This window comes from Hemiscyllium ocellatum, chromosome 6 (assembly GCF_020745735.1).
Source record: "Hemiscyllium ocellatum isolate sHemOce1 chromosome 6, sHemOce1.pat.X.cur, whole genome shotgun sequence".
Lineage (NCBI taxonomy): Eukaryota > Metazoa > Chordata > Chondrichthyes > Orectolobiformes > Hemiscylliidae > Hemiscyllium > Hemiscyllium ocellatum.
In genome coordinates, this window is record NC_083406.1 from 8,936,141 (window position 1) to 9,008,229 (window position 72,089).

Below are 72,089 nucleotides of genomic sequence, written 5' to 3' on the forward strand. Positions count from 1 at the left end.
TAATAAAGAAAGAGGAGGAATATCATAGGGGTGCCTTGGTGTGCTGAGTATTAACACTAAGGAGTGTGATTTCAAACTCCCTATTGACTGAAACTAACATCACCCATGTGCCTGTTACATTTCTGTCATCAGTAAATGGTTAGATTTTCATTTTTTTTATTAAGTTCAACTGAATTTTCTTTCCTTGTTTGACTTATAGTTTTGCCCCCTTAAGTGAAGCAATACTTAAGTTCTTCATTAACATAAATTTTGTCAGCATAAAGGTACAGCAGGATGCTTGGATGATGAAAGCAGACATAATTGAAAGCTGTTCCCTATCAAGCCCATAAATGGATTTCTAGTCATGTGTAAGGTGCTGATTTGGTATACTGTTATCTGAGTGCCCTCATGTACCCCATTTAAACGCTGATCTCAAAATAATGGCAAAAATGTCTGGAAAGATGTACAGCTTAATGATAAAGCCTTTCCACGGTATACAGTGAATCAACTTAATCTTATCCACAGACACTTCTTCCCACATCCCTATAACTCCAGGCAAACAATGGGATGAATGACTTCACTCTCTTTAAAATGTGGCTTAATCCACTACCTAAGGGCCCAGCAGTTGTTTTTCTGTGTAATATCTGATATAAAATCAAATGTTAAGTCTGTACTTGTATTTTGTTATGAACTGGGTCTAAACCCAGCCCAATAAATTGCCTGTTTTATTCCTGAAGTGCTCAGAGAATGTCTGGATCACAGTCTGGCTGAAAGACTGTGTGTTCAGTTTTTAACTCATTGGCCTAAGGTCTTGCTTGACCTCACCAATATTGAAGCAATGCCTCGTGTCAACAGACAACTAACACAGGCAAAATGGAGATGCTTACTGGCCACAAGGCAGGTCAGAGGGATCATCAAAGATGATACCCCTGACAGAAGCCTGCAAAGAGCCTGCATGACCTGACATGCAGGCAGCAGCATGGCTAGCTGTGCGAAACAATACATTTTTTTTCAAGATAAAAGAAAGAAAGCTTAAGAAAAAGATTTGCCTGTTCCAGAACAAAGGAGCTATCAAGCTAAATGACAGCCCTTGAATTGACAAACACGTGATTCATTTATTGCCATTTTGAAGCAACAATTCAAAGTGACTAACTGGAGACTTACCATCATGGATGAAAGCAAAATCAGATTACTTAGATATTAAGCAACGTGTCAAACAAATCTCGCACTGGCTCTGCAGTCATGCTTTATTTTGAAATCTCATTTCATGCCAAACCACCCATACTCAGTTTTCAGCTATTTTCCAACATGAGAAAGCACCAACCAGAAGTTATTTTCAGCATGTTAAGGTGGCTTGTGTTGCTTTTATGTAAATACAAATATGTGAGAGTACGTGTTGGGTGTATTGAAAAGATTGCTGCTGTTTGACAGTATGGTGGTTCAGTGGTTAGTACTGCTGTCTCAGAGCGCCAGGGACCCAGGCTTGATTCCAACCTTGGGCAATTGCCTGTGTGGAGTTTGCACATTCTCCCCACATCTGTGAGGATTCCTCTGGGTGCTCGGGTTTGCTCACAGTCCAAAGATTTGCAGATTAGGTGGATTGGGCATGGAAAAATACAAGGTTAGGGTAGGGGTTAGGTCTGGATGGGATGCTCTTTGCAGGATCAGTGTGGACTCGATGGGCCAAATGGCCTACTTTCACAGGGTAGGGATATTATGACTGAGTTTGCTTTCTACCATCCCCCTTATTGGCTGCTGCAATGATAATGAAGTTGTTCGCAATTCAAAGTGTGTAGTCTGTATTCATTAATCGACAATTGACCCAGACATGGGGTAAGGTAAGCCTCAGAGATGGAAAACTTTAAAAATCACAGGCCCAAGGTCACCTTTTCCTGAAGCCTGCCACACTTATCGGATGTCATGTTCAAATTTTAATGTAATGCATCCAAAAATATTATTTCCTGAAATAAGTCTGTCTGATTTGCTTCTGGATGAATCAATACTAATGCTCCCCCATTTCCCAAGAGAGACAGTTCTATAGATTTACCTCTCACTCTCTGAAATAATATTTCTTGCAGAGTTCATTAAGGTGAGACTCTTCATCACTTACTCCTAGTGTCTTTTTCATTTGTAGATGGCCTAAGTACATAAACGTGTCCTTATAGCAGATGGCAAAACTCTGCAACTTGTTCCCTGTTGGCACAGAGCCTGTAGCAACAATTCTCCTTGGTTGTTGGCAGGTGTGATCAGTGGAATCATGGCAAGGTTATATACTGCTACCAGCCTGCTGGTCTTTCTGAAACGGTGTCTTTCAGCTTGTACTACCTTGAGCATTAGAGTGATTATTTTGTTTGGTAAACACCTCCAAATCAGAAAGTGCAAGGTTCAAGCAATGTTCCAGTTAGTGCTGGTGAGCAAGACTGGAACTCCAGCTCAGGATTCTTCCATGGCGTCAGTAGTTTACCTGTATTTGGTGGGTGCGGGATCTCGCAACATTGCATGACTTATGGGAGTCCATGATACACACCTGCTACATTGGACTAACCACTACATCAGCCATTCTAAAGTTGGCTATTGGCATGAGTAAAGCATTTGTACTGCCGTCCATGAGACTGTTGATCAACGTGGATCTCATTACCTTTGGGAATTTTGAATGTGGTGACAATCATTTCTATTAGAAGGAAACTTGGACACTTGAGGGGTTTTGAGTCAAAAGGTGTGGCGCTGGAAAAGCACAGCCAATCAGGCAGCATCTGAGGAGCAGGAGAGTTCATGTTTTGAGCATAAGCTCTGCAGGAGTGCAGTCGGACACTTAGACTCAATGGGCAAATGACTTCTTTCTCTGTTATATTGGCTCTGTGACTATCATCTTACCTTTATACACAGGATGCATAGACATAAAGACAGCATGGTAAATGTTATGGTTCCTCCACCCTAATGTATTCAAAGGTGGGGGAAGCACATAAAATGAAGATATTGGGTATCCCTCTGTCTTTCTGCCCATCCCTGCCCTGTCACCATATTATGGGAATTGGGGTAAGTAAGTATGGCCTTTCTACCCTTAGACCTACTGAAGCTATACAGGACAATATCATCTGTCACTTAACCTCCAAATTATGCCTCTGCCACAACTGTTCAGTCTGTATCAGAAGGTGGTGACACGATGAATAGCTCATCAGCTTTCGTTGCAGGGGATACAGGTGGGCGGGGAAGGAGAGGAGGTGGACTGTGATCTAGGACACACTCCCTCCAAAGATGATAAGCCCTTTCCATTTATCTATTGCACCCCAATGCTTCTCGAATCTGACCTCCCCCACTCTCGCAGCCCATTCCTCACCATCTTTCCCTGCCAACATACCCCTTACCCATACATGGGGTCTCACAGTTTTACACTACCAGAATCCTGAAAATTACCCAGAAACCCAGAAAAATACTTTTTCACTTCTTCTTTGGGACTATTTGTTTTCCCAACAGTAGTCACTATGTTCTGGCAGTGCTGAGACAAGAAACTTTCAAGACAATGTAATTGGCAGTAGCTCTCGGAGCATGACAAATTAATGCCACCCACAGCTGCTGAGCAGCCGAATGTCACGGTTGATGAGATCTCACCCAATGTTTGGCTAAACAGTGAGCTAGTCCGTGTTCCTTTCCCTGACAAGTTTGATCGCAAAATGTTGCAGTTGGTTTGAATCCAAACCAATCCCTTCATGAACTGCTCTTTTACTTACTGCACAGCACAACATCTTGCAGCTACATCCATGAAATATAGATCAGCAAAGCTATCTTCACTTGCTCCTGTTCTGGTAACTAATTGCTAATATCCTGGTGTGCTAATGTGGACATTGTTTGTCGGGGTGGGGTGGAGGAATACATTCAAGCTTTTACCATACTGGGCAAATAAAGATGTCCCCTCATAAAATGCATGCAATTTTAAACTTGCACCAGCAGAACAGTCAGATACATTGGAAAAATAAATTCCTTAACATTTTTGGGCATCACCATGAGGAATTTATGCAACACTCAAGGCATTATCCACAAATCCCCAACCAGACCTAGAGGTAAACAAAACATCAAAACAAGAGCTAAAACAGTAAAAAATAAGATGAAATTACAGTGTTTCAAAGCTTTGCACAGCACTGATTTCTTATAAATGTTATGCTTTGCTGGCATGTAACAGTTGGTCACAGTGCACTATTGGGTTATAGTTTAAAAACTGTGTGAAATCCCACTGCTTCACAGATATTTTTCAGGTAACATTGGACAGCTAATAAGTGGCTGCATGCCACAATAAATGCCCCCTATTCACCTTTTTTTTTGGGAGGTTTTGACAAGGATCATACTACATAAGTTAAGCCTGCAAAATTTAAAAGTCAGAAGTCACACGTCACCAGGTTATAGTCCAACAGGTTTATTTGAAACCACAAGCTTTTGGCATTCTGCCTCTTTGCCAGGTGAAGACACCTGATGAAGGTGGAGTGATCTGAAAGCTTGTGATTTCAAATAAACCTGTTGGACTATAACCTAGTGTCATGTGACTTCTGAATTTGTCCATCTCAGCCCAAAACTGGCACCTTCACATCATGCAAAATTTAAAATAACTCTAAAGGAAGGTGCATTATGGCTGTGGGACATCTAAAGATCCATGAAAATGGCAAACAGATCAGACCACAGATCCCAAAGATTTCTGATGCAGTACTGGAAATATAAAGAGAGATGTCCTTTATCCCTCAGGCAGGTCTGCAGGGGCAAACACTAAGATGCTTGTTGGAACAAACATCAAACAGACATCACCATCAATAACAGGGATCTCATTCCAGGAACCAGGATATAGTATTGCAAGGACTACAGTGACCACGAATGAATGGTTCTAGATTCTCATAAATGAAACCATAGTCTCACACACTGATTCACTCAGTATAGCTGTTCAGTCACCTGACAACAAGCTCAACCAGTTATGACTCATAATTTGCATTCATGGCCTCACCTCACTCCTATTCACTTAGCAGCCCTGAAAGCTGCACACTCATCTCTCACTGCCTGCACACGATATTCAACTGTGGCAGATCATCACTCAACACCACCTCATGGACTCACAACTCTTTCTTTTTGTCATGATTGTAATGGAGGCCAGGTAGATCTGATTGACTGTGAGATCCTTGATTGGAGTTGTTAACCTGGGACAATGAAGGAGCCCCGGCTGACAGATATAATAAGGAGATTCAGAGTCTTCTCATTCTAGGGACTGGCTCTGAGCCGGCTGGTCAGACCACATGTACTGTGCATGTGCAAATAAAGGGTGACCTGGTGATGGGATACTGGCCTATGTGCAGTTGTTTCACTCTTGCAAAGTGATTTGGCCCATTCATAGCATCCAACAACTCAGGCATGGTTGTATGCTTTGACTCCATGCAGGAGATGTGCTGCTTATGCAGCTATGACTGAAGTAGCCATACTGAATCTGTCGAGGATGATTATGGGTGGAATCTTATGCTGCTTTTAATAAATCCAAGATGCATTATAATTTTTAGCCATGTTTTCATCTCGAGGCCTAATGAGTTTTTCCACCATATTTTAAGAGTCTTGCTGCATTAACTACACAATCAACTCCTGTGGTATCCCTCTTGTCTCATTCAGGCCCATATTTCCAGGTGCAATCCTACTGTTCCTTCATCCCTCAACATTGTCAGATTCTGATGCTGCACACGGGGTGACCATGCTGCTTCTACTTGTCCTTCCATTTCTCTCAGTCCATTAATACTGTTCTGAATCCATGCCTTCTGATACCCAAGAACTGCTGCCTCACATCACCAAGGGCCCAGATTTGATTCCCCCCAGCGACTGTCTATGTGTCTATGTGAAATTTGCACATACTCCCCTTATCTTTGTGGGTTTCCTTCCTCTGGGTGCTCCAGTTTCCTCACACAGTCCAAAGATGTGCAGGTCAGGTGGATTAGTCATGCTAAATTGCCCATAGTGTTCAGGGATGTGTACAATAAGCCATGGCAAATACAGGAATAGGGTAGGGTGGTGAGTCTGGGTGAGGTGCTCTTCAGAGAGTCAATGTAGATTTGTTGGGCCGAATGGCCTGTTTTCACACAGTGGGAATTCCAAAAAAAAAATCTGCTGCTTGGATTCAGGGCTGCTGTGGTACTCACAGTACAAAAGTAACATGGTCACTCAATCTCAAACACCCAGGCATCAGCTCCAATAGTGGCTTTGCATGTCAGTTTGAGAACATCCTAGAAACAAGATTGTAAACGGTTGTAAACAAAGGTGGGGTGCAGCTTAATGAAAGAGAAAGGATATTACAGATGCCAATCTTTTTGAGAGAAAGGTGATTTGCAAATGATTTCTGGTACAGAGAATTCTGATGGGGGTGTTGATCGGAGTGCCATGTGGAGAAAAAGGACTGTGGGCATTCACATAGAAATGGTCGGTGCATCTGCAGGCCTGGCATTATTGTTCCTGTCAACTGGGGGTTAAAGAAGGTTCCTTTGCCATAGTATAACAGGGGGCCCACTCAGTAGTTGGGTTCCACTGACGCCTCAGCTAAATACCCAGAGACTGGATGGTTAAAATACAGAACTGCAAATACGATAACTGTAAATACGATTAACTCCATCTGTTCTCTGTAATGTAAAGACATGCAATGTATACATATGCACGGCATGACCAATTGTACAGGTATCAAAGATTTATTTCTACGAATAAAGTATATTTTGAAATTAAAAAAAAATTATTATTCCTGTCAAGGAGCATGGAAATGACTAGCTCCAACTTGGCACATGTAGAGAGTGAAGACCATACTTTCTGGTGTACACATGGAAGCTAACTGTATGACAGCACTTGCAGATCAGGGGGGTTGCAATGTCTTGATGCCTAGCTTATTTCTGCTTTCAATATCTCAGCACTGTAGTGGAAGTTCAGATTAATATAATGAAATCTCAGCTTGTTATCATTTAGGCCCAACTGTTACTGTTGTGGCTGTGGAATCCAGTTCTCACACTCTCACTCTCCAGGAACATGCAGAATATAAGGATTGCTGGGACCCTGTCCCATGGGATTGGCTGTAGTTCTGTGGAGTAAGGGCATGCGATTCTCTCTCAGCATAGAAGTATATGGAGTCTTCAAGTCATCAAGCTGTACAGCATGGAAACAGAGCCTTCAGTCCAACTTGTCCATGCTGTTCAGATATCCTAAATTAACCTGGTCCCATTCGTCAGAATTTGGCCCATATTTCTCTAAACCCTTCCGAATACCTTTTAAATGTTGTAATTGTACCAGCCTCCACCACATTCTCTAGCAGCTCAGTCCATACACACAACACCATGAAAATGTTGTCCCTTAGGTTCATTTTAAATGTTTCCCCTCTCACCTTCAACTTCTGCCCTCTAGTTTTAGACTCCGCTACCCTGTGGAAAAGACTTTGACTATTCACCTTACCTTTGCCCCTTATGATTTTATAAACTTCGGTGTGCTACCATCACTGTCAGTCCACCTGTGCCATTCTTGTTGTGACTTTGCCAGGAGGAACTGAGGTCTGCAGATGCTGGAGATCAGAGTCAAAAAGTGTGGTGCTCGAAAAACACAGCAGGTCAGGCAGATTTCGAGGAGCGGGAGAATCAACGGTTCGGGCACAAGCCCTACATCAGGAATGTCTTATGCTGGAACCTTGATTCTCTTGCTTCTTGGTTGCTGCCTGACCTGCTGCACTTTTCCTGTGCCACACTTTTCGACTGTGACTTTGCCAGTCAATCCAGGGTACATTTGTCCCTGCTGCAACCTGTAGTCTCCCTCAACTGATGTACAGCAACACTCCACCAGCCATTCTGTAGTCACTGGGTCACTATCCAAGGCAAAGATAGGCATCAAAGGAATGTACAAAATGGATTGGTTGAATTTTGCATTGGAATTGGACATTGTATAAACCATTCTGTTTCTTAATCTTCCCTTCCTCCTCTTCCTGGAGTGTTTACCCAGTCCCTGATGGTAAGGACTGTGTATTCATGATGATCATATTGTGGAAGATACAGAATACAACCACAGATCAGACCGTCTTCGTAATGTGGAGCCATTGATTCAGGACCCCAGCTGTCCACTCGATAATGTTTCTGTGTATTGTAGAGAGGACTCATGAGAGCCGATACCAAATTCATTACATGTGTCAGACAGGTCTCTGGTTTGACATTTGCATACTCCACCTGCTTTCCTCTGTTCAGGAAGCACGTAATGCAGCTCTCTTTGAAAGTGTGGAGAGTCTCTGTCACCTCTCTGATGTGGCAATGGACAGTGATCTATGCCACTCTGCAAAGGACTGCATCCCACAAAGGAATATAGGGACAGAGACATCTTCACAGCTATTGGCATCACTGTACTGTGAGGCTGCAGATCTGGTTCCAAGTGGTGTCAGAGTTCTTTGAGCACCACTAATGTGAATTACAAATGTGACTCTTTGCTTCAGTGGAGTTAAGAAAGTATCCCATCAGTGAGAACGGCCTCCCACGGAGAACCTGTATCTGTCTCTGTCTCATAGAAACATAGAAGCTAGGAGCAGTAGAAGGCCATTCAGCCCTTTGAACCTGCTCCACCATTCATCTCAAGTATGGCCATCAGCCAACTCAATAGCGTCATCATGTTTGCCCCCATAACCTTTGATCCCATTCGCCCCCAAGTGCTATATCTAGCCACCTCTTGAATACATTCAATGTTTCGGCATCAACTATTTCCTGTGGCATTCTCTTTGGGTGAAGGAATGTCTCCTCATCTCTGTCCTCTGTGAACAGCAGGTCCTCTACATTGCTGCCATGGCTCTAACTCATCCTCTCAAAGTGTAGCCCAAAACAAACTGTGAAGAAAACTCACGATGCCAGCAGGCAATGATATGTTTCGAGTCCTTGTAATCCCAATTGACAACTTCTTCAAAATTGGTGTGACTCCCTCTCTACTTCATCAACTGTAATCAATTCCTCAATCCTGCTCTTACTACCACAAAACTCAAATAGATCTATTGGAGATTAGTCAGTAAATAGTTCACATGTTGTTAATGAGCTCTTTAGGTGGCACTGGAAGGAGAGATGGAAGAGCTCTTTCCTGCTGTTAAACACCCATTCCAGTGGTACTGCATTTATAGGAACATTAACTGGAGTAGCAAGGTTAAAAAATGGAAGTGCTGGTCTTGAATCAGTGTCAGACAGTGTTGACTGAAGTACTCCACAACCTTGCAACACATGCACTTCTGTCTTCACCAAGATGGTGCTTGGCGTGGTTTGGGTCAGAAATGTGTGCAATCAGGAAGGATGCACTTTGGAAAAGTTGTGCTAAAACCAGGAAGCTTCTGAGCTGAGTCTTGTGAGAGAAACCTTTCATATCTACTTCAGAATCATTGTGTTTATGTCAGAGCAATGTTGAAGTCTAAGACTTTAAAGAGACTGTTATTTTTGCTGAACAAAATGAGTTGAAAATAGTTTTGCACTATAATGACTAACTTTATATCTAAGTTCAGTGTTTTTCTGAAGGTAGCTAGTTTGAGAATAATCTCACTTTGTTTACTGTCCTTGTGCCAGAATGTTGGAACTCCCTCTCCAGCAGCACTGTTGCAATGTATCAAAACAGTATTAGTTCAAGAAGCAGGCTGATCCCTACCTCCTCAAGGCTACTTAGGGATGCACAATGAACACTAACCTTGTCAGTAATGCTCACATTCCATGTAGGCAAATAAAATATAACTTGTGCCGCAGAGGATGGTGGTAGAAAGTGAGTACCTTTCCGCAAAGATTTTTTTCCCTGAGCGTATTTTGGGAAATTGAATGTCAAGATTGCAAAATGCTGTTGGATTATTTATCCTAGATTCTTAACTCGCAATACCGGCAGGCGAAGCTTTGCACTTAACTGTCAATATATAAAAATGTACAATTAGTATTACACATATATGTACACTAATTTGACCCACACCCAGTGGAAAATTTCTTACAGCGATACTGACAAAAAATCAATGATTTTTATTTGTTTCAAGGTGTTGATGGATTTCCTTAGCTGTACAGTGAAGAGATGCAGTTTTTCACTGGTTTGTGTTTTCTCTATGGAACATTTGGGACAATCAAGTTAGTTAAATCAATAACTAATGGAGTTTTGATGTTTTAAAGAATGATATCTTCAAACAGTCATGCAATAGACATGTGCCAATATAGGCTTTTAATTCCATTAAAACATTGTGAATTTATTTTTTATTTTGTTGGCTGCCCTATTGTCAAAATGATTCTTATAATGTATATGCATGTATGTGGAAATTATCATTTATGTTTAGATAGTTTTATGGCTTACTCTCAAATGACTCAATTGTCCAAATCATAATTTGAGCTTACAGGCCTTCAACTCATTTGGTAATGCAACTTGATTCTTTTGCATTGGTTGTAGTGTGCCTAGGTTTCGAATTAGATTCATATTGATCATTAACATTGTTGCCCTCTAATGAATAAAACCTTAGATGTATGGAGTTGACAAAGGTCTAATGTTTCATGGTAAAGGTTCTGGTTTATTCTGTATTTTTAACACACAATAAATGCAATGAAAATTGTAAATGTAAATAATGAGTTAGTTACAAAGTACATGAATTTTATTTTAATGATTAACTTAATTTTCAGCTTTGAGATTAAATCACAAAATTACTTCTTTATATCCTATTCCTTCTATAATTAAATCTTAAGATTCTAAGCTTGGTGTCATCTAATCATTATTGATCTACAGCAATTCCCATCAGCTGCAGTTTACATTTCATTTAAAATGAATCAACTTGATCATTATTGAGGACAAACTACTGTTTTTATGTTGTTTCTTTTCTCAGAGAACTTGGTTTGCAAAAACACTAAATGGGTACTGAAAACGGACTTCTCTAAAATGTTTTTACTTCTTGTTTTTGGTGTCAGGCTAGACTTTGAGTTGAGATTTGTGCTATGTTGGCAGTATCAAGTCAAAATAGAAACCTCTTGTACTGATACTGCCATTACACCATTAACATGAAAATGTCCATCTTCAGAAACACCACTCCCACTGCTGGGACCGGCATAAGACAGGCACATATTGGAGAATAGAACACTGAACTCATCATGATCTTGATGATTTTGATTTTCTGATCATTTCTGCACATTTATAAAACAGTTACCCCTGGAATCAGTCAACGTGTCTGTTGTTGAGGAATACTGGGATTTTCTGCATAGCACTTTGATCAACTCACAATTCCTGTGAGCTCATGTAGAGGAGAAACATTAAAATTGTCTTCTACATTGCTGAGTAATGGATACCCTTTGAGAAAGTAACCAGCACATCAGCTTAGTTTGACTTACCATAAGTTTCTCACTGGCAAGTTATCTTGTGAATCCATCAGGGAAAGAACAATCCCTAACACAATCCTTTCACACAATTCTTGGTACAGGCCAGAAACCTCAAGTCGTTGTCTTTGCATCCTTTGTATTTTGATCACAATCAACAAAATTTGCAACTTTTTTTTATCTAAAAGAACTATTTTGTCCCTTTATTTCTGTCACAGTTGGAAGTGTAGTTTGGGATTGGTACTAGCAAGAATGGCTTATGTTTATTGACTATTGATGTATTAAGTTGATTATAACTTTAGTCAATTTTCAGCACAGTGACCATTTGTTTTTTCCTCCTCACAAGTCTGCAAAGGATGACATCAGATTTCATGCTTCCACCACCTCCCCCCCACCACCTTTACCGCACCCTCTCTGAGTTACCTTGGTGATGGGGTTGCTAGGGATTACCCAGTGGGAGTTGTACAGCCCAAAGAAGATCAGAGCTTTGTCATTCTCCATTCAAAGCCAATTGTCCCTGAAAAATGTGAAGTACTTCAATATCTGAAGGCCTGGGCACCAATATAAAGGCAGACGGCTACTCCAAGTAAAAACTCATAATTAACTTGGTCTCACCAATAGATCGCTCATTAATGGGTATTTCATGAAGTGGACAATTCTCAGGCATTCATCGTGTAATACCCACAGAAGTATTAAACAACGCATCACCCCAACATTTCAAGATAATTGTAGTAATGTATTTCATGCCCTACCCCCAAACACTTGAGACCTCACATTCCCAAGTCTCTCTCAGGCTAAGTTGCATACATTCGCGGACTGTATAAAATACCCTGACTCCTATTAATATTCATTGCCATATGATCTTTTTGGAGACCTTTTGGTCTACTTTTCTTTGTTGCTGAATGAGTAATGTCAAATCTACACCATGAAAAGGAGTGATGGTGGTCGTATGTGAAAGAACTACTCCCAGTGTCCCTGTCCTACATCTCTATCGTCCCTTTTTGCCACCTGCTGTTTTTTTGATGTCATAAAAACTGCTTCCTGACTCTGCCTTTCATTAAAGCTGTAATATGCCTTTATATCAGCTTCAAAACCTTCACAATACTACCCTGGCTCTCCCTGCATTCAAATTTTTGATATTCTAAATTCTACATAAGATGGAAAGATTTCATTCACCATCTGTTACCTCAGGCTATGGAGAAACACAGTGCATCAATGAAAGTGAAGTCATTTCTTAACACTCATAGGAATCTGTTTGATACACTTGCTGAATGCCAGGAGGAACATGAAGAATCGACAGGATTTCTTGATGTTTATATTTAGAATTCTTGCCTCAGCCTGCAGTGTGGTGACCCCACAGCTTCAGGGCTTTGTTTGTGGGCAATAAGGGAAATGAATATGAATTGTGTCCAGCTGAATTTTCTGATTGTGTTTTCATTTCCTACTGAGTTGATGTTCAGAAGCAGGGATGCATCGACAATTTCAGATGTGCACTGTTTATAAGATCCTAAGAAATAGGAGCAGGAGAAAGCCATCTGTTCTTCATGTGACTGTGTCCTCAATCTCACCTTCCTGCCTGTCCTCGTAACCTCTCACTCCCGACGCTGTCTAACTCAGCCTCGATGACATCCACTGCCGTGTTGAAGAGAATTCCAGACTAATGACCCTCTGATAAAGAAACTCCTCCTCATCTCTGTCTTAAATGAGAGACCCCCACCCCCCCCATTATTTGTAAACTGTAGCCCCTAGTTCCCAAGAGGAATCTTTCTGGCATCAAGCCTGTTAAGTCCTCCAGTGAATCTTGTACATTACAATAAGATCATCTCTCATTCTTCTGAACTCCAATGAGGAGAGAGTCAACCTGCTCAACCTTTCTTCATCAAACAATCCTTGCATTTTAGGAATCAAGCTAGTGAACCTTCTCTGATCTGCTTCGAGTGCAAATATGTCCCTCCTGAAGGAAGGAATCCCAAACTGTGCACAAGCAGCTTGCCTTGTTGATCAGCAGCCCTCAGTCAAGGGTATGAAAGTATGTTATATCAATTTCACACCAGCACCGCGTGCCAGCAGCCAGTATGACAAATACATTGCAGTGTATGGTGCACACATGGCCATATCTTAAAGGAGGGCAATCCAATGATGGGGGTCTGACCCAATGTCTTACCCAATGAGGGGGGTAATCCTCATTGCAATCCATGGAGGCACCTGCCAGCTAGGGTGTCCAGGAAGAATAAGCCAAGAGCATTCTCCCATACCAGTCCAGGGGTTTGGCCACAGTCAGGCATCTGGTTGGGGTGTTACTGGTCAGGGGGTGTGCCCTTTCCACTCCAGGGAATGGGTCAGCCCTGTGGCTCCACAGCAGTCAGACCAGGGCTAGGGCTCATGTGGTTGGGAAGATGTACAGCTAGCAGTCAGGGATTTGGGCACTGGGCTGTCCACAAGGGCATACAAGGGCGTTGGCTAGGGTCAACCTGCTCAACCCTTCCACAGAAACTAGGGAAAGGGGAATGGGGCACTGCCACTGGAAGGAGACTCAGGAACCTATTCTTCAGAATGGAAGGCTAGTGGCTGAGGATGAAGTGGGGGGGGGGTGGACAGTTGCGAAGGAGGGGAGGGGGGCAGCATCTGTATAGGGCGGATATGGTAAAGCATGAATGGGAAGGTGGTAATTGTGAAGGGGCTGGTTTTATCCACAAGTGAGGAACACCTTGTTTTCAAGGAGGGAGTGGAGTACCACCACACCTGGCATGGTCACCTCATATGCCAACACTGAGTATAAAGGTGGGCATTGGAATGTTCATGAAGATGTGATGGGGACCCAGAGAGATGTAAAGCTGGCAGAAGGGCTACCAGAAAGGGGACTGGGATGTCTGAGACCGCACTAACAGGGAGAAGCAGAAGCTGGAAGCCTCAGGTTGAACATCGCTCACTGTCAGCCTCCACCAAGCTGAAAATCTAAACTACAGCAGCAGGAGGCCCAGACACCAGAAACAGCCTCTCGGCTCTGCGGTGAGCATTGCAACCAGGAAAGGGCTGGGCGTACATGTGGCAGCCATTTGTGTGGCTGAAATCTGACCAATTTACCAAGTTAGCTTCCATATTTCAGGATGTGGAGCTGCCGGTGTTGGACTGGGGTGGACAAACTTGGTGTTTCAACTTCGTAGTTCATCACACTCAAACCTCGTCATACTCTGCACTTCCACATCCATCACTGCATTCCCTTTGTTGTTGTGTTAGGTAGAAATCCAGACTTCAGTGTGAACTTAACAGTTTGATCCCAGCTGAATAACACACAACCATCTTGTGTCGCCATGAGGAACCATCCCTGATTCAGCAGCATAAAACTAAGCCATATGGGAAGCCTTTACCTCTAACCCAGCAGCCTCCCTGTTGCCTTGAAAATCCCTTTTCAGATATTTGACTGCTGGTATTTGTTCAATCGGCCCAATACCACTCAGTCTAACGCAATCCTCATCACAACACGTCACACCGACACTTGCTCTGGCTCCCACAGAAAGGCATTCTGCAGATTGTTTGCATGAGGTGTGGCATTACAGTTCCATTGCTGTGTGCAAACAGAATGATGGATGCGGTCATGTTAACCTGCCCTGTACGTATGCCGTGACAAATAAAAACCTAATAGTTCCAATCGATAAAGTTCATGTAAACTTTTAACACCCTCATATTATATTCCTGCTGTGCTCGCACAAAAATCGCATGCTTAAAATAAACAGCACATAGAAGAATCCAATTCTAATTCTAATTCTAATGAATTCCACACATCAACTGTTTACACTATAATATGAACAGGCGTGTTGAATGTATTATTTGAAGCAGCTCAAAGTCGTCAAAACAAGTAGAGCAGCCACTTTAAGTGCTTTTAAAAGAATCATAGTGTGTACAGCATGGAAAGAGATCACTTAGCCTGTCAGACCCATAGAAAAGGCACTCTCTAATCTCACTTCTCTGTCGTCTTGCCCTACCCCTGCAATTTTCTGTTCATTAACCAATTCTCTTGTGAAGGCCTTGATTGAATTTGGCTTAACTACAGTTACTCACTGAGTTTTTTTCCTCATGTCACCATTTCTTGTTTGACAATTACCTGAAATCAATATCTTTCAGATGTATCTCTCTGTTTCTCTCACCTCTCAAACCCCCTCATAATTCTGAAGTAGAAAAAGATATCCTGAAATCTTTGACAAATGAAAATAAGGCAGTACGAAGCGAAAGATTGGGAAAGTGCCTGAAGTGTTGGTTTCATAAGGCTATCAAACAAAGCTGAGGAGAGGTGAGAGGCATAAAAACAATTTGAGAGAGTTTTGGAGAGTGGGGCTATTAATGCTCAGAAGAAGACAGGAGCAATATAAAAGACTCGCACTGGAATACCAAATAATGCCACCTGGGGAGCATGAAAGTCAAAGTGGGGAAAGGTCATATGAGGATATTTTAAGAGGTTGAGAGAGAACAGGGAGGCAGTTCAGAGAGGTTAGTTGTGGTTTAGAATATTGGGTGGGCGTGAGATATTTTGTTTTTGAGAGTTGCACTTTATGAAGATGAGAGATATGTTCAAGCATTGGAATTTTGACTGTGAAGGAGGACAGGGTCAATGTGAAATATGTTGTGGAGGTGGAAATAGGTCAGAATGATTACAGTACTTGAAAATTAGCTCAGGTTTGAACAAGTTTATTGAGATTTTGTATATTGTATTCCAGACAAAGGGAGCATCAGAGAGAGAATGGAATGGAGTTGTACAGCAGGGACTGGAGTCTCGGGGCCAAATTTAGCTCTCAGTGACAAACAAGCAGACAGTGTTAACTGTTCACTGCACATTTACTACAAAGTTCCTCTGGGATTCAGCACTGCAACCTAATAGATGTTAAACAGCCAAAATGATATGGCACACTCCACAGTGATCTGTATGAACTGGGCAAACAACTGTGGATCATTTTAATCAATCAAAATGTTACTGAGTAGCACAGAGTCTGAATCAGGAATTAACAGGGAGGATATTTAATTCAATATTAAATCAATTGCATCAAACAAAATAAAGGTAAAGAAGGATCGAAGTAAGCAACATAGGTAAAAGGAACAAATCAAAAAACTAAAATCGATTAAAATTATATTCTTTCAACTCTCCAGCAATTATTAAAATTTGTAAGAGTGAATATGCAGTGTCAATGAAGATGCTTAGCATGTGTTGACCCTTAGGTTAAACCACCACCAGTTGTCTCTCTCTCTCTCTCTCTCTCTCTCTAATGAGAGAGTAAACCCCTTGGTAGGACAACAATAACTTCATTTTTATTTACAGAAGAAAGTACAATGCCTCATCTTTCTTACAAAATTAAATCCCATCTCAGAGGCAGATACATCAGTGTCATACCATTCTCATTTAAACAATGAGCTGTTTATGTGCTAGCATCACAGCATAGGTTTCGGAGGATTTAAGCATTTCAGATAGTAACTTCAAGATTGATGCATTTGTCAGAACTGTTGGTCAGACTTACCCATTGGTAACAACAAGCTTGCTTAGCAGCATTAATGGTATTTCTGCAGCAAGATGTGATTGGCTGGATAGTTATAGAGTCAGAGATGTACAGCACAGACACAGACCCTTTGGTCCAACTCCTCCATGCCGACCAGATATTCTAAATTAATCTAGTCCCATTTGTCAGCACTTGGCCCATATCCCTCTAAACCCTTACTATTCATGTACCTATCCAGATACCTTTACACACACAACCGTCTGCATGAAAAGGTTGCTCCTTAGTTCCCTTTTAAACCTTTCCCCTCTCATCTTAAAACTCTGACAGCTCGTTTTTGACTCCCCTACCCTGGAAAAAGACTTTGACTATTCACCCTATCCAAGCCCGTCATAATCCTCCATAAGGTCACCCCTCAAGCTCCAAGGGAAAATAGCTCCAGCCTATTCAGCCTCTCCCCATAGCTCAAACCCTCCAATGCTGGCAAAATGCTTGTCAACCTTTTCTCCATCTTGTCGGGTTTAACAACATCTGTGCAGTGGGAGTAAAAAGTTGTGCTTTTGGTCTCCCTCAATGCAGAATTTGCTCAAAGAATCTAAAAGTTTACAGTAAAATAAGAGCCCATTCATTCCATTGGCTCTTTGCAGGCACTTTGACAGAGAAATAAAAGGTTGTCCTGTCATCTCTCTGAATCTCTTATCATCTTCTGCTTTAAGTATTTACCTGCTGCTCCGTTGAATGACAGCTCCCTTTTGCCAGCAGAGATAGAACTGTCATAGTTCAACAAACCCCCAGGCATCAGCTGGATCATGGTTAGCTGTAGTGCCTCTAAACCAAAAAAAAGTGAATCTTCAATTGTGAAAGATGTGCTTTTGTTTGCATTTGATCCAATTATGAATTATTTGAGCTTTTCAGGCAGCTCACTTTAAATTGCATGAGACCCTTTTGTAAAGACAACTAAAATGATCACACCTACATGCTTCTACAATTACTTCTGCAAATTCATGGAGAACTTTAAATGTCAATATGTTGTTTTGAGGGACTTGTTATTAGATTGTAAAGAAATATTTCTTTAATAGAAGGCTTTTACTGTTGCTGAACACACCCGGGACTCTATTTACACTCTTCTTGATAATATTAGTGAAGTATATACATACAAGTTAAGAAGTGGCATTTTGCCAGAGGAAAACACTCGGGGAATTGGTACTCTCTGAGCATTTATCTTAATCAAAAATAAGTTCATAAACTATAAAGAAATGTAAGGGAGAAGTGCAGAATTCTACTTGCTGCAGCTCTAGATAAAAGACATTTCTTAAAATCATATCCAGAATAAAGGACAGTAGATAATCAGAAAGAGCATACCCTACTGTGGTGATTGCTGTTCAACAACAATGTTGTTGATTTTTAACTACTCTCCGAAGTGGTTGAGAATGCCACTCAGTTGTATGAAGCCACCATAAACTGCAGAAGACCCACCTATGTCTTCTAGGAATAAAACAGTTAGGAGATAAATAATAGCCCTTTCAATGACATCCACATTCCAAGAATGATTTTTTTTTGCATAAGAAAGCTGTAGGGCAGACCTGGAGTTTAATAAATTGATTTTGCAGTATTACCATAGCAATGAAACAGGAGTTTCCTTTCCTTTGCCTCAGCTCATAGATGTTGCAACTATTGTAAATACCATGCAGTAAGAGGAGTTAAGGCCAGTCTGAGTGTGCAGGAAGCCTTGGGAGAAACTGGGCTTAATGCCAACAGCAGCATTGTCAATTAACTAGGCGTGGAACAGAAGTGCACGACTAGGCAAAAGCTTAGGTAAGAGATTGTGACTGAGATGTGCTATTTGATTGAAAATGACTGCAGGGACAATGTGTTATTTGTGCTGCATAAAAGTAGCAGTGAAGATCACCTCAGTCCTCTACTTTCATTCCTCAGACTTCTTTCAGGCAACAGCAGGGGATAACTCAGGAATCAGTCGCATTGCGAGGTATGAATCTAATATGCAAATAGCAGAAACCCTATATCCCATTGTACTAAGTACATAAATCTCAGAAATAACCAAGAAAAGTAACAGGCATATATAATTTGCAACATCTCTAGATGTAGGGTAAAACCCTATTGCAGCCTTTTGTATACTCTCTCTGCAGGAGGTAGAACAATGGAATGCCAAATTTTCAGTGAACCGTGCTACATTATGATGCAGTAGCTAACACAGATGCATTACACATATTCCTTTGTGGAAAGAACATACAAAGTATTAGATGGGAAAGCAAGTGCCCTGGTTGGACAGACATTTTGAGCAATGCTTTAGATGCTTGGAGTGGGAGGAAGTAGCCCAACTCGAGCTCCTCAGAGAGGATTTTTTGAATTTATAACCGTGATGCTCAGGATTACAGCAGCTGGAAGAACTTAAATTCCATTAAAAGCTAGGCTTAGTGATGGTAACCATGAAACTATCACTGATTGTCACATATATAAAAAAAACCTGTCATAAATGCCTTTGAGGGAAGGGAAATTGCCTTCCTTATCTGCTCTGGCCTACATCTGAATCCAGACCAATGGCAATTCAGGGTTATGTGCCCTATGAAAAGGTTTGGTAAGACATTCAATCAAGATCACTTTGGAGTAAGTAATGAATATTGGCATTGCCATTGATGGCCACATCTCATGAATGAATAAAGAAACAGAATATGATTGTTACATTAACAGATGCCTCACCACGGGTTTTTCTGTTGCAACATCATTGACCTGAAATGTTTGCTCTGTTTCTCTGTCTGCCTCCAGACCTGCTGACTATTGTCAGCATTTTCTGTTTTTATTTCTGATTTCCAGATTTTGAAGTATTTCATTTCTGTGATAAACTTAAATCACGCTTTGTGGCTCAGCATGGATTTAAGACATCTAATGGCAGTACTGAAAGAAGAGCAGGGATATTGCTATTAGTGGACCATTTTGACTGTCTATTTGCATAAATAACAGCCATTTCTTTTGTAACAAAAGAAATGCACGGGGTTGACAGTTGGATGGGAAAGACATTATTGAAACACAACGCAAATTTTATTTTTCAAGCATCAAAGACTTTGAATCTCATTGAATCTATGACTAACTCATGAATGGTGATCAATAAGTTGAACTTCCAACTATTCAGGCTGCCCCCTCATCTATTGTTACACAGACATCCTTCCATGACTAGAAGGATTTGCTAATAGTGTTCATTAAGGAGGATGGGAGAAGACTTGTCTGATGTATAAGTAGACCATTTGGTTTGACTGGGCCATTTCAATGGTGTAAATGCAACGTAGTGCTTCATGCTTTCTATTCAAACTCACCAGTGTCACTATTTTTGAGCTGGTGCTCTGAGTCATATTTGGGTGGTTGACAGTTGCTGTTGTGGTTAGACTGTGCCCTAACCTGTTTATCAGCACACACGATGAATCTTACTTTTCAACAAGTAAGCCAAAATACCAGTCAGTTTGACTTTCCTCCACAAGCATAGTTCTTCCATTTTATGGCTGAACGACACTCCAGAGAGGTTGGAATTAAGGTAAAGAATCATCAGCCTGCCACATTTCCCTTCTAATGCCCAATCCAATATGATTGCGTTCTCTTTGTTCAACACTTGCTTCTTTATTTGTAGCCCTAAATAACCCGAGCACACGGTCTCTTCTTGGTCCTGCATTGTTATCCCTGGATATTCCCAGCATCGTCCATTCCTTGTCACTTGTCCTTCATTAAAATGATCCCGAGCTGACACTACTCATATAGATGACATATGGGCTCGACTTCCACATGTCTACTGGCAACATGCAGCTGTATTAGATTAGATTAGATTAGATTGGATTACTTACAGTGTGGAAACAGGCCCTTCGGCCCAACAAATCCACACCGACCCGCCGAAGCGCACCCACCCAGACCCATTCCCTTACATTTACCCCTACACCTAATACTACGGGCAATTTTAGCATGGCCAATTCACCCAATTCTATTGGATGGGCCACAATTTCTTTTGTTTAAACATTGAAATTACTTTGGATACATTATTTGATTCTTATCACAAACTTTTGAGCCTTGTCAATGCTTTTATCTTTCTCTCTGACCACTGTCTGAGGTCCTCATCTTATTTGACTCCAAGGCATACGATCACCTCATGTGTTTGCGATCATACAGATTACTTACCTCCATGTCCTTGATGTTGCCCATTTCTGTCACAGCCTCACTCAATTTCCCAGTCAATCATTTTCCCGAACTTTACTCACCTCCAGATTTGATTATCTCAATACTCTCTGATCCTACCTCCCACTGCGTCCCCAATAAATTTTGGCTCATAAAACTTTGTTGTCTGTATCCCATCCATATCAGGATCCGTTCATCTATCAGCAGGACCAAGCAGTGGGTGTCAAGGGACTTGATGATCTGGCTGTCTTCTGTGGTTCTGTTTGTGTTTGGAGCCCCTGGAGATTGAGCATGTGGTATCCACCATTTCATTTGAGGCTTTCCATGACTAATGAACATCAGAGGGACTGAAATGCATTATCAACCCCAGGGATTACACTTTAATCTGTTATTAAATTCTCTTTAGAGTTTTGGCTTGTTCTTGTTTGGCTTGTTTTTTGATACAGTGCATTAGCAGTGTCCTATTAAGAGGTATTTTTGAGTCTCCTGCATTGAGGCACGTCATTCAGATGACTATCTCCTACCCTCCCCAATAAAAAAAATCTCTTAAAGCCCATCCCATCATCCAGGTCAGCTCTCCTAATATTTTAGTTTTTGGATTGGTCTCCATTTGTATCAGATTATACAAAGCACTTTGGACCATTTGTATGATTTAAAGGTGCTTAATAAAGACAAGTTATTTCCTCACATTTTTGTGGAGAAATGGTCCAAGCATTAACAGTAATAAAAGGGGAAAGAGAAAAGCAATGATTTTACAACAGCATTGAGGACAATCTAACACTTTGACAAGTAGTGAAATAGATACTATAATTTTAATTTATATCACTTCAAGTATCTTCTTTTGATCTGACAAATCTCTGACAGAAACAATAAAGAACTAGAGTTTAACAGGTTAGGTAAGGGTGGCAGGGTCTGAAACAGCCTTGTTTCCCTAATTTCCTCTGCGCTTCTCTTGTTTACTTTTCACACTTCAGTTCACTGCTACTAAATCTCCTCCCAGTTTTCCCTTAATCCCTTTCTGCTGTGCCATTTCTATCGGTGGCCTGGCTGAAGTAACCAACCAAGTGTAACTTCCTTAGTGACCCGTGCCTCCATAGAATCTTAACGCAACAGTTTTAACAAAGAGATCAAGGGACACCCCAAATGCTGGACAGAGCATCCTCTAAATCACAAACAGTCCACATTTCCTTTTACAAATCCAAACAGGGTTTGATGCAAGTTGGGCCAGAGTATGGTTGGTGGGTGGGTGGGGGAGGAAAGGGGGTGGGGAGAAACAGGTGCGTTCTTTATTACCTCGTAGAACAACAAGCTCCTGTATTCAGTTAGCTCACTGCAACATAAGATAAGCAGACCTCCTACTGTTGAATTATGACCTAGCTTTCAAAGAGATGCCCTCAGGATCTGCGGCAATCCTTCAAACAGCTTGAAAAAATGAAGCAATTGAAACGAAAGGCTCACTGCTGCTGGGGTTGTCTGATTACAAGGACTTTATTTTACTTGGACTTTTAAGTCGATCAGCAACACGAAAAAGTTCAATGTCATTTATCTCTAAGAAAGGTGCTACTGTTCTTCATGGTACATTTTCCTTTTTGTGTTTAAGCGTTCATGAGAAAAATATACAGAGCAGGCCAGGTACTGCCTGTTTTCACCTCTCCAGCCTCACCTGCCTGTTTCCGGCCTCAGTCTTCTCCTATTGACACCCTTATCCACACCTTTGTTACTTCCTAATGATGATTTTAGCCTACTCCTATCTGGCATCCCATGTTCTACCTTTCATTAACATAAGATTAATTGAAGATATCTGGTTGGCAAGGATGAGTCAGACCAAAAGGTCTGTTTCCATGCTGTACAACTCTATGACTCCATCATGCTGTTTAAATAATGCTGCTCATAGAACATAGAACATAGAACATAGAACAATACAGCACAGAACAGGCCCTTTGGTCCACGATGTTGTGCAGAACATTTGTCCGAGCTTAAGCACCTATCCATGTACCTATCCAATTGCCCCTTAAAGGCCACCAGCGATTCTGACTCTGCCACTCCCACAGGCAGCACATTCCTTGCCCCCACCACTCTCTGGGTAAAGAAAATATTCCAGCTCATATCAAATGCCCTTTACCCATCATCCCTATGTTCGCTGACCAACTTGACTCCCATTTAAATGATGCACTGAGTTTAAAATTCACATTTGTTTACAAACACTTACCTTGTCTGGCCTTTTTCAATTCTCCATAAATTCCTCCAGTTCGGTGATCTTCTGACTAATTCTTAGCACAGGAATAAGTAAGGAATGGAGGGATATGGACCAAAGGCAGGCAGGAAAACTAATTAAATTTAGCATCATGCTTGGCACAACGTTGTAGGCTGAAGGGCCTGTTCCTATGCTGTACTGTTCTATGTTCTATTCTAATTTTAGCCCCTCAAACTTCCCCGGTTTTAATCATCCCATTATTGGTCGCCATGTCATCAACTGATTCCATCGTAAGCTCTCAACTCCTCTCATTAAACATCTCTACTCATTCTCCTCCTTCCAGACACTTCTTAACTTCAACAACTTTTGGTCATGTCTTATGTCGCTGAGTGTCATACTGCCTTTCACAGAACCTCTGAGAAAATAAAAACTTGGAACATTTTATTACATTAAAAATGTTGAATAAATACAAATATTTGTTATTGCTATGTACAGTCATCACCAACCTCTCCCATTAAAGGTACAGCTTGGTATAAAGAGAGGCATCACCACATTTCTTAGAGTCTCATGAGTTGTCATTAGTCTCCACTTTACCTTTCAATGAATAATGGTTTGAACCATTAAACCACAAAAGGAAAGGGAGATTATGGGACTTGGGCCTTTGCTTTAGTGCTGTCCTCCTGGATCTGCATGTGTTAAGGTGCAATCCATAGTGATATTTAATTTAAACCAAAGTGGGAAGTTTGTGTTTTGGTAATTTATCAAGGTTTGAATTTGCTTTTCAGCAAATTACTCATTGTGAGAGCTAAATCACAAACATAAATATATCTTTCTAATCCTTATTGAAGGGTCAGTTTGTCCCCACTCCCTGCCCAGGCCTCAACATCTTGTGCTTCTGTTCCAATCAATCACTTTTGATCATATAGGATCCTCAAAGGCCCTCACTAATAGCTCATTGCTCAGTGCCAAAGAATGTGGAACAGGGACATGTTGATATTTTTTGCCAGCAACTCCTGAATTCCAAAATATCCATGAGTTTTTGTTGCTTGTTTTAATGGTACTATTGTTGATTTGCACCTTGATGAATTGCCTCAGGATATTTTTGTGACAAAAGAAAAATAACCTTTAAGAGTTTCTGTGACTTTAATTAACTATTGAATCGGTAAAATTCAGCAATTGGAGCAGGTGGATACATTTAGATAAATGAGACCAAATATTTCCTGATCTTTATCTCAAGAAGTGCAGCTAATACTAGTGAGACAGAATTCACAGTGTGTTTACAGAAAAGATCATTGATCTTCACTGATGTTTTCTGCTTTGAGATAAGACTACAAGGGCTGGGTACAGACCTGAAATATTGATATTTTAACTTTTCATGAGTGGGAGTAATGTTTCTGCATTATAAATAATGACAAGTAATGCTTTGCTTTATAGTTACTTTAGCACCTATTGACATATGAAATATTCAACTTTTAGCTTTTTTTTCAGCTCTTCCTGAGTATATTCAGCATGAAATACATTTAGAAATTATTTAGCAGTTTTCATGTTATTTACAAATCCTAATTCAAAAGTGACTATTATACAAGATTATCACTCATTTCCAATTAAAAATATGCTAGGCATAAACAACCACATTTTTATAAATTACATTGGGTCACCCGTCCAATTATACCTGTGTCTGTTTGAGAACCATACTATTCTATACAAGAACAAGGATAGCACAAGAGTTGGTGGATTCCTAATTTCCAATGATAAGAGTGAAGTGTTACTAAGACTTCAAATATTAAACAATGAATCTGCAAGTTGCAAACAAAATAAAATACAATTGCTTATGCAATTTAATCCAGTCCATTGTAGGGTGAAACATTTGATGTAAGTTTGCTTCTAAAAAAGTGTTTTACGAGAGGCTGCAATTCTTTTGTTACCTTCTGTGACATAAGAAACTAGATTTGGATATCATAATACAGACAAATTGAAATGAAGTTGATTACAGCTAATTATTATATCAAAACATTTATAGATACTGAAATGCCTGGGACAATATGAAACTATTCAAATATAACAGAGCAATGAGCTTCTAGTATACTTGCATGCTTCAAGTGATCTGATGTAAGATGGTTTATGAGATATTTTACCTCAGACCACATGTTATGACACAGTGATAATGTCAGAACCCTGCCTCATAGATCACAGAATCCCAACAATCCAGAAACAGGCCATTCAGCCCAAATGGTCCACACCGATCCTCTGAAGAGCATCCCGCCCAGACCCATCCCCCTGCTCTGCATTCTCCATGGCTAACCCATCTAGCCTCCACATCCCTGAACACTATGGCCAATCCACCCAACCTGCTCATCGTGGGACTGTGGGAGGAAACCAGAGCACATCGCGGAAGCCCACACAGGCACGAGGAGAATGTGTAAACTCCAGACAGATGTTCCCCAAGAGTGGAATCGAACCTGGGTCCATGGCTATGAGGTAGAAGTGCTAACTACTGAGCCACCATTTCACCCTGTCCCTTAAAGGTACACTGATGTAACACAATGGACTGGGCTCATGAAATTAATTGGGAGGCCTTGCCAGTCCAGTGATGGTAGGACATCCTCCTGCTATTAAGTCAGATAATAGACAATAGGTGCAGGAATAGGCCATTCTGCCCTTTGAGCCTGCACCACCATTCATTATGATCATGGCTGATCATTCTTAATCAGTATCCTGTTCCTGCCTTATCTCCATAACCCTTGATTCCACTATCCTTGAGAGCTCTATCCAACTCTTTCTTAAATGAATCCAGAGTCTGAGCCTCCACTGCCCTCTGGGGCAGAGCATTCCACAAAGCCACCACTCTCTGGGTGAAGAAGTTTCTCCTCATCTCTGTCCTAAATGGTCTACCCCGTATTTTTAAGCTGTGTCCTCTGGTTCAGCACTCGCCCATCAGCGGAAACATGTTTCCTGCTTCCAGAGAGTGTCCAATCCTTTAATAATCTTAAATGTCTCAATCATATCCCCTCTCAGTCTTGCTAACTCAAGGGTATACAAGCCCAGTCGCTCCAGTCTTTCAGCGTAAGGTAGTTCTGCCATTCCAGGAATTGACCTCGTGAACCTACGCTGCACTCCCTCAATAGCCAGAATGTCTTTCCTCAAATTTGGAGACCAGAACTGCACACAGCACTCCAGGTGTGGTCTCACCAGGGCCCTGTACAGCTGCAGAAGAACCTCTTTGCTTCTATACTCAATCCCTCTTGTTATGAAGGCCAGCATGCTATTAACGTTCTTTACTACCTACTGTACCTGCAGGCTTACCTTCATTGACTGGTGTACAGATGTGGAAAGAGGCCAATGTGTGTAAATCCCATGATCACAGCACGATGTTAATCAAGCTCTTTGATGAACTTTTGCCATTGATCGTCCCTGAGCCCACCACAATTTAGCAGGGGGCTCAGGAATTAAATGGGAGACATACAGTTCTCCCTCACCTGCAGAAGGTTGTCCAGAAAATTCTGTAGGCTGGGATTTAGGCTAGGGAATGTCTCTTTGACAGTCCCTCAGTGCTCAATGGAGAAATCTGACGTTGAGGAGGGAGGGGACACCGAATGCCAAAGCCCTCTCTTGCCTCTGATCCCTAACACCGCACCTACCTACTCCACACAGATTTTCAGTGACTCCCTTACTGCAGTCCCCATCTCTCCTCATTAATCAGTGCTGTACAGGAGAGTAGTTGAAAGTGTCATCACAAGATAAAGCCCACCATTCAGGATATTGAGGACTATTCTTGTGAGAAGCTAACCAATACACTTTCTAAGACCAGTCTTGCAGTACCAGTTGTTCTAGTGCTAAGTCCATGATTGATCCTACCTTCTGCTGGTAAAGTCATGCGGGCATATTTCTCCATTTTGATATCAATGACATAGACTAACACCACAAAGAAGGGTTGTTGGCAATGAATTTAACCAAGGCACTAGATCACAACGGAATACGTGAATGCCAGCAGTGGTTGTCTGTAATTAGAGTCTAGCCACACCTTATGATAAGGTGATGACAGCACTGTGTTTTTTGTCATATTGCATGAACCTTGAAAGAACATTGTAAAGTGAAAGGCTGAGGACTCTTGAGAGCATTGTAACCTCCTCCCCCCCATGTCTTAAACAGCTGGGAAGATCTGCCACTGGCCAGTCAGATGTTTGATTTTGTCAGGCTTGGCCCACGGAAGTGATGAGGGCTTGTGATCAAGAACAGCAATAACCATCGGTGGCTTTAATCTGTATCTACACTGGAGAAGTCAGATTGGCAATATTACCCTGGATAAGAAGTTCATAGAATGCCTTTGCAAATTTTATTTTGGAGCAGAACTTTCTGAAATGAGCTTGAGGAGTTAAATATATCCACTTCTTTCTCAACTAAGATTATGTATAGTCAGAATAACTGGGGTGGCATGGTGGTTCAGTGGTCAGCACTCCTACCTCACAGCACTAGGAACCTGGGTTCAATTCCACCCTTGGATGACTATGTGGAATTTGAATGTTCTCTCTGTGTCTGCTCTGGCTTCACTCTAAAGTCCCAAAACATGCAGGCTAGGTGGATTGGTCATGATAAGTGGCCAGGGATGTGCAAGCTTGGTGGATTAGCCATGGCAAATGTAGGGGGATGGGATAGTTTTTGGAGGGTCAAGTATGGGCTGAATGGCCTGCTTCCACACAGTAAGGATTCTATGTATCTAAGAGGCTATATTAGATTTGGTATTGTGTAGCATATTAGGATTAATTAAAGACCTCAAAGTAAAAGTACCTCTGAATAACACCCATTTTAAAAGGAAAAGGCTGGGTTTAAGACTACATAAGGGAAACTAGATAGGTTTGAAAGCTCAATTAGCTGAGGTGAACGGGGAATAGGGGTATTAGAATAGGGGATCAAGCAACAGAGAAACAATGGTTGACATTTAAGTGGATATTGTAGAATAAGAATATTCCTTTATAAAGAAAACATCTAAAGAGGAGACAGTGGTTAGCTAAAGAAATTCAGGAAAACTTAAGGAAAGAAGGAATATAATTGTGCAATGCATAGTGTCAGTCAGATGATTGGTCAGAGAATACCGAGAAGGTGAGTCAGGAGAAAGCCATTACGGTATGAGAGAAATAAAAGGAAATAGATAGCAGTGGTTTCTTCCAGAGTTGATCCTCTAGAGGTTGAGAATAGGTATTACATAGAAATAAGGAAATAGAGAATGAATTGAACAAATATTTTGCTTCTGTTCTAACTGTGGAGAATACGAAGAAAATCCATTCCAGTGATTGCTATGATCATGACATGGAAGGGAGAGAAGATTTTAATGGAGTCACTGTCACTGGGGGAGCACTACTACTGGAACAGTAGGTTGACAAGTCTCTGGGTCTTGATTAATTTAATCCCAGTGTCTTAAAAAAGGTGGCTAATGAGGTGGTAGCTGCATTAAGTTTAATTTGCTCAAGTTCCCTAGCTTCAGGAAAGATCCTATCAGATTCCAAAGTCATAAATTCCAGAATGCAGGGAGTCAGAAAACTATAAGCCTGTTAGCTTGATATTTGTTGATGGGGAAGCTTTCTATTTTCCTAATCAACCTATTAAACTATATTATTGCACACCTCTGGAGCAGAAGGGACTTCAATGCAAATCTCCTGTGCCACAGTAACCTCTATTGGGGAAGGATGTTTTTTCTTTTACTTTTTTTTCTTTTTCTTAATATCCAGAAGTGTTCTAACACACAACCGAATTTTTCTTTCCTGCAACACTAAATATCCTGTGCTTTTTCTTCATCAATTAACCACCACTAGTAAAGCTTAGGGCTGTTTTCTTTTAACCTGTTTTCTAACCAACCTGTTCAGAGATGTTATGACACATCTCTGGAACAGGTGGGACTTGAATCAGGCCTCCCAGCTCAAAGATTGGCTACCACCGCTGTGCCACAACAGCCCTCTGGGGAAGGTTTTGTTTTTTTCTACCAGAAGTGTTATCACATACATCTGAATGCCTTCCCATTGCCAAAATCATATGACTTCTTTTTTGCTTTTCTTTTAATTAGTAACCACCACCAGTAAAACACTTACGTTGCTAATTGAATTCTTACAAGCAAAGACCATAATGCAAACCATCAAAGATGAAAGGGGTGGGGGGGGGGAGGGCGGTTGCTATTGGGAAAGTGTGAGGAGACTAAATCAAAATAGAGTTGGATGGGGAAACAAAGCACTATATCCCCATGGTGCCCATCTCTCTCTAAAGGCACTGAGAGCGTTGATGGACACCACATGTTCCTTCTCCAAGGACACCCATGCACAAATGTAACAGCAGAAGAGGGTCAGTGAGTCAGCAGAGCTGGGGAAATCTTTACAATTGATCAGTAAAGGGGTTATGGCTGGACTCTTAGGAAAACCCAATGTTACTATGAACAGTCAATGTGGCTTTGCATCAATCAAATAGCATTGAACCAATATATTGGAGCTCTTTAAAAGAGCAGTATGATGTGGATAAAGGAACAGATAGTTGTGAAGTACTGGGATTTCCAGAAGGCATTTGATGATGTGCTATGTCAATGGTTGTTACACAAATTAAAAGCTCATAGCGTAGAAGTATGCTGTAAACTCTGTGATTTATAAACATGTATGTATTTAAAATCATTTATTGAAATTTGGGTTTTTGTTTTTTGAGATGGAAATTTATAGGTTTCTTTTGTGCGGCTGAATTAGCTTCTCAGTATTTCTGTGGACAGAATTAACTTTATTAAAACAGTTCTTGGAGGCATGTCTTTAGAATGAATGGTTTTTATTTTCACCACTAATGGATTTCGTTTGTCTATCTTAGGCTGTTATGGAATGCAGCAAGATAAAAAGTGTGTCCTCAATGTTTGTTAGAAATGTCTGAAACTTTTAAGCTTAAGTTATATACCCATAGCTTAGAGTGGAAACGGTTTCAGTTTTTCTTTGAGTTTTGAGAAGTCCTGCAAAGTCCTTGGAATAGGAAAGTTATATAGACCAGTGCTCATGAGAAACAAAGGATAGATAGTGAACTAGGTCACCTTAAAATGAAGCATTACTGTTTTCAGATTAGAAGTGTCGGGTTAAAACCCAAAGTTATCTAAAGCTGAGTACATTTAAGACCAGATGTATGCTCATTCTCAAAAGAAGCTATCTAAAGTTCCATTCTGAAAGTTGAAGTGACAGGTGGCTTAAATCGACTGAACTATTAGAAACAAGGAGACTGATACAAGAGTTTTATGAGTACTGTTTTGGGCACTATATCAGGTGATGCTTTGGGTACTAAAAAAGGCTTTTTTTCCCTGTTATTGGAAATGATTATTTTAGTATGTTGGAGATTAAGGGATAATACTTGAAACTCCAAACATCTTGGAGTGTTGAGAGTGTGGTGCTGGAAAAGCACAGCAGATCAGCGTCCGAGGAGCAGGAGAATCAATGTTTTGGGCAAAAGCCTACTTCTGATCGATTTTCTTGCTTCTCAGATGTTGCCTGACCTACTGTGCTTTTCCAGCACCACACTTTTGACTCTAATCACCAGAATCTGCAGTCCTCACTTTCACCTATCTTGGAGTGTTGGCAACTCTTAATCCTGGATAACATTTTGCTTCAGCCAATAACAAAATAGGACAACTGGTCAATGATTGCCTCTGTACTATTGCTGAGGATTGATCTAGATCATCATGGTACTCATCTATATTACAATTTCAACTCCTCAAACTAAATCATCATCAAGAAGCTCAAATCTCAACTCAGAGATGTAAGGGGGTTTTATACATTCTTTCATTCCTGATAATTGAAGGAATTTATTTGGTGGAATTGATGATGTAACACATCATTCAGGGAGAGAGTCATTTCCCAGTCTAGACATTACAGGATGGTGCTGAGCAACTATTAATAGACTTGATTTGGAGATGCTGGTGTTGGACTGGGGTGTACAAAGTTAAAAATCACACAACACCAGGTTATAGTCCAACAGGTTTAATTGGAAGCACACTAGCTTTCGGAGCGACGCTCCTTCATCAGGTGGTAGTGGAGGGCTCGATCGTAACACAGAATTTATAGCAAAAATTTGCAGTGTGATGCAATAAATTCTGTGTTACGATCGAGCCCTCCACTATCACCTGATTAGTAGACTGATTGGGATAAATTCATTGACATTGTCACCTACAATTATTGGATACCGTGAGTTGCTGTTATAGAATGGTGTTTGCAGTTTTTGGATATGCATCATCTGAAGTGGCGAAAGGCAGCACATATTGAGGAAATACCAAGAATGGGAGAAAATAAGGACTGCAGATGCTGGAGATCAGAGTCGAGAGTGTGGGGTGCTGGAAAAGCACAGCAGTTCAGGCAGCATCTGAGGAGCAGGAGAATCGACGTTTCGGGCATAAGCCCTTCATCAGGAATTCCTGACGAAATGTTGATTCTCCTGTTCCACGGATGCAGTGGGATACCAAAAATGCAATCCATTGAAGGAAAAAAATTGTGGAGAGAAATTAATTTGAGTGAAGAGCTTATTTTTCTTTTCAGTGTGCAGAAACTAAGGTTAACATGCAGGTCTAGTTGGCAGTTAGGAAGACAAATGCAATACAAGAGCACAGATGTACTGCCGAGGCTGTGTAGGGTCTGGTCAGATTGCATTTGGAATATTGTGAGCAGTTTTAGGCAGCATATTTAAGGAAGGATGTACTGGCATTGGAGGATACCCAGAGAAGATTTGTAAGGATGCAAGACTTATCATATGAGGAGTGGTTGAGGACTTTGGATCTGTATTCATTGGAGTTTAGAAAGATGACGGGGGGGTGGGGGCAGAATCTGATTGAAACTTAAGAATACTGAGAGGCCTGGATAGAGTTGACATGTTTCTGCTAGGAGAGATTAGGTCCCAAACGCACAGCCTCAGAGAGAAGGGACAATGCTTTAGAATGGAGGGGAGGAGGGATCTCTTGGGGAGATGATGGTGAATCTGTGCAACGCATTGCTGCAGAGGGCTGTGGAGGCTGAGTCATTGAGTGCACTTAAGACAGAACCGTATAGGTTCTTGATTAGTAAGGGGATCAAGAATTACAGGGAGAAGACAGGAGAATGGGGTTGAGAGTCTTATCAGCGACTGAATGATAGACACACTTGAAGAGCCAAATGGCCTAGTGCTGCATCTATGTCTTATGCTCTCAGTTGATGCAAATTATTGAGGAAGCCACAAGAAATTCCTAAACATACCAGTGAGAATATCTTGTCTAATTACAATACTGTGAAGTTCCTTTTATGAAGAGCACAATTTTATTATGTTACAGGTACTATATAAATGAAAGTTGTTGATTAACTTATACATCAACATTTACAGTCAGCTTCGATTCTTTCTATTTTGATTGTAGCATTTTCCTTTAAATTTCTGTCATCTGGAAACTTTAATAAAAAGATAAAAATATCTAGGTCTCAAGACAACAGGTTTTAATTATCCACTTTAATCCCCATTTTCACACCAGCTGCTTAGGAAACTTGTTGTCTTGCTGCTGTGAAGCCCTTTTCTCACTGAGGGGATGGAAGTTGGGAGTGGGACGATGGGTTTGTCCACATGGGACCAACGGTGCTATCCAATGCAATCTCTTTCTCTCTCATATTTCCTGTGGGTTTATGCCTAATCAAGTAAGTGTGAGTAAACATGGTGCTGTTTTCACTGCACTCCCTGAGGAAAAATGATCATAATTAAAAGAATGAGTCACTAAGATTATAAAACCCTACAGCTTGCTAATCATAGGTATATAGGTTTCAGATGTATTTTCTTTCAAGAGATGGATTTAAGCTGACTAAAATATATAGCTTATAATAGACGTTCAATGTTCAAACCATGTATAAATCCAATCTTTTTAGATGGAACTGATAAGACCAAAATAATCTGTTTTCCTGGGTAAGATGTCATAACAAAGAGTTTCATTTTTACTGGCTGATCTGTGTGGGCATAACACTCACAATTGAGGAGTTACTTTACAGGATAATCAACTAGCTTGCTGGCGAACAAAGAACAGAGTGAAAGGGCTGTTTTGAAAGAACAGGAAGGGATATTGTCTACTGAAATGCTCAGCAGAACTATCAAATGATTTGTAGTGGGGTGCTGCAAAATGCATCCTCGATTGCAATTTTCGATTTCTTGAGGCTTAAATGAATGAGATATTATGACTGTCCGTCTGTGTTGGTAAGTTTGGCTGGGATTGTCTTTTAGCAGAAGTATCTAATGTGGAATTGAGCCCATGTAATAAGCTCAGGTGGGTCTGACAGAAATGAATTTAATGCAGTTTTCTGACTGTTACCTTGATGTTGTACGATGCCCTTTCTGTACTCAATCTTCTGTTATAACTGCATCAGCTGTGACGCTGACATAATGTTGATGATTGAATGAAATCACCCCTTGGTCCTGGAGTTTACAAGCACTTTCAGCCATCAGGAACTGATTAGGGTCAGGAACTTGGGTTAATTTGTTTCGCTCTCTCTGGCTAAAGGACACTATCGAGTCATCAATAATAGAACGTTACAGATTAAAGTGGGCCATGTTTGTATTGGTATTTTTCTCTACATAAACCACCTAAACTAAAATTGTCCAATTCTGGTCAGTGCAAGATCTTTGCCTCAACCAGTGTGTTTTAGAGCTATAAGCATCACAAAGCATCTTCCCAGTACATGTGAGCATCAAAACAATCCCCTGTTGTTGAAAGGCAATATCCTAGGTAAATAAATGGCATGCGATAAAATGTGGAGCTGGGAAGGCACAGCAGGTCAGAGGAGCAGGAGAGGGGGAGTAGACTTTCTGGAGGAGTTCCTGTTCCTCTGATGCTACCTGACCTGTTGTGCCTTTGCAGCACCACATTTTATCAACTCTGACTTCCAGCATCTGCAGTCTTTACTATCTTCAAATAAATAATATGCGTCCTATTGCATTGAAGGAAAGAACTAAATAATCCCAGAAAGCACTAGATTGGTATTCAGGAAGTGTGCACAAATATCCATTCAGAAGCACCCTGTCACCATTTAATGAAAGATCAAATAGGGCATCTTTTAACCTTGCCTGAAATTTGCATTATTCTAATTGCATATGCAAATAATGGGTCTAATGCTTACTTCAGATCCTTGCTGTAACACTGGTTTGCCCTGAGGCAGCCAATGTGAACCGGAAATGTTGTAAATATATAGTTTTTAAAAAAGGTAAAGACAAGCCATAACAATCCTGATTGTTGAAATTCCAAGATCTATGACCTCCAGGTTCCATCCTAACCTCCTATAGCTGATTCCACATCTCTAGTTCCCCCAGTTCTTGATGATCACTTCATTTACCCTAATCCCTCTATTTAGCTCCTAAAGTACCTGCCAGTATGCGACATAATGCAACAATACAAGCCCTTTCTCCACCTGCAGACATTTGAAGTCCATTATTTGAGGCTCTTTGGACAACACCAGTTTTTGGGCTGTGCAGAGGCAAAAGTCAGCAGTGCAAAATTAGCACCTGAGACCGAGTACCTCAGGTATTATCTCCATAAGTCTGGCTGATAAAATTTCCTGAGCCTCGGCCATCTGAAGGAAAGAAACGACTAATACATGGAAAAGCTAAGTTACTTTCTACATTGTTTGGTGGTGGAATTAAGTTTCTTCCCATCCCCAAGTTAACCACTTTCCCTTTCCACAATAAGTATCCCATATATTCACTGATCAATGTCCTTTCAATCAGACTCCTTCCCATGATCACTGATACCCATTCAAACTCAGCTCTGCCCCAAAATGTTATAAACTACCTACAACCAAACCCAATCAGTACCCTACCTTGAACTCAACTCATAAGTAATGGGTGGCACAGTGGCTCAGTGATTAGCACTGCTATCTCACAGTGCTAGGGACCAGGGTTCAATTCTAGCCTTGACCAACTGTGTCTGTGGAGTTTGCACATTCTTCCCGTGTCTGTGTAGGTTTCTTCCGGGTGTTCTGGTTTCCTCCCACAGTCACAAAGATGTGCAAGCTAGGTGAATTGGCCACACTAAATTGCCCATAGCGTTAGGTGCATTAGTCAGGGGTAAATATCAAGTAGGGGAATATGTCTGATTGGGTTGCTCTTCGGAGGGTCGGTGTGGACATGTTGGGCCAAAGGGCCTGTTTCCATACTGTAGAGTATCTAATCTAAAAAAACCCTGCTTCTGTTCTGCAGTGTTCCCCTGGCTGTCAGTCAGTCAGGCTGGCCTCCAGGTCGAGATCCTGTGTTTAGAAAACAGAGTCAAAATTCAGTCAACCTGGACTTCCTCAACTAGATCACTTCTCCCAGCCCATTTGGAAAACCAAGCCCAATAAATTTCAGAGTCATTGTCCCTAATTACGCAGAATTTATTGCAGCTTGCAGCCACAAAGTGGAGATGTGCTTAAGTGATCAATGCAGCTGACTTCAGCTAAGTAAAAATGAGAGCTTTTCCTGGTGAAATGCTGTTTTTGAAGTAAAGCTGAGCTCTGCTGTTAGCAGTGAACATGAAGAGGTAAAACTGAGTCCTGGGCTGTTTTTATTACCACAAAATGAGTATCAATTTGGCTCAGAAAATGAATCTGGTGTATTCTACAAATAAAAATGAATGTTCCAAAGACAAAATGCTAATGTATATTTAATGCATCTGTAATGAGGCTAAATCCAGCATGTAATGCAATTGGGATTAGCTCAGTTGTTGATGGCTGGGCTTGAAGAAAGAATGAAATTGTACAAACTCATTTTATTAATGAATCAGCAATTGAACTGACACAAAGCCTAGCAACAATGATGACAGGGAAGATGACACCTATGTCCTGTCTGCTTAAGGTTTAGAAATAATCTCAGGTATTATATTTCTCATTTATTTGTCAATGTTTTTGCCTTTCTCACTGACAGTAAAATGAATTCCCTGTAATTTTAAATGCTGTTGTGATTGTATTTTTATCCCATTGTACTCCAAGGGGGTTAAATGACCATCCTTGTCACAGTTGGAGTGTTTTATACATTTGTACACATTGTGAAATAGTGCACTGTCTGAAGATTGTCTTTATCACATGAGAATTTCTGACATGCTTCATTATACTGATGCCCTGATGTCGCTTACAACTGATATTCTCTACAAACTGAGATTGCTTTTAATGTATTGTCATGTTTTAGATACCGTTTTCAGTCTCGAGTGGAATTTGGCCCTCCTTTAATAGTTTGTTTTGGCTCATGGCTGAGATATAATTTCACTTTGGCATCTCCTCCTCAATACCCTGGAATTGTTTGGTATTCATTTCAAATGATAGTTAATGAATCTGTTCCAACTCTGGGTGCCATCAAAACATTTTGTGGATTAACTCTGAAGGTGAACAACCTCCAGATGCTTGAATTGAAATATATATCCTATTAGTGACTTGATTGCATGTTTAGGGATTGACTATTAGAAAGTACGGAGCAAATAAGGAGCTATTTAGGGCTTGAACATTTGTTCTCCTGATTTTACACTTATTTGAAATCACCTAATTATCTGTATCACATTTAAAGAAATAATTCAAAATTGTGATTGAACATGTTTGGAGCTCCATTTCCTTAGTCTGTTGATGTGAGTTCCACATTGAGAGGGTGCTTTTCAAGCATGGTCAATAATCTACAAACAAGCCCTTTTTATTTCTGTACTTTAGTCATTGGAGATTACTTTGCAACAGCCAGAAGTTAAAGTTAGGCAGCACAAATAGCATAACAAAGCCTGCCTTTATAAGTTGAAAACAGCTGAGCGTATTGAAAAAGCTTGAGAAAGCATGGAGAGTTTCACTAGACCAGTCAATAGCAAGAACCCAACGTGAGTTAACCATATTTGTGGAAAGGTAAATCATTTTATATTGAAGAAGAAATTATAGACTGAGAAAGCAAAAGACGTTTTATGATGCTAGAATTGGCAATTAATCATTGGTGTATCATCATAGAACCGCTACAGGATGGAAACAGGTCCACACTGACCTGCCGAAGAGCATCCCTCCCAGACCTATCCCCCTACCCTATAACCCTGCATTTCCCACGGCTAATTCACCTAGCCTCCACATCCCTGAACACTATGGGCAATTTCCCAGGGCCAACCCACCTAATCTGCACATCTTTGGACTGTGGGAGGAAACTGGAGCCCTCGGCAGAAACTCACGAAGACACAGGGAGAACATGCAAACTCCACACAGACAGACGCCCGCGGGTTGAATTGAACCCAGATCCCTGGCGCTGTGAGGCAGCAGCGCTAACCACTGAGCCATGTTGTACCATGCTGTAATTATTTAAATAATCTAAATTTATTTAAACAGTAAGAAAGGTACTTGTGATAATGGAACGTGTTAAGAAAATTGGCCTCTTTCTACACTGTAGGAACTCTCTTTGATTCTATAATCAGTATAGATCACAGGAACAATGGAACAGGAATAGGCCATTCAGCCCCTCAGGTAAAAACAATGACTGCAGATGCTGGAAATCAGATTCTGAATTAGAGTGGTGATGGAAAAGCACAGCAGTTCAGGCAGCATTATTCCTGATGAAGGGCTTTTGCCTGAAACATGGATTTTCCAGCTCCTCGGATGCTACCTGAACTGCTGTGCTTTTCCAGCACCACTCTAATTCATTCAGCCCCTCAGGCTTGTTCCACCATTCAATGAGATCATGGCTGATCAGTGGCTAGACTCCATATACCTGCCTTTGATCCATATTCCTGAACACCTTTGGTTAACAGAAAGTGTATCTTTCTCAGATTGAAAATTAACAACTGACCCAACAGCCACTGCCATTAATGGAAACAGTTTCAAACTCTCTATCACCCTTTGTGTCTAGAAGTGCTTCCTAACATCTCTCCTGAATGCTCTGGCCCTAATTCTCAGCTTATGCCCCTAGTTGTAGAATTCCCCAATCAGTGGAAATAGTTTATTTTTATCTACACTCTTTTCCAGTTAATATCTTGAAGACTTCGATTAGATTATTGCTTAACCTCCAGATTCTAGAGGAAGCAAGTGTAATTTTGTATAATCTCTCCTCATAACATAACTATTGGGCCAGACGATATAAGGCCAGAATTAGGCCACTTGGCCCATTGCATCTGCTCCCTCAATTGATCAAGGCTAATATGTTTCTTAATTCCCGACTCCTGCCTTCTCCCCATAACCCTTGATCCCCTTCCTAATCATGAACCTGTCTATCTCTGGCTTGCCCTCCACAGCCTTCTGCGGCAATGAGTTCCAAGGATTAACCACCCTCTGTTTGAAGAAATTCCTCCTCATCTCAGCTATAAAGATCATCCATATCTCTGAGGGTGTACCCTTTGGTCCTAGTCTTGCCTACTCATGGAAATATCTTCTCCATTCTATCCAGACCTGTTAGTTTTCTGTAAGTTTCAATAAGATCCCCCCTAACCCTTCTAAACTCTATCAACTGCACCTCATATGATAAGCCCTCCATCCTAGGATCATTCTCATAAACTTCTTCTGGACATTCTCTGATGGCAGCATATCCTGCCTTAGATACGGTGCCCAAAACTACTATCAATATTCCAAATGTGGTCTGACCAGAGCCATATACAGCCTCAGCAGTATATCTCTGCTCTTGTACTCCAGCCTTCTTGAAATGAAGGCAAACATTTCATTTTCCTTCCAGCCTGTCAGCTGAACCTTTTAACTTTGAGAGAATCCAGAACTAGAATTTCCAAGTCCCTTTGTGCTTCAGATTTCCGAAGTCTTTCCCTTTTAGGAAGTAATCTATATGGCTATTTTTTTTCTCACCAAACTGCATAATCTTACAAGTTTCCACATTGTATTCCAACTGCCAGTTCTTTGCCCACTTGCCCAGCCTATCCAAGTCTCTCTGCAGCCTCACTGCTTCCTCAACACTACCTGTCCCTCCATCTATCTAGGTCATCTGCAAACTTAGCAACAAAGCCCTTATTTCCTTTGTCTAGATCATGCTATTATCTACATGGCCTACAATGCCATCCGATTTTGTGTTATCAGAAAATTTAGATTAATGATTTTCTGTTTGATTATCTAAATCATTAAGGTCTGAAATCTGGGGATCATTCTTATAATTCAGTGTCCAAATCCGCTCACAGTACTCCAGGTAGGGTCTACCTGCAGCATAAGAACATAGGAACTAGGAGCAGGAGTAGGCCGTCTGGCTCTTTGAGCCTGCTCTGCCAGTCAATAAGATCATGGTTGATCTTTTCATGATCTCAACTCTACTGACCTGCCTTCTCATCATAACCCTTAATTCCTTTACATTTTGAACAATTATCTATCTTAGCTTTAAAAAACATTTACTGAGGAAGCCAGTCGGAACATCCTTTCTACTTCTATCCAATCTATTCCCTTCATAATTTTATATGTTTCTATAAGATTCCCCCTCATTCTTCAAAATTCCAGTGAACATAATCCTAGTCTACTCAGTCTCTCCTAGTAAATCAGCCCCTTCAACTCCGGAAGCAACCTGGTGAACCTCCTCTGCACGCCCTCTAGTGCCAGTATATCCTTTCTCAAGTAAGGAGAGCAAAATTGTACACAGTACTCCAGGTGTAGCCTCACCAGCACCTTGTACAGCTGCAACCTGACCTCCCTGCTTTTAAACTCCATCCCTTTAGCAATGAAGGGCAAAATTCCATTTGTCTTCCTAATTACCTGTTGTAGGTAAAAACAATGACTGCAGATACTGGAAACCAGAGTCTAGATTACAGAGGTGCTGGAAAAGCACAGCAGTTCAGGCAGCATCCAAGGAGCAGTAAAATCGAAGTTTCGGGCAAAAGCCCTTCATCACTAATTAAGACCAACCTGTGTGATTCATGCACAAGGGCACCCAGGTCCCTCTGCACAGCAACATGCTGCAACTTTTTACCATTCAAGTTATAGTCCTTTTTAGTGTTATTCCTATCAAAATGGATTGCTTCACATTTATTAACATTGTAATTCATCGGCCAGACCTTCAGTGTCCTTGTACTCAGTCCTCCAGATATAAGAAAGCATTCTGTTAACTCTCTGATTATTCCCTTGTCCAGTATCGTAAGACCATTCGACATAGGAGCATAAATTAGGCCATTCAGCCCATCAAGTCTGCTCTGCCATTCAATCATGAATGATAGGTTTCTCAACACCATTCTCCCACTTTCTCCCCATAACCCTTGATCCCCTTTACAATCAAGAACCTATCTATCTCTATCTTAAATATACTCAATCATCTGGCCTCCACAGCTTTCTATGGCAGTGAATTCCATAGATTCCCCACTCTCTAGCTGAAGAAGTTTCTCCTTATCTCTGTTCTGAAAGATCTTCCCTTTACTCTAAGGCTGTGTCCTTAGATCCTAGTCTCTCCAATCAATGGAAACATCTTCCCAACATCCACTCTGACCAGGCCATTCAGTACTCTGCATGTTTCAATTAGATCCCCCCTCATCCTTCTAAACACCATCGAGTATAGACTCAGACTCCTCAAAATTTCCTCATATGTTAAGCTGTTCCTGGGACCATTCTCATGAATTTCCATGAAATATGGGGCCCAAAACTGCACACAATACTCTAAATGTGGTTTTACCAGAGCCTGATAGAGCCTCATAAGTATATCCCTGCTTTTATATTTAAGTCCTGTCAAAAGAAATGCCATCATTGTGTTTGCCTTCCTAACTATTGACTCAACCTGCAAGTTTACCTTGAGAGATTCCTGGGCTAGAACTCCAAATCTCTTTGCATTTCAGATTTCTGAATTTTCTCCCCATTTAGAATATAGTCCATGCTTCTATTCTTCCTACCGAAGTGCATGACTTCACACTTTTCCACGACGTCCTCCATCTGCCACTTCTTTGCCTATACTCTTAACCTGTCCAAATCATTCTGCAACCTCCCTGTCTCCTCAATGCTTCCTGTCCCTCTACCTATCTTTGTATAATTTTCAAATTTAGCTAGAATGCTGTCAGTTCCTTCATCTAGATCGTTAATGTATAAAATGAAAAGTTGTGGTCCCAAAACTGAGCCTTGTGGAACACCACTTGTCACCAGATGCTACCCTGAGAAGGACCCTTTTATCCCCACTGTCTGCTTTCTGCCAGACAGCCAAGCTTCTATGCATGCTAACATCTTGCCTCTAACACGATGAGCTCTTATCTTACTCAATAGCCATGGGTGTGGCACCTTGTCAAAGGCCTTCTTGAATTCCAGGTAGATAACATTCATTGGCCTAATCTGCATTTTACTTCATCGAAGAACTCCAGCAAGTTTTGACGCATGACCTAACCTTGATGAAGCTATGCTGACTCTGCCCTCTTTTAACATACACTTCCAAGTATTTAGAAATCTCATCCTTCATGATGGATTCCAGGATCTTATCCAGTACCTCAGTAACCTCTCCAAAAATTCAATGAAGTTTGCCAGGCATGATTACTTATTGTGAATCTATGGTGGCTCTCCCTTATTTAACAGAAAATTAAGTAAAATTTCCAAAATGTTAGATGGTTAAAAAAAATTCTTCAAAAATAAAGCTGATCTTTCAAGGATAAAACTTTATAAGCAATTCATCATTAGGGTGGCATGGTGGCTCAGTGGTTAGCACTGCTGCCTCACACCACCACGATCCCAGGTTCAATTCTAGCCTTGGGTGACTGTGTGGAGTTTGCATATTCTTTCTGTGTCTGTGTGGGATTCTTCTCACAAAGATATGCTGGGCAGGTGAATTGGCTATGCTAAGTTGCCCATAGTGCTAGGTGCACTAGTCAGAGGGAAATGGGTCTGCGTGGGTTACTCTTTGGAGGTTTGGTGTGGACTGGTTGGGCCGAAGGGCCTGTTTCCACACTGTAGGTAATCTAATCTAACCATCTGGTAACTAGAGAAAATATTTACAATCTCTAGGAAACCTACTGAAGAATATTCAACATTTAATACAATTGAAATGTTTGAACAAGTTAAAATAGTGAAAATAGTTACGTTTGTTAAATATTAGAAAATTCTTGCAACTGCTTTGAATTAAATCATTTAAGTAAGAGGAACTACAGCAATGAAGTGAATTACAATGGAGAAAGAGATTCCATCCCTTAGTAAATATAAAATTACAAATCATTCAGACAGAGAATCATGGGAATTATGAACCTGAAGAATTTTCTGCCGCAAAACACTGTGGAAGCCAGGTTACTGAACTAGATTACAAAGAGGAGATAAGTCATGCAATTTCTTCAGGATATTGATGGAAACCCAGAGAAGAACAAGTGAATGCATTTCTTTCATCTGTGTGTCAGTTTGCAAGTCTTGTTTTAAAATGACAAAATGTAAGTGAGGCGACGTTTACCTTTGATAATATTGTAAGAGAATTTGACAATTACTTCACGTCAAGTACCAATTTTATGATGGAGAGAGAGCAACATTTATTACAGTACAGCTGGTAAGAGAACCTATTAGTAACAATATGAGTGATCTTTCCAGACCGTCAGAGTTCTGTGATGTGGTAATTTACATCCAGAACAAATTTGAGATAGAATTGTTGTCAGAATTGCTAGTCAATCTCCTTCAAATATAAGCAGATCACAAGTTAGAATGACCTATTTAGATAGTAGTGAAAAACTTAATTTAAACAAAACACAAGGAACATGATAATGTAAGAGGTTGAGCACGAATAGGTCATTCAGAACAATGAAGGCTCCCTGCCTTCATTCCTGATGAAGGGCTTTTGCCCGAAATGTCAATTTTCCTGCTCCTCGGATGCTGCCTACCTGCTGTGCTCTTCCAGCATCACTCTAATCTAGACTCTGAACTCTAACATCTGCAGTACTCACTTTTGCCCATTCAGCACATTGAGCCTACTTCATCTTTTAACATGATCATGGCTGATCCCCTATCTCAATGTCATACTCCTGTTCTCTCTTGAAAACTTTAACTATCTATCTATTTATTCATTTCTGGCTTCCATAGCTTTTTGTGGCAGAAAATTCTTCAGGTTCATGATTCTCCGAGAGAAGAAATTTCTCCTCATCTCAGTGACAATGGCCAATCCCATATTTGGAGACAGGGATCCCCTTGTTCTAAGATGCCTCAGCCTTGCTGCATCCAGTCTGTGCAATCCTGTCAGAAGTTTACATGTTTTTATGTGATTCCCTCTTATTCTTTTCAATTGCAGTGAATCCAGTGTCGAGAGTGTGGTGCTGGAAAAGCACAGCCGGTCAGGCAGTATCCAAGCAGCAGGAGAAATGACATTTTGAGCATAAGCTCTTCTTCAGGAAGAATCCAGTGTACTCGAATAAATGCTGCACTGAATCCAGGCCCAGTCGATCCAATCTCTCCTTGAATGATAATTGTACAGGACAAAAAGGAATCAGTCTGATAACCTTCCCTGCACTCCTCATGGCAAATATACCTTACCCTGGGAAGAACACCAAAGAATACTTCAAGGCGCAATCTCACCGAGGTCCTGTACAGCTGCACCAAGACCTCCTTGTTCCCGTACTTAAACATTCTTGTAGTGAAGGCCAACATACCTTTTGCCTTCATAATCACTTGCTGCACTGAATGCTCGGTTTCAATGAGTAATGTACAAAGACACACAAGTCCATTTGTAGATCAGTGTTTGTAAATCTATCGGTGTTTACAGAATGCAATGTCTTTTCCTTCCAAGTTTACATGTCCAGGTTATACTGCATCTAACATACATTTGCTTATTTACTCAATTCATTTAAATCATCTTGAAGCCTCTTCTTACCATCCTCACTACTTAACATCCAACTTGGTAGTGCCATCAGCAAATTGGGAAATATTATTTTTGACTCCCTTACCCAAATTATTGATAAGATATTGTGAATAACTGAGGTCCATTCACTGGAATGTGTGAATGTTTAACAGAATGGACACAGTGGCAGTCAAATAATTTATTTTAGCCTAGATTGTATCAAATTCTTGAATGTTAGATAAATTGGAATGTACAAGAGCAATTACAGTGATATCCAAGTGCACAGTTGAGGAGACACTCTGTATGTGTCCATGAAAATGCAATATGCTGATAATCTGGTTCAGCAGTACATTTGGGGTAATCTGAATTTCCAAGATTTATATACAACATTTGAAGTGAATGTCTGTGAATAAACTAAAAGGATGGCGTTGCAATATCCTGTAGCTGAGAGTGTTGCATACAGTCTCAGTGAACTTTCACCCGATTGTGAGTGAACGTTTGGTGTCCACCCAAGACGAAAATTAGGCAAAGTTTGGATACTCAAACTTTGGCAAATTCCATAACTTCATAAAACTCATTTCCTACTTACTTACACAAGCTACTGGCATGGGAATGCCTTTAATTTATTCAACCACGTTCAAACCAATCACTTTTAACTTTAGTCTTAATGGGGAAGGTATCATTTTGGCTCCTTAGTGGGAAGGCATGTATTGGATTGCAGTTTATGCTCAAAAGGCATACTTGCCTCTTCCTGCTTGCTGCCATCTTGAACTCCCGGCCAAAAAAAAGTGCCCATTGGCAATGTCAAGGCCAGATATATTTGCAAGTAGCAAGCCTTGAACAAATACTGATTTCTTGGATGTATTACTCATTCTTGTAGTATGGACCTTAAGGAATCTCTGAAGAGCATTCTTAGTTATCATAACAATGCACAGACTACAGGGTAATACATTGTCCAACATCATCCTTCAACTCACTCAGTAAAATGCCAATGGAGTTCTTGCTGTTTTCTATAATCTACCCTATTAATCACTTATCCCACAAAATGCTCAAACATTTTGATAATCTGCATTATTTATGTGTGACTTGTGGTCCTCCATGGAATCTTTTAAAATAATTAGTTTTAGATTTTCAGTTTGTTTTGCTTGCATCATTCATCACCTGATTTTGCTCCATTTATTGTCATGATGCATTATCTTCACGTTGCTAAAGCTAATTCTTCCCGATTAGTTTTTGAAAGTTTAATTAGCTCTGGAATTATTCTTATCCAAGGGTTGTTTTTGAAAAGTCCTAAGGAGATAAGTGTTGAACTTGACACAGTTATGAACAAACTTTTCAATCCCTGCAGCTCAATGACAAACTGAAAATTTGGCAGCTCTTCAAAGCTCATCTGAACAGTTTGTCAGCTCACCATGAAGTTATACCTGCTTTTATATAGTCCAATCCATGGACTGTTGTCCAACCAAATCGAAGTTTCTGTTGCCCATTGAAGTATCAAAGAATCCCTACAATGTGGAAACAGGCCATTCTGCCCATCAAGTCCACAAAAACTCTCTGAAGATTTTGCTGAACCTATCCATGTAACTCTGCATTTCCCATTGTAATCCACCTAGCCTGCACATCCCTGAACACTCTGGGCAATTTAGCATGACCAATCCACCTAACCTGCACAGCTTTGGACTTTGGGAGGAAACTGGAGTATCCAAAGACAACTCCTGCAGACACGGGGAGAATGTCAAACTCCACACAGGCAGTCACCAGAGGGTGGAATTGGGCCCGAGTCCCTGGCACTGTGAGGCAGCAGTGCTGACCACTAAGTCATCAAGCCACCACCAATTAGTTTGTATTTTATTATGGAGTGCTTGTTACTTTCAGAGTAAATCATTAACTTGTAGGGTAATATGATCTTATTCCAAATGCTGCTAATGATTTCATGACAGAAATAAGAATAGCTTTTCTGAATCATTTTTGAAAAGGATTCCCACATTCAAGTATTTTTTTTAACTGGGTAAAGTTAAGGCAATTATATAATGAGGAGTAACACAATATTCAAAAAAAGTTTACTGTCTTCCAGTTACAACATCTGACTGTTTCCTGGATGCATCTTGCTTCCTGGACTCAAATATCTTTTCAAGAACCCAGTCCTGTTGCTGGAAATTACAGTTATATTGCTTTGTCCTTTCATGTAGCACATGCACCTTCCCACAGGCACTCCATACATTCTTTCCTTGAATAATTGTATCTGCACTCTCCCCTTTACTTTCTGAGACTCTACCTTGTTACAGACAACAGAGAGGTGCTGGAATGATTCCCACTCATCCTACTGAAGACAGATACACCTTGTTGTGAGACCAAGATCTAGTTGTATTATTGTTGGACTGCTAATCCAGAGAAAGTGAGGACTGCAGATGCTGGAGATCAGAGCTGAAAAATGTGTTGCTGGAAAAGCGCAGCAGGCCAGGCAGCATCTCAGGAGCAGAAGAATCAACGTTTCGGGCATAGGCCCTTCTTCAGGAATGAGGAAGGTGTGCCAAGCAGGCTAAGATAAAAGGTAGGGAGGAGGAACTTGGGGGAGGGGTGTTGGGAATGCGATAGGTGGAAGGAGGTTAAGGTGAGGGTGATAGGCTGGAGTGGGGGTGGGGGCGGAGCAGTCGGGAAGGAGATTGCAGGACAAGAAGGCAGTGCTGAGTCCGAGGGTTGGGACTGAGATCAGGTGGGGAGGGGGGGGGAAATGAGGAAGCTGGAGAAATCTGCATTCATCCCTTGTGGTTGGAGGGTTCCGAGGCGGAAGATGAGGCGCTCTTCCTCCAGGTGTCGTGTTGCCATGGTCTGGCGATGGAGGAGGCCAAGGATCTGCATGCCCTTGGTGGAGTGGGAGGGGGCGTTAAAGTGTTCAGCTGCGGGGCGGTTGGATTGGTTGGTGCGGGTGTCCCAGAGGTGTTCTCTGAAACGTTCCGTAAATATGCAGCCTGTCTCCCTAATATAGAGGAGGCCACATCGGGTGCAGCGGATGCAGTAAATGATGTGTCTGGAGGTGCAGGTGAATTTGTGATGAATATGGAAAGATCCCTTGGGGCCTTGGAGGGATGTGAGGGGGGAGGTGTTGGCGTAAGTTTTGCATTTCTTGCGGTTGCAGGGGAAGGTGCCGGGAGTGGAGGTTGGGTTGGTGGGGGGTGTGGGCCTGACGAGGGAGACATGGAGGGAGTGGTCTTTCCGAAACTCTGATGGGGAGGGGAGGGAAATATATCTCCGGTGGTGGGGTTTGTTTGGAAGAGGCGGAAATGACGAAGGATAATACAATGTATATGGAGGTTGGTGGTGTGGTAGGTGAGGACCAGTGGGGTTCTGTCCTGGTGGCGATTGGAGGGGCGGGGTTCAAGGGTGGAGGAGCAGGAAGTGGAGGAGATGCGGTGGAGAGCATCGTCAACCACATTTGAGGGAAAATTGCAGTCTTTGAAGAAGGAGGCCATTTGGGTTGTTCGGTATTGGAATTGGTCCTCCTGGGAGCAGATGCGGCGGAGACGAAGGAATTGGGAATATGGGATGGCGTTTTTACAGGGGGCAGGGTGGGAGGAGGTGCAATCTGTGGGAGTCGGTCGGTTTATAGTAAATGTCCGTGTAGATTCGGTCGCCCGAGATAGAAATGGAGAGGTCTAGGAAGGGGAGGGAGGAGTCTGAGACGGTCCAGGTAAATTTGAGGTTGGGGTGGAAGGTGTTCGTAAAGTGGATGAACTGTTCAACCTCCTCGTGGGAGCACGAGGTAGTGCTGATACAGTCATAGATGTAGCGGAGGAAAAGGTGGGGCATGGCGCCAGTGTAGCTGCGGAAGATGCACTGTTCCACATATCCTACGAAGAGGCAGGCATAGCTGGGGCCCATGAGTGTGCCCATGACTACTGCTTTGGTTTGGAGGAAGTGGGAGGATTGGAAAGAGAAGTTGTTCAGGATGAGGACCAGTTCAGTCAGTTGAAGGAGGGTGTCAGTGGAAGGGTACTGATTGGGTTGGCAGGAAAGGAAGAAGCTGAGGGCTTTGAGTCCTTCGTGATGGGGGATGGAGGTGTACAGGGACTGGATGTCCATGGTGAAGATAAGGCGTTGGGGCCTGGGGAAGCGAAAATCATGGAGGAGGTGGAGGGCGTGGGTGGTGTCCCGAACGTAGGTGGGGAGTTCTTGGACTAAAGGGGACAGAACCGTGTCGAGGTACGCGGAGATGAGTTCGGTGGGGCAGGAGCAGGCTGAGACAATGGGTCGGCCGGGGCAGTCAGGTTTGTGGATTTTGGGCAGGAGGTAGAAATGGGTGGTGCGGGATTGTGGGACTATGAGGTTGGAGGCAGTGGATGGGAGATCCCCTGAGGTGAAGAGGTTATGGATGGTCTGGGAGATGATGGTTTGGTGGTGGGAGGTGGGGTCGTGGTCAAGGGGGCAGTAGGAGGAGGTGTCCACGAGCTGGTATTGAGTCTCAGCAATGTAAAGATCAGAGCGCCAAACTATCAACACGCCTTCCTTATTTGCCAGTTTGATAGTGAGGTTGGGGTTGGAGCGGAGGGAGTAGAGGGCTGCATGTTGCGAGGGTGGGAGGTTGGAGTGGGTGAGGGGGTGGAGAGGTTGAGGTGGTTGATGTCACGGTGGCAGTTGAAAGCAGGTAAGAGGCTGTGGCAACGGCTGAAATGGTGTTGTTCCCGGTGGCTGTGGACCCCGCGGAGGCCGCGAATCTGTCGGCGATGGTCTTCCTGGCGATCATGGAGGCGGTTGGTCGGTGATGATCACATGCCTAACTCCGCCCCCACGCCTAACCCCACCCCCACTCCTAGTTCCAGCTCCACACCAGGTCCTAGCTCCCAGCCCTGCCGTATTTTCACATTCCCTCCAGACCTCCCCTTCTCTGAGGATGAAAGATCAGTCCTTAGCAGAGGCCTCACCTTCATCCCTCTATGCTCCCAGATTAATGAGTTCAACACATGGCAAGACATCGAACAATTCTTCTGCCGCCTTCGCCTCCTCGGTGATGGTCACATGCCTAACTCCGCCCCCACGCCTAAGGCTTGGAGGGCCGAAGGGCCTGTCCTTTGCAGGACTTCTCTTTTTGTTCTTTTTCGTTCTGATAGAATAAGTATTTTTCATATGGAATCTTTTGAATGTCACTCTGCAGCAAATAAGTCTGAATGCCCATTGTGATCAAGTGCCTGTAAATATTTGGGTATGGCAATCATTAATTCAGAGAAAAGATTTGATGCATTTTAATAGCTTCTCAGTGAAATGCCCAGAAAGACTGTTCACATTTAAAAATCTAAATTTAAAAATGCTACATGTAAACTCATGCAGCAGTTAGCTGCTTTGTTGGAAGAAAGGCTGCAATGAACAATTGAATTGCTGCTGTTACGTTTCAAAGATTATTTCTGAAGTACAGAGACCAGAGGTGGTTCAGTGTTGACATAATTCTTTGTTGTTTATTTGTATAATTAATGAATAGCAGCTCTGGTTCTGTTAGGAGGAGGAGGGGAACAGATGTATGAAGTGATTGGGGTGGTGATTTAGCAGCTGATGGAGACAACAATAGTTCTTGAGCAGGAATTGAGACAAAGAGTCAAATTTGTAAAAATTAAAGAGAGCTTCCACATTTCCTGCATCGCCAAAGTAACTGCACTTTAAAAGTGTTTAATTGACTGGAAAGTGTTTTGAGATGTTCAGTGATCATGAACGTGCTATGAAAATGCAGGTGTTCCTTTAGTTTATTGTGGAATGCAGCTCGCATTAATGGCATCCTAATAATTACATTCAATGGCATTGTGGAAAATATCACTGAAAGAACATCTGTGCTTGCCTCCATGCCTTCACTAATGCATCTATCTTCAAATAAATTCGCTATGTTGTTGTAATGCATCTAGAAGGAGGGAGGGTGTAATGTGAACACAAAAGAGCGTGCAATGATTCGTTTGTTGTGGCAGATTTTATATCAGATCATCTGCAGTCCAATCAATAAACATGACACAGCATATCTAGAGACTGCTAGAGTAACAACCAGAAGGCTAGGTTAGAGTACCCTTCAAGCCAAATTATAGATCTTAGAGATGGTTATTGCTGTACGCCCCTCTGGCATGTGCATATGTATCTACATCATCTATATGTACATATGAAAGAAAATCATAGGGTAACATAGCACTGATGATAGTTTGGACAATAAGTAATTAAGATTTCCTATTCCTGAAAATAAGCCTTAAGGAATGGATTTAAATTACATTGTAAGTGCTGTTCTTTGTCTTTCATTCCAAAGCATAAATATATCCAAACCTATATTTATTTATTCAGACATGATATGTGCAGGAACATACGTACATTGAAACTCGAATACTGTCACAAATAATGTAGATTTGGAGGCAATTTGTGAGGCATTGGAGCTGACATCTGATCACTTAATTCTTTATTTCCCAAGAAAATATTTTTATGCAACTGTTCAGACCTCCAGGGCAGATCAGACCTAAGTCTTAACCTTCTGGCCCAGAGGTAGGGACATTACGGATGTAGGTTTGCTCGATGAGCTGGGAGGTTCATTTTCATTATCACTGCACCACAAAATCAAGCTGGTTGTACTAAAACGTCAATTCTAAATGTTAAGGCACTTTAATTGGCAGAAAAATATAATGATTAATTGACTGACTTGCTGTGTGACCAGAGAAGTTTTTCTTTCAGACTGTGTACCTGTTGATCATTCACATCTCATATTGCAAAAGTTCAAGGAATGAACTGCCTTTACAAATCTAAAGTGAAATAAATTTGATTCTGTAGTTTATATCAGTCAAAAATAATATGAATGAGCTGAGCATTTATAGCTGTGACACCTCAGCTTTGATAAGAAAGGATTTATTACATCTCAGGCTTAAGTGTCTCAATAAACACACTGAATCAGCATTTACTTTTCACCATGGCATTTAATGCTGTTATAGTGAAGAAGTCCCTGGGTAACAGTGACCAAAATATGATTGAATTTTATTCTCAGTTTGTGGGAGGTTGGAGTGAATCTGGGACTTCTATTTTACATTAAATAAGGGGAATTATGAGGTCATGAAAGAAGAGCTGGTTAAATTGAATTGGCAAATTAAGTTAAAGGATAGGTCAACCCAGATGCAGTAGCAGACAGTTAAGGGGTTAATTCAGAACACAGAATAGATACATTTCAATCATCACCCCATCTGTGGTTAATCAGAAATGTTAAAGTTGTAATAAACTGAATAAAATGCATATAATTGCACAAAGGCTGGTAGCAAGTCAAGAAATCAGCAAAGAATGACTAAACAGTTAACGAAGAAGGAAAAATTAAACTGACAAAGAAAGCTAGGCAGAAATACAAAGCAGATAATCAGAGTTGCTATAAATATTTAACGAAAAAAGTAAAAAGAAAGTGAATATTGGCACTAAAAATGTGAGGGTAAAAAATGAGGTCTGCAGATGCTGGAGATCACAGTTGAAAATGTGTTGCTGGTTAAAGCACAGCAGGTCAGGCAGCATCCAAGGAATAGGAAATTCGACGTTTCGGGCATAAGCCCTTCCTATTCCTTGGATGCTGCCTGACCTGCTGTGCTTTAACCAGCAACACATTTTCTACTAAAAATGTGAGACTTACAAACTAAATAATAGAAAATCAGGAAATAGCAGATGAACTGGACAGATATTTTGCATTAGTCTTCACTATAGAAATACAAGCAAAATGCCAGAAGCACCATTAAATCAGGAAACAGAAGCAATGAAGGAGCTCAGGAAAATTACAATCCTCAGCAATGCGGTGTTGTGCAAATTGCTGGACTTGTTGTCTCACAACTGCCCAGTTCTGATGGACGTCATCCTCGGGCCTTAAAGGAAATCACTAGTGAATTTCAATTAACCTGCAGAAGTCAAGAATCCAGAATGACTGATCAAATATCAATGCTTCACCATTTACTCTTTATGAATGACCCAAATTGTTTACCTTTAAACTTCCATCTGTCCTTGAACTGACTTCTCATTCCTAATCTGTGCGCATGGCTGTCGCATTATTATTTATTATTGTATTTAAAAACTAATAAATTTTCCCATTTGTGTTAACTGAAGAAAGATTAGTTAAGTAGGTTCCTTTTGAAACAGAAATTTAGTTGTTTCTAGGAGATAGACATCCACGGCAGAGGGGTCTTTTTCTTTTATGAGCTTTGTTAAGGGGAATGTGAATATTGAAAGAGAGCCAATTCATCTGTTATCACCCAGGAGTTTTGGGATTCCTATGTGGAGCTGTAACAACTTGGGAACTTTTTTTGATTTGATTTATTATTGTCACAGTGAAATTACAGTGAAATGTTCTGTTTTGCGTGCAGTACAGGCAGATCACACCATACAAAGACCATAGGGTGACTAAATAGAGGGAGGAATACAAGGGTCCGGCTGCAAAGAGGGTGTACGTAAAGCAAGATCAACATTAAATTTGAAATTTGAGAGGTCCACTCAGTAGTCTAATAATAGCAGGGAAGAAGCAATTCTGGAACCTTTTGCTACACATGTTTTTAAGCTTCTCCTAATGTCTGACCATAACCATATAAATGATTTTGATGCAGGATAGAAGGTATGATCACAACATTTGTTGATGACACAAAGATCTGTAGGAAAGTAAGTTGTGAAAAAGATGTAAAGAGGCTGTAAAAAGAAACATATAAATAGGTCACGTGACTGAGCAGAGAACAGACAAATGGCGTAAAAAACAGGAAAATGTGAAATTGTTCATTTTAGCAAGGAGAATAAAAACACAAGCATATTATCGAAATGGTGAGTGTTTGCAGAGCACTGAGACAAGAGGGATCTGGGTGTCCTTGTGCATGAATTGCAAAAGGTTCGTATGCAAATGCAATCAGGAATTATATTAACTAATACTATGTTGTCATTTAATATAGGGACACTGAATACAAAAATAGGAAGGCCAGCCTTTAGCTATACGGGATACTTGGTGAGAGCACATCCGGAGTGCTGTGCATGATATTCATAGAATCCCTACAGTGTGGAAATGGGCCACTTGCCCCAACAGGTCGACACTGACCCTCTGGAGAGCATCCCACCCAGATCCTACTCCTCACCCTACCCCTATAAACCTGCACTTCCCATTGCTAATCCACCTAACCTACAAATCCCTGGACACTACGGGCAATTTAGCATGGACAATCCACCTAACCTGCACATCTTTGGACTGTGGGAGGAAACCAGAACATCTGGAGGAGATCCACGTAAACATGGGGAGAAGGTGCCCAGGTCCCTGACACTGTGGGGCAGCAGTGCTAACTACTAAGCCACTATGCCACCCCCTTTGTTTACCTATTTAAAGAATAAGTAAATTTTTTGGAAGCAGTTAAGAAATAATTTACTAGATTAATACGTAGAATGGATGGGTTCCCTTATGAAGAAATTAGGAGTCAAGGCTTTTAACTGCTGCGGTTTAAAAGTGTAAAGGGTGACTTGTTTGCAATGTGTAAGACCCTGAGGGGCTTTGGCAGAGTAGACATGTGCATGGTATTTTATGCAGAAGGTCTTTATTTTTATGGAAGAATCCGGAACGAGGTGTCATTGTTCCAAAGTAATGGGCCACCCATTTAAATCACAGTGAGGAGATTTTCTTTCTCATGAGGGCTTTGGATCTGTTTTCCTGAAATATCATGGAGCCTTTGAATATTTTTAAGGCAGGAGTAGGTAGATTATTGTTGAGCAACTGGTAGAAAGATTGTCAGGAGTAGTCAGGATTATAGTTTTGTGGGAACAATCAGATCAACCCATGACCTTACTGAATGGTGGAGCAGGCTTGAGGGTTGAATGACCAAATCTCACTCCTAATTCAAATATTTGTATGTTTATAACTTTCAAAAGAATGTTGAATATTTGAAAAGGAGACATTATGCTGCCATGGGGAAAGACCTCAGCAATGGAACAAATTGGGCAGTTCTTTCCAAGAAAGATGGACAGAATGCCCTCCTTCTGTGTTCTCGGTAGAGGTATTCAGACATTGTCACATATCCCCAGACTTTAAGGGTACTAAATCTTGTTTGATAATGGTACATATACTCATTGGGGTTTAATTAGTTCCGTTATAATCCCTGAATTACAAAGTTGTAAACAAGAATCCACCATAAACATAAGCACAGTATCTAATATGACATGGGAAGGCAATGGCCTAGTGATATTATTGCTGAGCTGTTAATCCAGAGACCCAGGTAATGTTTGGGGGACCCTGGTAGATGGTGAAATTTGAATTCAATAAAAATCTGGAATTAAGAGTCCAATAACCATGAAACTATTGTCAGGAAAAACCCATCTGGTTCACTAATATTCTGGGATGATGACGTCAGCTTGTACGAGGGGGCATAACTGCAAGTTGAGGGGTGACAGACTTAAGACAGTTGTCAGAGGCAGACTCTTTAAGCAGAGAATGGTAAGGGAGTGGAATGCCCTACCTGCTAATGTAGTCAACTCAGCTACATTAGGGAGATTTAAACAATCCTTAGATAAGCACATGGATGATTTTGGGATAGTGTAGGGGGACGAGCTGAGAATAGTTCACAGGTCGGCGCAACATTGAGTGCCGAAGGGCCTGTTCTGCGCTGAATTGTTCTATGTTTTATGTTCTACATTCTATCCTTTAGGGAAAGAAACTGCCGTCCTTACCTGGTCTGGCCTACATGTGACTCTAGACCCACAGCTATGTGGTTGACTCGTAATTGCCCTTTGGGAAATTAGGGATAGGTAATGAATGTTAGTTCAGGAACAATGCTTTCATCCAATGAATGAATTAAAACAAAATGACTTTTCAGTATATCCTGTGTTGTGATAGAAGTTTTATGATCTCTCTCCATTACTTTGGTTAAACTTTCAGAGAAATAGCATAAGTGGAGGTGGTTGAGGGGTGGGTCAGTAAATTTTCAGATGACTTAAAGGTTGGAGGTGTCGTTGATAGTATCGAGGCTATTGCAGGCTGCAGTGCGACATAGACAGAATGCAGAGCTGGGCTGAGAAATGGCAGATGGAGTTCAACCTGGATAAATGTGAAGGGTTGCATTTTGGAAGGTTGAACTCGAATGCTGAATATAGGATTAAAGACAGGATTCTTGGCAGAGTGGAGGAACAGAGGGATCTGGATGTGCAACTACATAGATCCCTCAAAGTTACCACCCAAGTGGATATGGTTGTTAAGAAAGCATCTGGTGTTTTGGCTTTCATTAACAGGGGATCAAGTTTAAGTGCCGTGAGGTTTTGCTGCAGTTCTACAAGTCCCTGGTGAGACCACATTTGGAATATTGTTCTGGTCGCCCTACTATAGGAAAGATACAGAGGCTTTGGAGAGGGTGCAAGGAAGGTTTACCAGGATGCTGCCTGGACTGGAGGGCTTGCCTTGTGAAGAAAGGTTGAATAAGCTCAGGCTTTTCTCTCTGGAGAGAAGGAGGTAGAGAGGAGACCTGATCGAGGTGTACACAATAATGAGAGGAATAGATGGAGTCAATAGCCAGAGACTTTTCCCCAGGGCAGGATTGACTGGTACGAGGAGTCATGGTTTGAAGATATTAGGAGGAAGGTATAAAGGAGACGTCAGAGGTAGGCTCTTTATGCAAAGAGTAGTGAATGTATGGAATGCGTTGCTAGCTGTGGTGTTGGAAGCAGAGTCATTGGGGACCTTACTATAGTTTACAAGGGCCTGTTCTGTGCTGTACCTTTCTAAGTTCTATGTCTCATTGGTCTGTTTAATTGGGAGTAGAAGGCACCATGATGTTATTTGAATTTGACTACTGAGCTTTCTCCATTTTCCAACCTCTCCCACTAACAAAAAATGTTTGGCTTAATCTGTCCACTTCCTGCTGAGATACCATCAACTGTCTCAGGATAGACTGTTACTGAACCTACACTTTCTGACCTTGGAGGTCAGTGCTACACCACATGATGTATTTTCTACAAAGCCACTGAGGCAACTTTAAATCATGACTCAGTTGCTAGCACTCTCTGTGTCAAATACCAGCACAGGGATTCGAACACAACAAAAGATCCAGGTTGAAACTCCCGTGAAAGGAGTGCAGTGAAATCTCAGAGACGAATAGGAATATCAACAAATGTTGGTTTCGGACTCAGCAATGTCCAAATTCCATTACCAAATGAATAAAGATCTGTTACATTACACATGTAAGCCAGTTACCCATCACTCTATACAATAGAGAAGTTGTAACATTTTATGATGATTTGAAATGAATGAATGTTCAACACACGGTATTGAAAACAGATGCTTTGTTTACTGAACAAATATCTACACTGCCACTGATTGTCAAACTGAGATTAGCTGATCTGAAAGCAGTTTATCCTGAAGCTGTTTTATTTTGTTCTACCTGCTTTTACTTTCATTCCAAAAGAAGTTAAATTCTGATTTGAATTCACTGTGGAATAATATGTTTTCAGTCAGCATTTTATGAGTCAAATACATTTCTACATAATACTGCACTTCTGTTTTCTGATACAAGTTCCCATTGTTGTACCAAGGCTTCAGGAATTAAGTCTATGTGAATGCCTGTCCTTGTCTGTTTTAATAATCATGTTGCACTTAGAGAAAGGAATATATATGTGTACTTATAAAATACTTTTTGTAACTTTAAGCCTTCAAATGGGGTAAAATCATTGCACATATCCACCCTTCAGGTTAAAAAAAAGGCAAAGGATTTTGCATTCATAGAGTCATAGAGTCATAGAAATGTACAGCATGGAAACAGACCTATCGGTCCAACCTGTCCATGCCAAACAGATGTCTCAACCCAATCTAGTCCCACCTGCCACACCCAGCCCACATTCCTCCAAATCCTTCCTATTCATATACCCATCCTAATGCCCCTTAAATATTGCAATTGTACCAGCCTCCGCCACTTCCTCTGTCAGCTCATTCCATACACGTACCACCCTCTGTGTGAAAAAGTTGCCCCGTAGGTCTCTTTTATATCTTTCCCCTCTCACCCTAAACCGATGCCCTCTAGTCCTGGACTCCCCAATCCCAGGGAAAAGACTTTGTCTATTTATCATATCCAAGCCCCTCATAATTTTGTAAACCTTTATAAAGTCACCCTCAGTCTCTGATGCTCCAGGGAAAACAGCCCCAGCCTGTATTTAGCTTGATGTATGAGTATACTGTAAATGAGCTTGAGAATACATGGAGAAACAGATTAATAGTATAGTATAACTGATCACTCCATTTGTACAGATTGAAGCAATATGCTATTTTTCTATTGCTGGATAAACTAATGCAAACAGTATTTACATAGAAACATAGAAAACAGGTGCAGGAGTAGGCCATTCAGCCCTTCAAGCCTGCACCGTCATTCAATATGGTCATGGCTGATCTTGCAATCTCAGTATCCCATTCCCGTCCTCTCCCCACATCCTTGATCTGTCCAGCTGCAAGGGTCATATGCAGCTCGCTCTTGAATATATCTAATAGACTGGCACCAACAGCTTCCAGTGAGACAGAATTCCACAGGTTCACAACTCTCTCAGTGAAGAAATTCTTCCTCATCTCAGCCCTAAAAGGCTTCCCCTTTATTCTTCGACTGTGACCCCTTATTCTGGACCTCCCCAACATTGGGAACATTCTGCCTGCACCTAGCCTCTCCAGCCTCATCAGGATTTTATATGTTTGATTAACTCTACGGAGGAAATTCAATATTATAGATTATTTTGATTTTTATTTATGTGAGATTTAAGACTTTGTCGCCATAATCTAGGATTAATTTAAAAGAAAACATTCTGGGACTGTATTATATTTCAAATTAGAACAACGGTGAACTAAATGTAAAGAGTGTTGAGAGGGAATGTTCTTTAACTTGCCTTATTTTTAACAGCTATTAATGTAGATTTTGCCTGTAGGAAATAAAAATGGAGCCATGATAGAGTTGATTATTGGGGAAAGATTCAGTTGTTGGATTGATATGTGTGCTGTTAAGGCTTTTTGTTATTTCTCCTTTAAAAATGCAAACTGCATGAAACTATGGAGATGTTCTCTTGCACTCGGTTACATGGGGACACATCAGGTATAGCTGAATAGCTGAGAGGACTGAGCAATCTGATCCTGTTTCTATATTCCTAGATTAATACCCAGGAAAGCCAAGATGTTAGAAAATTGTGGGTTCCTTCCTGTTAACAGAATTTGAACACACAAGTTCATCCATTTCTTCCTTACCATTTTCCTTCCCTATTTTACAAAGCTATCAAAGTGAGGTTGAAACAGTCCACTTAACTTGATTGGATGTTTACTTATCAGGAATGGATGGTCAAAATGCAAATTTAAGCTGTGTGGGTGCTGCAGTTGTCTGAAAGTATAATGCTGAGGCTCTTCCTCCTTTAATAAAGATACTTGCAATAACAAATAAGCCCGTTGGTATCAGTGTTGTTTGTTTACTCCATCAAAGATAAACTGTTCTCTATTATACTGCATGTCTGTCAAGAGACTTTTCGAATCCAAAGAAGCAATCAATGAGTTTGAATGAACACAGTTTGTTTGAGTTGAACTCCTTAATTTGATTATTATCTAACGATTCACAAACTGCTGTACTCTGGATTTATCTCCTTGTATTGCTTCATGTTAAAATGTGAAATTGGTATCAATTGAAACAATTTAGTGTGGGATATTGAAAATTTCAGTGTTGATTTAAATAAGAACGCATCAAGATGTTCCAAGAACAAATCGAAAGGTAATGATTTCTTGCTGTAGAAATATGCCTTTATACTCAGAATCTTTCTATACTTCAATGACAACTGTGCATCCCCCAATCTCCTGAGGTTTCTTGCATTCCCTTCATCTGTCACATCCCCCCAAGTTAAAAGGAATGCATCATTAATTGGCTGAAGTAGATGAGAATAGCCTGCAGCTCAACTGCAAGGCTGCCACAGTGCTATGGTGGGTATTTTAACAAACTGTTTTCTTTCTCCGGGCAACTCTACATCACAGGTGAAACTAATTGTGCACTGGTTGCTTTGGTTTGCAAATCCTCACAGGCCGCCTGTTGGGAAGACCCAAGATGTCAGTGCTGCTGTTCACAGCTAAGCTGTGAAAACAAACACTGAGGTATCATAAGGTGCTGATGACAGAATCCCCAGGACAACAAACAGACTTTTGTTCTAAAGAAACCAAAAATTCTCTTCCTCCATTTTCTTCCTGTACGTCCTTCCCATTTCTGACACTATTCACTTTAAACTCTCCAGTCCAAGCATTTGCAGAGCTCTGTCTTCCTGAACCTAAGCTTTATGTGGTTTATTTTTTTATGACTTAGTTGTCAATAAGTAGCATTTTGCAACTTGTGTTTCCTTTCTGTGTTGACATCTGTGTTGTCAATCAGAATTCTGCCTGTTTCTGTGCTAACTTGAAGATGCACTAGTTACCGTCTGTATGCAGACATCTAATTTTTCCAGTAATTGGAGCAAATATATTGACTGTGCTTTCTTTTGGAGACTAGAGCTTGAACTTATAATCATATTTAATAGATAAGTGCAGCAATGAAAATCCGACCTGCAGTGGGAAGTCACCAATTTCGATCAACAATGATGCCAGCAAGACCCCTCAGGTAGGTCCTACAAGAAGCAGGTGTGCAAACATGAGAGACAAAGAGAAAAAGGAATCTCTGTTAGATCCCCATACATGTCGAAAAGTTTCATGGAAAATATTTGGACATTCAGTTTGTGCCTAATTTTGTGTTAGGTTCCTGAAATAAGCTGCGTCAGATTCAAAGAGCTACATCGAACTGAGCTGTGTGACCTTAAAGGACTGAAAGCCATTTAGTCAAAAATTGGGATTGCTGAACTTCAGGTGGTCGATCAGGCAAAAGAAACCATTCCTGTACAATTTTTTAAAAAGGACTGAATTTATGCCCTGTTTTTGAATTGGCCATACACATCTTGATGCTCATTTTAGAATCATAGTGATTTTCAGTACAGAAACAGAACCTTCAGTCCAATTCACCCATGCTGACCAGATATCCTAACTTAATCTAGTCTTATTTAACAGCATTTGTCCTTATCCCTCTGAACCCTTTCTATTCATATACTGATCCAGATGCCTTTTAAATGTTATAATTGTACCAGCCTCCACCTATTCATCCGACAGCTCATTCCATACACGTACTAACCTCTGTGTGAAACAAATTACCTCCTAGGTCCCTTTTAAATCTTTCCTCTCTCACCTTAAACCTATGCTCTACCCTGGGAAAAAGACCTTGCCAATTTACGCTATGCCCTACCCTGGGGAAAAGACCTTGCCGATTTATGCTATCCATGCCCCTCATGATCTTATGAACATCTATGAGGTTACCCCTCAGGCTCCAGGGAAAACAATCCCAGCCTCTTCCTATAGTTCCAATCCTCTAACTTTGGCAATATCTTTATAATTCTTTTTCGAACCCTTTCAATTTTCACAGGATCCTTCTGGGAGACAGTGACTCTACTTTCAAGGAACAAAGAACCTTCATCCCAAGGTCTCTTTGTTCTAACGTTCCCCAGGATCTTACCATTAAGTGTATAAGTCCTGCCCTGATTTGCCTTTCCAAACTGCATCATCTCACATTTATCTAAATTAAATTCCATCTTCCACTCCTCGGCCCATCGACCAATCTGATCAAGGTTGGAATCTGAGGTAACCTTCTTCGCTGTTACTACACCTCCGATTTTGGTGTCATCTGCAAACTTACTAACTATACCTCCTATGTTCACATCCAAATCACTTATATAAATGTCTTTAGATTAGATTAGATTACTTACAGTGTAGAAACAGGCCCTTCGGCCCAACAAGTCCACACCGACCCGCCGAAGCACAACCCACCCATACCCCTACATTTACCCCTTACCTAACACTACAGGCAATTTAGCATGGCCAATTCACCTGACCCCGCACATCTTTGGACTGTGGGAGGAAACTGGAGCACCTGGAGGAAACCCACGCAGACACAGGGAGAACGTGCAAACTCCACACAGTCAGTCGCCAGAGGCAGGAACTGAACCCAGGTCTCTGGCGCTGTGAGGCAACAGTGCTAACCACTGTGCCACCGTGCCACACCACTGGTCACAGGCCTCCAATCTGAAAAGCAACCCAGCACCCTCTGTCTTCTGCCTTTGAGCCAGTTCTGTATTCAAATGGCTAGTTCTCCCTGTATTCCATGAGACGTAACCTTGCTAACCCATCCACCATGAGGAACCTTGTTGAGCATCTTACGAAGTCCATTTAGATCAAGTCCACCCCTCTGCCCTCACCAATCCTCTTTGTTACTTCTTGATAAAACTCAATTGAGTTAATGGGACATGATTTCCCATGCACAAAGCCATGTTGACTATCCCTCATTAGTTGTTGTCTTTCCAAATACATGTAAATCCTGTCCCTCAGGATCCCCTCCAGCAACCTGCCCACCATCAATGTTAGGCTCACCAGTCCCTGGCTTTTCCTGGCCATCTTTCTTAAGTAGTGGTAACATATTAATCAACTTCCGGTCTTCTGGCACCTCACTTGTAACTATTCGATGCTACAAATCTCTCAGCAACAGGCCCAGCAATTACTTCTCTAGCTTCCCACAGAGTTCTATGGCACACCTGACCAGGACTTGGGGATTTATCCGCCGTTGTATATTTTAAAACACCCAGCACCTCCTCCTCTCTAATCTGGACATTTCTCAAGATGTCGCTATTTATTTCCCCAAGTTCTATTGATTATTTTATTGAGATTATCTCTCACACTTTTATAATTTAGCATTTAAGATGTTTTATATTGATCAGCAAGTGCAACCAAGTTTTGAGAAGGATCATTTTCTTTGACAGGTTTTTCTTTCTCTGTTAAACAACTATGCTGGCATTGATTTAATTTAACATAACATTTGAAAAATTCAGGCAGGACACTGTTTTGTATATGTTAACTAGATAGTAGAATAGAGTTCTCAATTTTTCAAGAGCTAGAATATTGCCTTTTTCTTAACAGGTCTGACCACTTCCGCTAAGAATGTCTTTTTGGTCTTGCTATCTTTCGAAGTTAGTGTGTTTTGGTGATTGGGCCTGGGCAGAAGTCTATTGATGCTTCCAAAAATGACTGCACACCTTAATTTAATGAAACCCCACAACTACGCCAAAGATGATGCCTGCAGTTCAATGTTTCTTGGGCACTAACATTTAAAGTCAGACAGTGGCACTCTTCATAAAAGTTCTTATCCAAAGGAAGTACAATAGTTTCTGTAACAATTTGATGACTAGGCAAGTTATATAGTTGGCAAGATGTTTGAAAGCATATTTATGAACATCTAGGTACCAGTCACAGCAATGAGATGACTAATGATTGAGGATGTTTAATGTGGTATTTGAGATTGAGAGAACTGTTGAGCAGGGAAATTGAAAGTTTTGGAGGATATCCATGACCCCAACTTGTCTGATTGTGTTTCCAATCATTGGGTCCCTGCTCTCCCTATCCAGCATCATGTTGAATTCAATACCTGCATTTCTGAATAGACAGCATTTGCTTTGTATTGTGCTGAACTGTTGATATAGGTTGTGAACTCCAAGGCTTTGAATCATAGAATGCCAACAGCACAGAAGGAAACCTATTGTATCAGTGATGTCCCTCAGATGGAGCAAATTATCCTGGGAGCACTGCCTGCTTTTCCCTTGTATATCTACGAACCATTCTTTTTCTGACAGTGAGAAGACCATAAGATGTTGGAGCAAACGTAAGCCTTTCAGCACATTGAGTCTGCTTCACCACTCAATGTCATCACAGCTGAATGGATCATCTTCAACTCCACTTTCCTGCTTTTTCCCCATAATCCTTGATTCCCTGAATGAGTAAAATTCTCTCTATCTTTGCCTTGAACAAACTTAATGATCCAGCCTGAATAGACCTCTGCATTAAGAATTCTGCAAATTTGCAACCCTTTGAGAGAAGAAATTCCTCCTCACTTAAATGTGCAACCCTTTAGTCTGTCTACTGATCCTAGACTCTCGCTGAAGGGGAAGCAATGTTTTCCCATCTACTCTGTCAAGTCCCCTCAAAATCTTTATGCTCCAGTCATCACAATAAGTACAGCCCAAATCTACAAAGTGCCAGTCCTCATAAGACATTTTCTCCATACATGGCATCAGCACGGTGAATCTTCTTTGAACAGTCTCCAATGTCAATATCAAGAGTGTGGTGCTGGAAAAGCGCAGTCAGTCACACTACATCCGAGGAGCAGGAGAAATGCTCGACTCTGATCTCCAGCATCTGCAGTCCTTACTTTCTCCAATGTCAGAGCTGAAAATGTGTTGCTGGAAAAGCGCAGCAGGTCAGGCAGCATCCAAGGAACAGGAAATTCAACGTTTCGGGCATAAGCCCTTCATCAGGAATCTTATGCCCGAAACGTCGAATTTCCTGTTCCTTGGATGCTGCCTGACCTGCTGCGCTTTTCCAGCAACACATTTTCTGCTCTGATCTCCAGCATCTGCAGTCCTTACTTTCTCCAATGTCAATATGCCTTTTCTTAGATAAGGGGCCCAAAGCCATTCACAATATTCATACTCTGGTCTGATTCTGATTCCCTTTTGAAAGTCTCAAGCTCTCAAACATGCCTTCCAGACCCTGACCCTCTGAAGCATGAAAATACCTCACCTATTCTGTTCGTCTTGCCTTTTTTGCCAATTACCTTAATTCTGTATCCTCTTGTTCTTGATTCTTACACCAATTCCCCCCATTCACTCCATCCAGACCCACAATTCTATATTTTTTTTTATCAAATCTCCCCTCAACCTTCTCCTGCTTCCGAGGAGAAAAGTTCCAATTTCTCCAAACCTTTTCCGGAACTGAAATCCCTCATCCCTCAAACCAATCTCATTTGTTGTTTCTACATTCTGTCTAACTCTCATCCTGCCTGTTGTTTCTACACTCTAACACTCATCCTGTCTAAAGTGTGGAATTCAGAATGGGCACAATATTCCAGATTGAGTTAAACCAACGTTTTATGCAGCTTTATCATAAGAGTGGAAGAGTCTTTCAGTCATTCATGTGATAGAACAAAGTTAAAGCCTCTACCATCACTATCCATTGCTCAAGATTACAACACACATGTAAAGGTTGCATGTTCCCACTGCAACTCTTGTCTTCTTAACTTCATTGGCTGAAAGGCCAGTATACAGCAGATTGATGCTAACAGCACAGCTTTGATTCCTGATGTGGGCTGAGGACCTGCCTCCTTGCTCTAACCCCAGTGGAGACTATGCTAGTGTGGGTCAGACCTGCCTTCAGGCAGAGAACTGAAAAAAGTGAGTGGTCGAAAGAACGGTATTTGGATTTTAAATGGGATGGATTATGCGCACAAGACAAACAACCAAGTTAATTGGCACTACTTTGTGTTGTCATCTGTAAAAATGAACAAGCCAAATGGACATCACCAAAAGTAAAGTAACTGTTGGCATTTCCAAAGGTACAGTAACTGCATTATAACCTTGTGTAAATCATTGTAAGGTCGAATTTGTAATTCAAGCGTAAATATAATGAATACATGCTCCTGTTACAGATCATCACCTAACAGAAATGCACAGCAAAGAAATTATGAATGTTCATGTCACAATTTTCCAGTCAATAATTACCACACTGAAAGTTTCTCAGCTCACCCTGTTGATTTGTAGATATGGGCTGAGAGAAGAGTGCCTTCGAAATTACTGGACCTTGTGAAGTGTAAAGTCACAAAATTGATCTCCTTCCTTTTGGGGACAAGAAGACTGAGAGAGGCTTTGTGATCCAGGGTTTCAATATACTGAGAAAATGAACAAAGGGTAGAAAAAAAGAAATACAGTAGGTATGAACACACAAGGACAAAAGAAACCAGCCTTGAGGGAGAATGCACAGTGAATATAGAAATTTAATTCCCAGAAAAAGCAATTAGTGCTGCATCAGTCAAATTCTTCAGAAAGGAACTGGATAAATAGTTATTTTAAAAATAGTCTTATGGCTTTAATAATTTGCATAGCTTGGTAATTAAATACTCAAGGAAAAAGGAACTTCTTGTGCATCCAGAACTATTGAAATGCCACCTTGCCCCCAATTGTTTTATATTGATTAATGGAGGAGAGGGGATTGGAAACATTATGGGATGGATTCAGCATTTGGACAGTTATCTGTCAGAGCAGATTGAATGCCCAATAGTCTGTCAGCACAGATCGAAGTCCCATTTAATTTCCATCTCAATCAGTAGAGTCAAAATTATAATCAAGCCCAAGTTCTTTACTGGCTGAACAAACTGTGTGGCATGATTGTTTCCTGGAAATTAAGTCAAATACCCCTTTCTCAATTTCTTGGCTACCTTGTGAGGTCACAGAGACATTTGGCATCAAAGGCCATAGTGAGTGGGATGTGAATAACAGTAGAGTACATTGCACATTGGACTGGATAAAATTCCACCTAACAATGAGTGGGTTGGAGAATGGGGTGTGTATGGAATCAGGAACGAGGTAAAAAAGCTGGGCCAGACAGCAATTTAACTCGCTGATTCTATCAGGGATAAAGAAGGTTATTCCTCATGACCACTTGAAACCTTTAAGTGTTTAAGTAAGGGCTGCTTTGGGACTGTTCCATCCCAACTCACCATTACTTGTAAGGAGGGGACCTTTAAGGATCTGGTCATCAAGTGAAAGCTGCTACCTTCCTTGTGGGCTCAGCTCGTGGGCCATGAAGCACCGGTCAATCCTAACACCCTTATTTGCATTCCAGGGAATTCTCCATTGGTGCTGGGTACTGCCTGCGTGCTGTCCTGATAACAGTCATGATTCCCATACTAATTGTTCAGAGGCCACATCATCACCCATAAAGGGATGGACAGCTCCATGTCAGGCAATTAATTGCCTGAATGAGTGTAGAAAAGCATCAGGATTCGCAGGATGACCAGAAGCAGCATTGACACCAGTTAGTGGTACATTCAGCAGTCTGTGTAAACAGTGCCTTAATGTTTTCTTGTGATAAAAACAAAAGAGTGCTGGAGAACCTCAGCAGGTCTGGCAACATATCTAGAGAGAGAAACAGAATCAACATTTTGAGTCTGGTAAGACTCTTCATGGAGCTGAAAACTTGCGTTTTTAATGCCATTGACAGAGATGGAGGAAGAGTGAGTAGTGTATGAGAGTATCCAGATTAAATGACAAAGGAAATGTTTATGGTGATAAAGGAGAGACAGAGATGTAAAATGGGTGTAAATGAAAATGTGAAGAGGATAAAATGTGTCTGCTCTGCTGAAAACAAACTCATTAAGATACAAAAAAAAAGGCATGATTGTGAGAGAGTGGGGATTGTCAGAAAAATGAAGTTTTGGTCTTCAGTCGTGAGTCCTAAAGGCTGCAAAATGGCTAAGCAGGAAATGAAGTTTTGTTCCAAAAGTTTCTATTGAGCGTCATTGGAACACTGTAATCGACCAAGAATAGAAATGCTGGCATGGGAACAAGCTGGTTTATTGAAATGGCAAGCAACTGGAAAGTTGGAATCATTCCTACCAACAGTGCGAAAATGTTTTGCAAAGCATTTGGTTTTGCCAAGGTAAAGGAGATTGCATTGTTAGCAACAGTACAGAAGACTGGCCTGAAAGAAATAACTAGAGGGCATAGGTTTAGGGTGAGAGGGGAAAAATTTAAAAAGGACCTAAGGGGCAACTTTTCCACACAGAGGGTGGTGCATGTATGGAATAAGCTGCCAGAGGAAGTGGTAGAGGCTGGTACAATTACAGCATCTAAAAGACAGCTGGATGGGTATATGAACAGGATAGGTTAGAGGGATATGGAGAAAGCGAGGACTGCAGATGCTGGAGATCAGAGCTGAAAAATGTGTTGCTGGAAAAGTGCAGCAGGTCAGGCAGCATCCAAGGAGCAGGAGAATTGATGTTTCGGGCATCAGCCCTTCTTCAAGAATGAGGAAGGTGTGCCAGGCAGGCTAAGACAAAAGGTAGGGAGGATGGGTATATGAACAGGAAGGGTTAGAGGGATATGGGCCAAATGCTGGCAAATGGGACTAGATTAGGTTAGGATATCTGGTCAGCATGGACGAGTTGGACTGAAGGGTCTGTTTCCATGCTATACGTCTCTCTGACTCGATGACTCTAAGTAAATGCAGTCTCACCTGGAAGGTGTAGTTCTTACAATGTATTAATTTTCTCCTTCCAACTCCCTTCCCCCACTTGGATCTCATCAAAATCAGAAGTACCCCTTCAAAGTAATGTAGAAATGAAAATATGCTGACAAAATTCGCTCTGGAATGAATGATGGATGCGAAGGGTGAAAGATACATTTTCTTAATTTTTGTTTCATGAATTTCAAAAGATTAAACAAGGGAAATGCCTACATGAGGAGTGAAGAATAAGGATTGTTAGCCTTAATTTGTATTGATTCACAAAAAAAATTAAGAAAACCTACTTTCGTGCAACACCTTTAGTGCTGGCACACTGCCCAAGGTGATTTGGATGTACAACTAATATTTGTTGTGCAGACAGAGAGGTCATTTATACTGTTGACAAAATAAGTAACGTTTCAAGGCTGGAATGCTCCAGATGAGCCTGGTTTCCAACAATACAGTGGTAACTAATGGTACAACTGAAATATTAGGATATAAAACAGCATAGCAGAATATCAGAGACATATATGGGCAATGATATGGTTTCACAATCAATAAAGATGGAGAAAATAGAAAGACAAACCGAGAGAATAAGTGTAGGGGAGTTTGGGACTGAAGTCTTGAAGGCGATTATAAACCATCATTTGAGAAATGAAATTCTGAAGTTACCAAAAATCTACCCAGCAACTAAACTGTTATAGGAAGTTAATTTTGGTTCCAATTGAAACTAATGCTTCCAAAATATGAATTTAATTTACTTAAAGGACTGTACCTTCAGTATGATTCAGCACACTCTTTCTGAAAGAAGGTGACTTTTAGGAACATGCTGTACAAATGATAATTGGAATGTTAACATGAATGTTGAAAAGAAACAAGGTGTTGAAACAGAAATTGATAAAATGAGCAGTGACAAAAATAACAAAGTAAAAGAGCCAACTGGTTACTGAGTTGATACGTGTATGTACATTTTGGAGATATAAATGCGATAGTTACTTCATTGAATATACAATTTCTTTCTGGTGAAACATCAAATGATCCTTTGTATTCTAATGTATTGGAATTGTTTTGTAACTTAGAAAATAGTGATCTTTTTCAGCTACTGTTTTATATGTAAAATTCAGAATTAATGAGAATTTAAGCTAAAATTGTGTTTTTTTCTCTTATTCTATTGGATGCGTCGTATCTTATCTATTCTTTAATTCGATACAATATTTTCCCACCAATGTTTCAATTTTTGGGGGTTAGCATATGTGCCGAACAGCTACATTACTTTGTTTTTCCCAGCTGGAATCTTACCATGATAAGTGGTTTGGAATTTGAACTCTGAATATGGGTAACTCAGGAGGTGAGTGTCTGAATCCCTTTTCTCCATGTGACCTACTCATACCCATGATATAATTATACTATAACATCCTCGCTGCTCATTTTACCAAACATGGGAAGTTGGTGTTCTACATTGTCACTCACCTTTGACATAGTTAATAGCTGGGGCAATTTCACTCCTGAATGTTCTCGCAGTTCTTTGAAGACAACACTCGCTTTTTTGGAAAGAAGGGGTAAATTTCCATACAGCCTCTCCAGGTGTGTTTAGAGATGGGTGTGGGGTGGAGAGGGAGAGGTGAGTGTTGGATCTGGCAGAAGGATGTGGGATGGTTATTCAAATACTTCCCAGCCAATAAACAATCAGGTTTGGGGCAGTGAGGTGTATGGATAGCCTTCACTCCTGACCTCTGACTGATATCTTTAAGCAGGCATTAATTGTCCCCATAGAATTGCAATTAATGTTCATTTAGGGGAGAGTGCTCTACCTGCCATGCCTAACATTGGTAAAGCAAAGCCTATCAGGTTTCCTTACAGAGTTCTGGGAGGTGCAAGGATGAGGGCATGACTGGAGGGGGTAATGCTCTTATTTAAAAACATTCAGTCTCTCACCGAAGATCCTGCATCAGTGTTGAAAGCAAAATCAGAAATTGGTGGGGTAACAGAGTTGGAGGTGAGTGACAGCCATCCTTGCCCTTTCCTCTGGCCTACTTTCCAGACCTCCTCCACCCTCCTCACACTCCAGTCACAGCTGGTGGCTCCATTCCCATAAACCTAATCCTATCTTTACTCAGCTGTGGCTTCGCTCTTTCACTGAACCTAAGTCTCTGGCTGGAGGCTTAATTTGCAAATCCCATGATTCCTTGAGGTACTCGACCTCTAATTGGCTGTCAGCAGGATTGCTACCCCAGGGTCCTTTATCTAGAGGAATCTCTTTCACTGGCCATTTTGTCATCTGTTGGCTTTTTAATTTTGTTGGCCATCCCCAATGGAGGAAAGATGGGAATGCTGCTAGTTGTCTAAGCAGTAGGGAGGATTGCTGCTCCTAAGGTTAAATTTTGATTCTGAGTAGTGAATTAGAAATAGGTATTAGGTTCGGAACATTATCCTTCACCAGCTACAGTTCAGTAGCCTGGTTCTTCAATTCACTGGAGAGTCTTGCTTTCTATTTCTAAAAGAAATTTTTTTTCATCATAACTGTGATCTCAAAACTTTGTAAAACTGAAGAAAGAACATTAAGTAACCACTGAAATAATTGGATATTTCAACATAAGTTCAGGCTAATGCATGTTCTACATTGTTTGTCTAACTGAGTCCACATCCATTTCTGATGTAAGATCAGAGATTTTATAAGGCTGTTCCTTTATTTTTGTTGGAACTGCAGAAGAGTATTCCTGTACATATTCTAAAAATATAAATGTTGGTAGATATGTTAAGTTTCCAATTTTGGTCCTTCAAGGAACCTCAAGTTCATTTATTCAACCAATTTAGCAAAGCATTCAGGATTTCAAGATAGCTTTACTGGTTGGAGGATAGACCTCAAGCAGAGAGATGTGAAATATATACCTTGCAGATACTGTAGGGGTAAATAACTTAAATTTATGATTTGGAGGTACCGGTGTTGGACTGGGGTGTACAAAATTAAAAATCACACAACACCAGGTTATAATCCAACAGGTTTATTTAGAAACACTAGCTTTCAGAGTGCTGCTCCTTCATCAGGTGATTGTGGCCCACTACCACTTGATGAAGGAGCAACACCCCAAAAGCTAGTGTTTCCAAATAAACCTGTTGGACTATAACCTGGTGTTGTGTGATTGTTAACTTACATTCAAATTGTGCCTTTCACATTTTCTGGACATCCTAAAGCCAATGAAGTATAGTCAATGCTCTCATATAGAAAGTGTTTTCAATATTCTCTTCAGAGGCTTGGTATTCAGAGTAATGAACTCACTGCTGGCTTTCCCTTGTTATTTATTCCTTGACTTGAACCTCCACCCGCCATTTAATTTTGGGAAGAATTATGGAGCTGAGTCCAGCCATGGTTTCCAACTTTGCATTTGCAAAAATATCAAAATAATAAAGCTGCAAGTAACAGTGGATCCTGCTGGAAGCGGCAAACTTTACAATTGTGCATTCCATTATTCTTCTTGTCAAAGGGCTATGTTTTTGGGATTGACAAGCTGTATCCTTGATCCTGGTTTGAATTGTTGATCCAACAAAGATCAATTCATTCAGCTACTGAAGAGTTAAGATATTCTTCAGGCTTTGATATGGGTAAAGTTCATTTGGAAGAGAACTTCTATTCATCTGCAGGCAAATGATAAGGCTCTTTGTAAATAGGGCATTAAAACTCATGGATTGCCAACATTTCTGACAAGGCAAACAATTATCATTAATACTTCAGCTTAGACACGTAAATGATGCAGCAATTATGACGATGTTTTCTGAAAATGCCATAAATTAAAGCAAACAAAAAACTGAATAGTTGTTGTATGTCATACATAGAAACAACTCTCTGTGGAGTTGGGCTCTTTCTCATAGCAATACTGCGTAATCTCCCAGCTCTTAATTTTGAACATATTCAGAAATGAATTGATGTAATGCCTTGATAAGAGAAAAATTCTAATTGTCCCATTTGTTGAGTATGCAGGCACATTGTAACTCTGCTCCCATGACAGGGTGGTCGAGAGGCGGGAAGCAGGGTTACAAAGTGCAACCAATGGAATGTGACCCTAACCTGCTATGCATGTACCTGCCAATATTTTCTGCAGGGGACAAAAGGAGCATTCGAAAATGGCAAAGAACATTGCTAAATTGGCACGCATTGTTTGGGATTCTGCAGATGACTTACTGCTGATGCAGCGATTTCTAAGGAGTTGGAAAACGTGACTGTGAGATGACAATTGGAGCTGCTAAATGCCAAAGGTAAGTTTTTTTTTAATATTCCACTTGGTGCAGGAGGAGAAGAGGTGCTCCATCCTGGTCCCTCAAGAAAGCTTTCAGCCTCCCCCCATCGGACACCACTATCCCCTCATGTTAGCCTCCATCGCCACTGAACTCTCCCAATCCTTACCGTGGGTGTGTGTGTGTTTTCCTGCTTATTTGGTTATTTCATTGGAGCTTCAAACAAAGATAAACAAGTGCAGAAGGTGATGCAGGGCAATGCCATTACCTCCAACTGAAAGATAACACTAAGTAAGGCACTGCTTTACCACCATTGTGTGAGCCTGCAGCTCCATGCTTCAGAACTTTACAGGAACATCTTCACCATGTGGACAGTAGTCTGACAAGAAGAAACTTCACCACTTCTCATGGCCATCTACAGATGAACATGTTAGTAATGCCCATATTTGAAGATTATTCCTGACCTTATTTTCTTACTGCATCCAGTCTGGATGAGCAGAAATTTTCAGCATTATTTATTGGGAAGATTGAGGCCATTATTTTCATTTGCTGCTCTATTCTGTTTCCAAATAGCAGTTTGAGATTCAAGCTTGTCATATCTAATTACAAGTTGAACACTTGACAATATATTCATGCCATTATCAAGACTGCAAGTTCCATTTTGATAATATTGCCTGACATCACCTCACCTGCCAACGAAACCCTCTTTCATACCTTCAATTAACCTCAACCTTGACTATTCTAACATATACTAGTCTGCTCTCCCATATTCGATTCTCATCCAAAACTCTCTTACCCGTGTTCCTAATCCCCATCGAGCCCCAGTACTTGCTGACCTATGTTGTTTAATGAACAAGGTTTGACTTGATTTTAAAACATGAATTCTTGTTTTCGAATCTCTCCATGTCTTGCTCCTTTTTTTT